The 72,089-nt window shown below is 43.2% G+C and overlaps 1 long non-coding RNA gene and 1 pseudogene across 1 annotated transcript; both read right to left on the bottom strand.

The window, feature by feature from the left end:
• Positions 1 to 19,418: 19,418 nt before the first annotated feature.
• LOC149443731 (uncharacterized) lies at positions 19,419 to 19,999 on the bottom strand. Its single transcript, XR_016306627.1, has 3 exons — positions 19,748 to 19,999; positions 19,587 to 19,645; positions 19,419 to 19,448 (listed from the first exon to the last, which is right to left on the bottom strand). It is a non-coding gene; the product is annotated as an uncharacterized LOC149443731 (long non-coding RNA).
• A 541-nt stretch (positions 20,000 to 20,540) lies between these two features.
• On the bottom strand, positions 20,541 to 20,639 carry LOC149443732 (U6 spliceosomal RNA; annotated as a pseudogene).
• Between the last annotated feature and the right edge of the window lie 51,450 nt (positions 20,640 to 72,089).

Below are 72,089 nucleotides of genomic sequence, written 5' to 3' on the forward strand. Positions count from 1 at the left end.
CTGATCACTTCCCCAAAGTAGTACAATGTTACTATGGTAACATTGTACTACTTTGGTCATAGTAAAATATGAAAAAAAATCTTAAATTTTTTTTTGTCTTGATATATACTTAAAAACTGAACTCCAGCAAAAAGGCCAAAAGTACACATGGCTCCTTTACTGGAAACGTCAAGCACTGTGTGTTTCTGTGCAATTTACACCTGATCTGAGTGCAATGCGATTTCAGCCTACTCATTTGAATGGGCTGAAATTGCACAAGACCACATCAAAAGTAGTGCAAGCACTACTTTACAAAACACTGAGCAAATGCATTGCATGATAATTCTATATCATGCCATCTGGTGCAGGCAAATGCAAATTTCCAACCCGCCTTTGGGGTGCCATTAGCATTGTACTGCCAGATCTCAAGTGCAGTGCATTCTGAGCAAGATGTGGGAAACGCACATGGAACATGGGTTTCCAGCACTGTGTATTTGTGTGATCTGGCCCTAAATGCTTGTCAACTCTGAGGGGGGGGGGGTTATGAACAGGCTGTAAAACTTACCTGCGCTTTCCTTCTCCCTGACAATTCAGTATGTGGGCAGTCTGCTAGCATCATTTCCTGCAGTGCAGGATTATTAACTCTGTCTTGCATGTTAAGGAGACAAGAGTGTGACCACGGGCAGGTAAAAAAAAAAAAAAAAAAGAAGAAGAAGAGGCAGAAAGAGACCAGTCTCAGTATTACTCCTGATTCTATTACCTCCAGACTTAACAAGCAATTAACCATTGCAGTGCCCTTCAATTTCCAATCAGAAAATTAAGGATGTGTGCCTTACCAATATATGCAGCTGCAGAAGGACCTAGCAATGCTGTCACAGCAGGGGTACCCAGCCACAAACCTGAATGGCATCCCAACACATTGTACCCTGCTTAAAGAGGTAACATATACCACGTTTTTACAACCCAATAGTGTGCACAAGCTCAACTCTAGACCAGAAAAAAAAAGGGATCTATGGCAGCAAGCTGATCAAAAAAATGGAATCCCTCCACTGAAGCAGGACTCCTTAGCTGCCAGAGTACTCTGATCAGCACTGCAGGAGACAGCAAGCAATAATATACTAACAGTCCCAACAGGAAGGAGCTGATCACTAGTCTTCTCGAATGGGAACGGCCATTCATGAATCAAAATTTGGCCGATACCTCCTGAACGGGCTGAATTTTGATGTATGGCCTGCCTTAAGCTATGCAAGCAAAATTAGCAGTCTAAGCTGATGGCTACCACTGATGCATCAAAGTCCTCTGAGGAGGGAGAGTGAGCAAGCAGTGCTGCTGCTCTCGTGCACAGAACTGGATCGAGATGGGATCAGGCAAGTATACAAGGGGGGGCTAGGAGGGACTTGTCCTCAGAAGGTTTCTTATTCAATGCATACAGTACATTAAGGTGGAAAACCTTTTGCCTTTAGAATCACTTTAAAGTAGAACTATAGGCAAAACTTTTTCTCCTTTTGGATAGAGTAAGGGAGGGTTATAATTTTTTTTTCACCATCTGTTTCCCATTGCCGATAGCCCATAGCCAAAAAGGGAGTGAGAGTGATCCCTGCAAATTATGGAAATTCCTGGGGACCCCCAGGTCAGAAGAACTAGTGTCCCCATTAGCAGATTTCCCCTCTATTACTTTTCTTTTACTTTCAATATTAATGGTACACAGGACAAAAGAGGGTAAATTTCCTTAACGAGGCACAGACCGCAATAAAAATGGACAAGCGTTCTAACCCCTCTGCACTCTATCCAAAAACAATTTTGCATTTAGTAATATTTTAAATCCCTTCCTTCTCCTGCCCAGGACTATATGTCCTATGAGACACTGCTCCTCACACATTTACATTCACAAGTTCTCAGGCACTTACTGACATCTATGGATAGTGTACTGAGCTGTATGTGTGCTGTAAAATCATTTCCTGACATGTAAACAAATAATGCAATCTGTATGCAGACTAATTAAATCAATAATGAAAATAGTTGACAGTTACTTTTATAATCAATTATATTGATTAGTTGTTTCAATGTTTCAGTGTGATGTTTTAGCAGCTATAAATGAAGTACACCTTTATGATACAATAAAAAAATATAATAATAATGACTTATGTCATGCCTCAACTGCAGCCCATTCATTTATCAAGTTCCTATATTGCACATATCTTCCTTGAAGTGTCTGAAAGAAAATAAAAAAAACTTGCCAAGAAGAATAAAAAGGAAAGTTACAGACTGTCAGGAAAGAGAACAAATGATAACGCTGTTCTAAAAGTAAATTTTTTCCTTTCACAGAAGTTTAAACTACAGTAATGTTGCAACTTTCTATTCCATGACACTAAATATGTAACTGCGTAACAGTAATCAGCTTACTCTATCCCCCAGAAATAAAAAAAAAAGAAAACAAAAACTTTGGATGTGATCCCTTCTAATCCTATGAAGCAGCCATAAAAGTCCAAAACAGTCTTTCTACTACAACATGAAATCTGTAATACCACCCAGGGGCCGCTGGGTACAGCCAAGATGTGTGGTATGCATGTTAAACATTTCTGGAAAAGAAAAAAAGAAAGGTGGAATGGTTGGATTTTTAATCAGTTCTATCACATTATACTAGTTTTCAGCTAGCTCCCCGCAGAGCTAGATAGTTCTTCAAACAATTCAATAATACAAATGCAAGTGAAAATGCACCTGCCATCGGTTTTGTATTCTGAATGCAGTTAGAAATTATTCTGTTTCCCTAGAGATTTGTGGACACTGAGCAGTAAATGAAGTTGGCTTTGGTTGTCTCAGTGCATACATTACACTCAAAGTTTCAGCCAACACTGCATTAACCCATCCACGTGCTTAACCACCTTCCGCCCGCCATATAGTACAATGACGGAAGCAAGGTGGTTCTCTCATTCTGATAGGACGTCATATGACGTCCTTCCATTCTCAGCGCACAGCTTGGCGATTGCCGGTGCGCTGTGTCCCTCGGACACATCGGATTACGGAAAGAGCCGAAGATGTCCAATCACAGCTGATCACATGCAAACACGGAAATGCCGGTTATCGGCATTTCTTTCCTCTCGAGCTGTCACGCTGACAGCTCGAGAGGAGAGCCAGTAATCGGCTTTCCGCGGAGGGGACATGTACACTGATCATCAGGGCACTGATGATCAGTGTGCCCTGATGATCAGTGTGGCTCCAGACGTGCCACCTGTCAGTGCTCATCAGTGCCAGCAGTCAGTGCTCATCAGTGCCACATATCAGGCGCCTAACAGTGCCAGTCAGTGCCGCCTAACAGTGCCAGTCAGTGCCGCCTAACAGTGCCAGTCAGTGCCGCCTAACAGTGCCAGTCAGTGCCGCCTAACAGTGCCAGTCAGTGCCGCCTAACAGTGCCAGTCAGTGCCGCCTAACAGTGCCATGTATCAGTGTCCATCAGTGATGCCTGCCAATGCCCATCAGTGCAACCTACCAGTGCCTCCTCATCAGTGCCCATCAGTGCAGCCTATCAGTGCCCATGACTGCAACCTCATTAGTGCACATCAGTGAAGGAGAAAAATCACTTATTTACAAAATTGGATAACAAAAACTAAGAAAAAACTTTTTTTTCAAAATTTTCAGTGGTTTTTGGTTTAAGAAAAAATAAAAATCCCAGAGGTGATTAAATACCACCAAAAGAAAGCTCTATCTGTCTCAAAAAAATGATAAAAATTTTATATGGGTACAGTGTTGCATGACCGCGCAATTGTCATTCAAAGTTTGACAGCGCTGAAAGCTGGAAGTTGGCCTGGGCAGGAAGGGGGTATAAGTGCCCTGTAGGCTAGTGGTTAAAGTAATTCTAAAAAGGTACTTTTTTTTTTCCCTTTTTTAACCACTTCAATACCAGGCACTTTTACCCCATTCCTGCCCAGGCCAATTTTCAGGTTTCAGCGCTCTCACATGACAATTGTGCTGTAATGCAACACTGTACCCATATGAACTTTTTTATTATTTTTTTTCTTCGCCACTGGGTGTTTTATTTTTTGCACTATAAACAAAAAAAGGAAAAATTAAAAAAAAAAAAGTTTTTCTTTGTTTCTATTATAAAATTTTGCAAACAGGTAATTTTTCTCCTTCACTGATGTGCGTTGATGAGGCTGCACTGATAGGCACTGACTAGAGCTTTCTTTTAGTGGTATTTAAATCACCACTGGGGTTTTTATATTTTGCTAAATTAACAAAAGACCGAAAATTTTGAATAGAAACAACACGTACGTTTGTTATAAAAGTTTGCAAATAAATAATTGTTGTTCATAAATTTAGGCCGAGATGTATTCTGCTACATGTCTTTGGTGAAAATAACCCAAATCAGTATTAATTATTTAGTCTGTAAGAAGGTTATACAGTTTACAAACTATGGGATATATCTGAAAATTTATCAGTCCGGAAGTACTGACAACCAATCTAATTTCTTGAGGCCCAAAAATGTTAGAACAGTACAGATATCCCCCAAATTACCCCTTTTTGCAAAGTATAGACAGTTTGACATATTTCATAAGAGGCATGGCGAATTTTTTGGAGTTGTAATTTTTGTGTAATTTTTTGGAAAATGAAAAAAGTTTTCTTTTTTTACATACTGTCACCAGTGCAGTACAGCGTCAGCATATAACTGGTGTGGTGGTGATCAGGGACATGGACTGGTGACAGAACGAAAAAAAAAAATTATAATTTTTCAATTTTTAGAAATTATTACTTTTTTTCTCTTTTTAAGATGTATTTTTCATATTACGCTATGACCAAAGTGATATGTAATTTTTTTTTTTTTTTTTTTTTACACAATTTGATTGCTTATAGCAAAGAATTTCTTTGCTATAAGCAAACATTTAACTGAATGAAATCGATTCATTCAGGTTTTTTTGTTGTGATTAGCTGTGATTGGCCACGGCTAATCACATGACACAGATGGGCTTTAATTGGTCTAGCCTGTGCATGTGATCAGTATGACCATTCACGGCTAGATACACTTGTATTCAATGGATGGCATGAAAGGAAGCCATCCATTGTATACAACTGTCATGTGACCTGCTGTGATTGGTCACAGCAGGTCATATGGTACTGGCAACAGGGCCAGTACACAGATCTGTCATCGGACGTGTACCCGGTGACAGATCTCGCCACAGCACGGCCCTGCAGGCACGTGCAAAGCGTGATCCGGGAAGGGTGTCACAGGACGCCCTCCCGGAGGGACGAGATGTTCGCCTGGCCGTCATTTGACAATAAGCTGGGCGGCAAGTGGTTAAAGGGATAGTTCAGCTTCAACAAAGAACTGCCTATACAAAAACAAACTGTGTGTCTCTGAATAAAGTTGAATTATGTCCTTGCTATATGTGTAGGTCATTTATGTACCTCATGAAGCGTGACTACTATACTAACCTGCTCTGTGCAATTGTTTTGTACAGAGCAGTCCCGATCCTCCTCTTCTCGGGTCCCCTGCTGGTGCTCCTGGCTCCTCCTCTTCAGTGATTGCCCCCTGTAGGAAGCAGCTTCCTATGGGGCACGTGTGAAAGCTTGCTCCCAAGCCCCGCTGTCTACTTCCATAGACAAAGACATGCACAGCCCCCCCCATCATATGATTTGATTGACAGCAGCGGGAGACAATGGCTCCTGCTACTATCAATCTGCACTGAGGGGGAGGGAAAAAAGGAGTGAGCCGCTGTTCTCATGCACATCACTTGATCAAGATTGACTGAGGCAAGTATAAGGGGGCTGTGGAGGAAATTATATTGTACGGGAAGGTTGTTTACCTTAACGCAAATAATGCATTAAGGTTATGATCCCTGAACCTTTAGAACCACTTTAAATCACAAGAAGTTTCTTTCCACAGATGTGAAGGGATGTGCAATATTAGGCTCCTTTGGCACAGTAGTGTTTTTGCTGCTCTTTTCGAGGGTGACAAAAGCGCTTTGAAAATTCCTGTATGCTGCATCTTAGGTGCAGTTTTTCAAAACAGCACAAAAAAATGGGAATGAAGTTACTAAGTCAATGGGAATGCATCAAAAGAGCTCTAAGCTGCACAAAAGCGTATCAGTGTGAAAGGGCCCTTAACCACTAGCCCTCTTGAGGATTTAGCCCCTTTCATGACCAGGCCATTTTTGCGTTACGGTGCTGCATTAATTTTACTGACAATTGTGCAGTCAAACAACGCTGCACCCAAATTAAATTTTCATCCTTTTTTTCCCCCACAAATTGGAGCTTTCTTTTGGTGGTATTTGATCGCCTGTGTGTTTTTTATTTTTTGCACTACGATTTTGGAAAAAAATATATATATATTTCTGACTTTTTGCTATTAAACATGTCCAGTAAAAAAATTTAAAAAAATAAAATTTTGTCATAAATTTAGGCCAAAATGTATTCTGCTCCATGTCTTTGCTAAAAAAAAAAATCCCAATAAGTGTAAATTAATGAAAGCTATAGTGTTTACAAATGGTGATATAGCTAATGGGATTTTATTTTATTTATTTTTTCCTACTAGTAATGGCGCCGATCAGCGATTTTTAGCAGGACTGCGGCGGACATCCTGACATCTCCAGCGACACCAATACAGTTATCAGGGCTAAAAAAAAAAGCACTGACACTGTAATAATGGCACTGGGCAGGAAGGGGTTAATGTGAAGGGCGATCAAAGGGTTAACTGTGTGCTGTGTATGTTTTACTAGGGGGCAGGGGGTGTGTTCTTCAGTGTAAGCACACTGATCGGGATGGCTGTACTTTGCACAGCCGTCCTGAGCAATGTGCCCGAGCTGACAGGGAGGAAGATTGTCGGTAAAAAAAAAAAAAAAATCTTCCTCGCCGTCGGAGATACTCGGTCATCACCGGGCGCCGGTAGGTAATTACCTTCTACCGGGAAATGCAAAAATAACGTACATATACGTGATTTTGTGCACAGGTGCCGCCAGGGGTGTATTTACCACAAAGCAAACAAGGCATTTGCCTAGGGCGGCATTATTCAAGGGGCAGCGTCATCTTTCAAGGGGGCACCCAAAAGAAGGAAAGGAAGAAGGGACACACTCAGCATGGGGACCAGGTGGGATCTGAGAGAGGCTGCGGGCTGCATAATGGTGTATGCAGAGCCTGACTCTTGTTCACAGGGATGTCCGAAGCTGTGAAGATGAGTGTCTTCTCTTTCGCATGGGTGGGGGTTGCAAGTGTATGGGGGGGGCGGTGGTAGTGGAAGGCTCTCTTGGGTGGGATGGGGGGCTGAGGTGTTGTTGGTCAATGACAGGCTCTCTTCGTGGGGTAGGGAGGTGTTGGTCAGTGTCAGGGTCTCTCCGTGGGGCAGGAGCCAAATTTTGTGTTGCCTAGGGCAGCACGAAACCTAAATACACCACTGGGTGCCACCCTGTAGCAGTATATCTGCGCTATAGGGTGCTACTTAAGCAGTTAAAGTGTGCCCAGCCAAAACATTTTTTTATTATTTTAGCTCTGAATTAAAGATAAAGTGTTACAACTGTCAGGTTTTACTGCCATTTGGGGCTCACTTCCTGTTCGGATAATGATTTCACCAGACAGCAGGTTTTACTGTTGCTTGTGCCCCCTTTGCAAATTTTTTTGCACTGGTGTCTGTAACTGAAACAAATCATGAGAGGAACACTTCCTAATGGAATCCTGGACAGCAGTAAAACCCAACAGAGGTTCTAACCCATCCCCATTATAGAATGTGCACACAACCCAATTTACTAATGCTTTTCCACCCCACCCTCTTTTTTCCCCCTGAGGATGTTACCTGTGAATTTCCATCAGTGTTCATTTACTAAAATGTTTTATTAATAAAGTCAATATGATTAATATACTAAAGGAATCTAGCAAAGTCAATGTTCACTTTGCAAAATGAATGCTAGTAAATACCCAATCATATCAATTAAGAAGATTCAAGCCACCTTCCTTTAAAACCTAAACTCAAAGCTTTAAAAGGATATAGAGCAATTAGGAATGCAGTGTTTGTGTGCTAGATGCACACACACACACACACACAGGTAAAAAAATAAAATTGGTATCTTTTAGATAGAAACAAAAGGTTTCATGGAGCTCCAGTTCTGGGTCAGGCTTAATGAAAGACAGACACTGTGGAGGTTATTTACTAAAACTTGAAAGGGCAAAATCTGGTGCAACTCTGCATAGAAGCCAATCAGCTTGCGGTTTTTTTGTTTAGTCAAAGGTTGCCGTCAGGCATTTTGCTAATGCAGAATACCCATCGACCGTGCCCGTTCTCGCATCCATGCCCACCATTAAATTGGCTCCAAGCAGGCCATTTAAACAGCACAGCAACTCTGGGACTTTGCCTTATGGTCTACAACGTTCTGCTATCTGCTACCTGTTCCTGTGTATGATCTCCTGTTGCTGTCTTGGATCTGTGACCACGTTGAACACCTGAACAGACCTTGGCTTGTCTTTGACTACGTCTCTGCCTGCCCCTTTTGCCTAATTGCTTTAAATGTTGCCTGAAGCAGACTATTCTTCGGCTTGCTGCCTTGGTCCCGACATTCCTGCTTGCTGACCTGGTTTGCATGACCCTGCTTTGTGACCTGCTGGTGACAGCAGACTATACTTCTGCAGCCAGCCAAGTGCCTGCTGTCTGTGAACCACCAGCCTGCCAAGTGCCTGTTGTCTGCCAGCTATCTGTGACCCGCCAGTCTGCCGAGTGCCTGCTGCCTACCTGTTGTCTGCCAGCCTGTCTTCCCTGCTGTTCTGCGTTATGGCCCAGCCTGTATCCAAGGCATACAAAATACTCATCCGCAGTAGTCATCATAAGAACTGCCTGGCACTCACCTGGCCACTCCAGGTTCTCATACCTCCTACTGCCTTACCAGGGGTACTGAATGGGAGGTGTAAGAGAACACCTTATTCTCCACGTTAGGCTCCATCACCAGGTACGTGACACATGCACAGCTGAACAAGATTTTCCACTCTCCAGGTTTAGTAAACCAACTCCATCAGGTAACAAGCCAGGAACAATAGCGGGTCCTTATGTCAGAGACTTCCCTTGCCCTGAGGAACCCACTGATATCAGTCCCCCAGGGCACTTCCACTGCCGCCCAAGGAAACAAAAAAAAACGCACTGGGATCTGTTGATTCCAACGAACAGATATATTACTTTTCAGGATACAACATACTACCTCCACCATTCATATTTTACAGACATGGATCTAAAGTCCAGGTTATTAAAATTCAGAATTCAACTAAAGCATTTAAAAACATTATCATGTACTAATATTATTTAGCATATCTGAGGGACAAAAGCTACAGTTCTCTTTAGGACAAGTTTACACTAGCTTCAAGAGCAGACGTTTCAAGGGAGTTTTTGAATCTCCACAAACAGCAGTCAAAATTGTGGACATGTGGGGTGTGCCAAGATTTACAGCTCCTATTGATGTCAGAGTAAACTCACTGCAAACGCACCACAAATTCACCTATGGTGTGTTTGAGATGTATAATGAAAGTGTTACTAGCAAAGACAAGAGAAAAATCCATACAACAGAAAACCAACACAAAGTGGGTGTCTGGAAAGCATTTTTAATGCAATGCAAACGCAGTGAAAACACACCATTAACGCGTCTTAACACATTAGGTGCATTCATGGGCACTCAAATTACTTTTCATATCAAATTGAGCCCTTATATTAACCACTTGCCTACTGGGCACTTTTACCCCCTTTATCAGTTTTCAGCGCTGTTGCACTTTGAATGACAATTGCGCAGTCATGCAACACTGTACCCATATGAAATTTTTATATTTTTTTTAACACAAATAGAGCTTTCTTTTGGTGGTATTTAATCGCCACTGGGGTTTTTATGTTTTGCACTATAAATAAAATAGAGCAAAATATTTGAAAAAAAAAAAGTTTGTTTCTATTATAAAATTTTGCAAACAAGTAATATTTCTCCTTCACTGATGTGTATTGATAAGGCTGCACTGATAAGTAGCACTGATGGACACTGATGTGGTGGCACAGATAGGCAGGACTGGTGGGCATTGATGATGCTGCATGGATATGCAGCAATGATGGGCACTGATAGGAGGCACTGACTGGCGGCACTGAAAGGCACTGATCAGTGCCCTGATGATCAATGCTCTGTGATAGCTGACGATAACCAGCAACTGTATTTACTCGGTGATCTGCTGTGTCATTGGACACAGCTGATCACGTGGTAAAAGACCGCTGTGACTGGCCTTTTACCTCATCATGTGATCAGCTGTGTCCACAGGATACCGCGATCATGGAGATCGCTGGAAGCGCGCCACTGGGGGGCGCACAGGAGGGTGCGCTTTGGGAGGACATCATATGACACCCTCCCAGAACTGGACAACCCTGCAATAGCTATCATTCATGTAAAAAAGACAAAACCTCAGCGCCCAGGACTCTCCTATTATACACACAATTCCCCGTGAGATGCTGCTGTACACAGGTGCAAAAACCAAAAAAACTTATATCAATAAAAACCAGCGCAAACCCACATAATCAATTGCATTACTCAACTTATTAAACAAACTTAAAGACTGTGACAAAAAAAAAACACTTTTGTGTTAGTAAAAATTAAATTATATATAAATATAAAAGGTTAAAATTCATAAGTCCAGTGACAAAAAAATCCCAAAAACTTAAGTAAACAGTCCCGTGACAAAATAAATCAAATAATAATTAAATTATAATTTTCATTGGATTCTTCCGTGCCTTGATAACGCCCTGTGGGTGGGGCGAAACGCGTTGACGCACTTCCGGTTGCCTGTTCCGGCGTCTGACGTCATTTCCGGTGAGTGGAACGCACGCCGAGCGGTGCGTTCCAAGGGGCCATCTTAGCATAGTGGATGAGTCTGCATCTGAGGTCTGCCATCCTGCTGTTTACCAGGCTGTGGGGTCTTTATGCAAAGTCGCTGTACTTGGAAAGTGGATCATTTTGAAAGAAAATCATTGTTGTTTCTAATAAAATGCGGGTTATACCCCGCTAAAATGTGAGTGGTCTGGAGAGATTATTTTGAGGAGAAACCACTACGGTATCACGCTATGGTCTTTTCTTATTCCTGATTTTCCTTGGGGGATTCGGTGAGAGGAGTAAGCAGAAGAGGCACCCAGACATAAGAGGAAGCAGCATTTGGAGGTCTCATAAAAAGTAAAGGGGGTCCAGGAGCCCTTAATATTCCTGAAAGGCGTGTGACTCACTAATATCTGGTGAGTGCGGTTAATGTTGGTTTTTGCACTGGTGGATGGTGAAGGGATCAAAGGCACGGAAGAATCCAATGAAAATTATAATTTAATTATTATTTGATTTATTTTGTCACGGGACTGTTTACTTAAGTTTTTGGGATTTTTTTGTCACTGGACTTATGAATTTTAATTTTTTATATTTATATATAATTTAATTTTTACTAACACAAAAGTGTTTTTTTTTTGTCACAGTCTTTAAGTTTGTTTAATAAGTTGAGTAATGCAATTGATTATGTGGGTTTGCGCTGGTTTTTATTGATAATAGCTATCATTCGGCTATAGCGCAGCAAGGATGTGGTTAATAAGCAAATGGTCTGTTAAAATTCAAGTACCAAACCCTGCAAGAGATGCTTTCTACAAAAGTAAAGTCCTAGAAACATACAAAAGTCAAAAATACATTTTTCCAGTTAAAGTGTTACTAAACCCACAACAGAAAAATCAGTCTGTATATGCAATAAAGCACACTTGTTATACTGTGAAACCTAAGGGGTTAACCCTCCGCATTGTGTAAAAAGGCTGTTTGATCCTGTGTTCTCAGATCCTCCCCTTCTACTATCCCCAATCCATCTGCTGATAGAACAGAGCCTTGGGGGCAAGCTGCACATGCTCAGTTTGGTGTTAATTGCTAGAGGTTTTTTTTTTCCTTGGGAGAGTGCATGTGATCAGCACAGGGCAAATCAGCACTGTCCGGACAAAGGCTCAGGGGTTATTCAGCCTCATAGGACGATCAGGGGAGAATGAAAACTCCTCCTATAAGGTTTAACGAGTGCTCTGCTGGACACTGATAGAAGTCACAAGACTGCTCTAACTGCTGATGAGAAAAGGGATTTAGCAGTTATTATTTACTAAAATAATTGCATTTCCATGCTCTGTGTACTATGAGAGACCAGATATAGTGAATGCAAATCCCAGGAGATCTGGATAGATTAAAATAGAGCAGGCAATTATAACATGTTTGTTATTTTAATAGGGGGGGAAAAATGAAGCCTTACAATCACTTGAACTATACCAAATATCCAATTATAAAACGTTTGGTAACTATTAGGCTTTATTCACATGGGCATATGCGGGATCCTACTGGCAGTGCTAGCAGAAGATCCTGCGCAAAATAAGCGCTTAACACTCGCATTTAGGCACACAGTATTTAGACGCATACAATTCTGCTAATGGTCTTAATCTGCATACATAAAATCTGCAGATATGTAGGGTCACAGATATGTCCTACTTTTTTGGGGGGGCTAGACGCAGCGCACATTTTCATTTGTGGATGCAGCTGTGTGTATGACTCCACTGATTCCTATAGTGCTGAAATTAAATGCACATTACTAAAAACGTTATGCTGTATACATAATGAGCCCTAAAAAAAAAAAAAAAAAAAAACACTGCAATGTTCTTCAAACAAGATTAGTAAATTATAGGAACTGAATTACACAGATATAATTGGTCTACTTAGAAATTTCCAGGGACATATCTTCAGTGATTATCCCTGCAAATTAGAACAAATGGCATTAAACATAGCAACACCTATAAACATAGCAAAAAAAAAAAAGAAAAATGTATGCTACGTCAAATTTTATGAAGGAGCCTGTGAGCTTAAAAAAAAAAGAAAACTTTTCAGTGTGTAGTAGTCAATGAGTTAAACAGATATAATTGGACACTGTAGCATTTTTACAACGGTTACCTTACACTGCCGATTAGTCCTGAACATTTTGGGACTGAAGACAAAGGAGACTATGAGTTAAATAATTTTTGTTAGACAGGTTTGATTATTTAGGCAGAAGTACCTATTTAAAAAAAATTAAGCTGTACTGCACAATTTAAAATCATAGACTAGTACAGGGGTCTGCAACCTTTAAGACATAAAGAGCCACTTGGACCCGTTTCCGAGAGGGAAAAAAAGACTGGGAGCCGCAAAACCATTGCAACATTTAAAACAAATCCGACACTGCATATATTGCAAAAAGCGCTCTGGTCATGAAGGGGGTTTAAGGGCCCAGTAAGCAAAGGGTTAATCAGGGCCACAGTGTATCGTCATAATCACGATCATAGCCTTAGGTCAGTGGTGGGCAACCTTTTTTTTCAACTGAGCCAAATCTCGCCAAAACCACGATTGAAATTTATTTTGAGAGCCACATTTTTAAAACTGAAAATACATCCCCCATATAGTAATTCATCCCCCATAGTAATTCATCCCCCACATAGTAATTCATCCCCCACATAGTAATTCATCCCCCACATAGTAATTCATCCCCCACATAGTAATTCATCCCCCCTATAGTAATTCATCCCCCATATAGTAATTCATCCCCCATATAGTAATTCATCCCCCATATAGTAATTCATCCCCCATATAGTAATTCATCCCCCATATAGTAATTCATTCCCCATATTGTGTCAATTCACTTACCTTTGCTCCGCACGTTCCTCTCGCCGTGTTCCCGCACCGTTCCGGTCTTCAGGGCGGACTGTGAGAGGAGAGGAGTTTGTCACGCTGCCCCGCCTACATCCTGACAGCCAATGTTTGCCACGCTCCGCGGGCCGGATTAAAAGGTCCGCCGGGCCGTAGTTTGCCCATTGCTGGGCTAGCTGCAGAGTCCTGACTTTTGGGGCGGCCGCCCGAGAGGAGGGAGGGGAGCGGGCACACAGAAGAGCCGCACTGAAGTGTGTAAATAACCGTGGCTTGCCGAACACTGAGCTACAGCAACCCTATTGCCTGTCACCTGGTGGGCAGTGTGCTCCGGAGCCACAGCAAAGGTGAAAAAGAGCCGCATGCAGCTCTGGAGCCGCGGGTTGCCGACACCCGGACTAGTACTATGCTTTTAAGATACAATAACTTTTCCCCAGGTGAAAGTGACCAAATGTACACACCGGTACGCTACCCAGGAGCCCCCAACACCCTGTACAATAAACCTCGCCAAAGAACATGCACAAGGCCACAGCAGGAAAGGGGAAACCCCACAGAAGGTCCAGAACCAGCAACAGCAAACATGGTCCATTCCTCAACAGGCCCTGAAGGGCTTACTGCCTAGCTCCAGTTCCAGACCACTTTAGCTGCATAAGATGTAGGGGCCAAAAACAGATACAAAAAAATAAGGGAAGGGAAGAATGCAGCTCAGAAAAAATGCTCACCACATCCTCCCCAAATATCCTTGCCCATTCTCTGACACAGGACCAACTCGCAGAATTTGAGAGTGGAGCGAAAGGTATTCCAGGGCACCTGTCTAGGATATTACAAAAAATAAACACAAACAGGGGACTCTGTCTTAGTTCCTGCAGGATGCAGGAAACACAAGAACTGCGGGGCAGCCATGGTGGGTGGCTTTTTAAACCTCTCTCATGTGATCGTCCTGGAGGGTGACTTGGGAAAAATGAAGCTTTACTACACAAATTTAAATCATAGGCCTGTACTATGCTTTTGAGATAAAATACCTTACATTAATCAGAATTAAAAGTGCCTCAAGGCAAAAATAGACAAGCAGGTAAAACAAAGCATTTCCATGGTGTTCAGTGACAAAATGACAATTGGATGTAGCTGTAAACAGAGCTGGATGTACTAAACAAAACAGAGCTCAACCTTTAATATTCACTGTAGATGCTCATTTGCTGAACAGAATCTTACTGCAGAAGCTGACTCAAAGAACATAAAATGTCTACAAAACCACAGTTATGTTTTGATAATGTTACAATGTCAAAAAAGATTTCATAAACTTGCAACTCCAAACCCGAGCAAGGCAGCACGAATTACATTTTTCAACTTTTTTTGCAGAAAGTTTAGAGATCAGGTGATACCCTTTTATTAGGAACTTTCCACCCTGGCAGATCAACTCAGGTTGATTGAATCTGGTCGAAAGGATTGGTAGGTATGTTATGGCTGTTTAAATTGCTTTGATCACACATCAATCGGATAACGACATTGAAGCATGTATGACCACTACAAGACTGATATTTAAAACCACAGTAGATATTTGGGGGTATCTGTTTAAGCTGTACTAAATAGCAACAATCAGTGTAGAATAAAACAAACTATCGAATCTGATAATTCGCCAGGACCTGATGGCTATTTAAATCGCTTTGATCACACAACAATCGGATAATAAAATTGAAGCATTTACAAGACTGGCATTTATTAGCACGGTAGATATTTGGGTATATCTGTTTAAGAAGCAGTAGCTAGGCCATGAAGAACAATCAGTGTAAATAACCATTTTCTGACATACAACTATCCCTACTTAGTGTCCACCAGATGACAGAGCAGAAGCTATACTATGTAGAAACAATCAGTGTAAACAAAACAAAATGATTGACTTTGAGATGACTGGCAAGGACCCAATGGCAATTAAAATTACTTTGATCACACATCAATCAGATATTAAAAATGACGCATGTATGGCCACTACAAGACTGATATTTGGGGATATCCATTGAAGAATCAGTAGCTATGCTATGTAGAAACAACCAGTGCGAATAAAACAAATGATCAAATCTGAGATGATTGGCTGGGATCTTACGGCTATTGAAATTGCTTTGATCACACGTCAATCAGATAATAAAATTGAAGCATGTATGACCACTACAAGCTTGATATTGATAAGCACAGTTAATATTTGGGAATATCTGTTTAAGCTATGCTATGTAGAAGTGATCAGTGTAAATAAAAAATTGATTGAATCTGATGATTCCGATGATTGGCTGGGACTGTTTGGCTATTTAAATCGCTTTGATCATGCAACAATCAGATAATAAAATTGAAGCATGTACAGGACTGGCATTTATAAACACAGTAGACATGTGGGAATATTGGTTTAAGAATTAGTAGCCATGCTATGTAGAAACAATAAGTAGCCATTATGTAGAAACAATAAGTGTTAAAAAAAGATCGAATCTGAGATGATTGGCTATGACAACTTATGGCAATTAAAACTGCTTTAATCACACATCAATCAGATAATAAAACTGAAGCATGTATGGCCACTACAAGACTGATATTTGTGAATATCTGTTTAAGAACCAGTAACTATGCTATGTAGAAACAATCAGTGTAAATAAAAGAAATGTCTTCTGACACACAACTGTCAATACTTGCTGTCCAGCAGATGACAGAGCAGCATCTATACTATGTAGAAACAATCAGTGTAAACAAAACAAATGATTAAATCTGAGATGATTGGCTGGGACCTTGCGGCAATTTAAATCACACATCAATCAGATAATAAAATTGATGCATGTATGCCAACTACAAGACTGATATTTGGGAATATCGGTTTAAGAATCAGTAGCTATGCTATGTAGAAACAATCCGTGTAAATAAAACAAGTGATCAAATCTGAAATGATTGACTGGGACCTTACGGCTACTGAAATTGCTTTGATCACACATCAATCAGATAATAAATTTGAAGCACGTATGACCACTAAAAGATTGATATTCATAAGCACAGTTGATATTTTGAATATCTGTTGAAGAATCAGTAGCTATGCTATGTAGAAACAGTCAGCGTAAATAAAACAAATGATCAAATCTGATGATTGGCTGGGACCGTATGGCTGTTTATATCACTTTGATTACACAACAATCGGATAATAAAATTGAAGCATGTACAGGACCGGCATTTATAAACACAGTAGACGTGTGGGAATATCAGCTTAAGAATCAGTAGCCATGCTATGTAGGAAAAAAATCAGTGTAAATAATACAAATGATCAAATCTGAGATGATTAGCTGGGACCTTACGGCTATTGAAATTGCTTTGATCACACATCAGATATTAAAATTGAAGCATGTATGACCACTACAAGACCGATATTTATGAGCACAGTAGATATTTGGGAATATCTGTTTAAGCTATTCTATGCAGAAGCGATCAGTGTAAATAAAATAAAATGGATCAAATCTGATGATTGGCTGGGACTGTATGGCTATTTAAATCTCTTTGATTATACAACAATCGGATAATAAAGTTGAAGCATGTACAGGAACGGCATTTATAAACACAGTAAACATGTGGGAATATCGGTTTAAGAACCAGTAGCTATGCTATGTAGAAACAATCAGTGTAAATAAAACAAATGATCAAATCTGAGATGATTGGCTGAGACCTGATGGCTATTTAAATCGTTTCAATTACACATCAATCAGATAATAAAATGGAAAATCGTACGGCCACTACAACACTGATATTTATGAGCACAGATGATATTTGGGAATATCTGTTTAAACTATTCTATGTAAAAGTGATCAGTGTAAATAAAACAAATGATCAAATCAGAGATGATTGGCTGGGACCTGATGGCTATTCAAATCGTTTTGATTACACATCAGATAATAAAATGGAATATCATATGGCCACTACAAGACTGATATATATGAGCACAGATGATATTTGGAAATATCTGTTTAAAATCTATTCTATGTAAAAGTGATCAGTATAAATAAAACAAATGATCAAATCGGAGATGATTGGCTGGGATCTGATGGCTATTTAAATCACTTTGATTACACATCAATCAGATAATAAAAGTGAAGAATGTACAAATCTGCTACTTCTAAGCACAGTAGATATTTGGGAATCTTGGTTTAAGATATTCTATGTAGACGCAATCAGTGTAAATAAAAAAAATTGATTGAATCTGATGATTGGCTGGGACTGTATGGCTATATAAATCGCTTTGATTATACAACAATCAGATAATAAAATTGAAGCATGTACAGGACCGACATTTATAAACACAGTAAACATGTGGGAATATCGGTTTAAGAACCAGTAGCCATGCTATGTAGAAACAACCAGAGTAAATAAAACAAATGATCAAATCTGAGATGATTGGCTGAGACCTGATGGCTATTTAAATTGTTTCAATTACACAGCAATCAGATAATAAAATGGAATATCATATGGCCACTACAAGACTGATATATATGAGCACAGATGATATTTGGAAATATCTGTTTAAAATCTATTCTATGTAAAAGTGATCAGTATAAATAAAACAAATGATCAAATCGGAGATGATTGGCTGGGATCTGATGGCTATTTAAATCACATTGATTACACATCAATCAGATAATAAAAGTGAAGCATGTACAAATCTGCTACTTCTAAGCACAGTAGATATTTGGGAATGTTTGTTTAAGAAGCAGTGTAAATATGGCCTTCTTCCATCAGAGTGGCCCCACTTACTGTCCAGCAGCTGAGGAGCGGTGTCTGTGGGTGCTGTGAGCCTAGGTGTGTGGCATGCTTGCAGTGCAGTGCCCGAGGCACAGAGACTCTGCTAGTGTGTGATCATCCCATTGCATGGAGCCAGCTCCCTCCTCCTCCCTCTATTTCTGCTTCCAGGGCTGCTGGTCCCTCCCCCTCCTCCAGCTCCTCTCAGCACAACATCCATGACGTCTCTTTTATTTCCAGCACCTCCAAACCTCCCCCCACCCGATTTCCTAATGTCAGTGTCCCCCCCCCAATCCCACAACACGACCCCCCATCAGTGTGGCCCCCCCATCCTGCCTGCCCCCACATGGCCCCTGCTAGTCCCAGGCTGGTGCACACACTACACCTCAGTGGCAAGTAGCAGAAAAATGCGGGAAATTCAATTCGATGTGACTGTGTGAAAATATAAAGGTAATAAAAAAACTTTTGCTGGGCAGACTCACCAAATTCTGGTAGGTCCGGGGGTGCTCCTTGCCCGTCCAGTCCACCCTCTTAGGCAGCAGCTGTAAAACAGAAGGGAGCCCCCCATGATGGGGGAGGGGGGGTCGGTAAGTGGCCGCACACCTCCTGGCCGGATCCCATCAAAGCCCACTAATGTTTCTAGGATGTGTTCTAATGACAGCTCTGCCCGCACCCAGCACATGGACGAGCCGGCCGGCCCCTGATCGGCCCCTATGGCCGGGGTGGTGAGTTGTCCCTGTCTGGGGGGGGCTGATCGGATGATGAGGGGTGCGGGGTCAGAGTGAGGGGGCTCGGCGGCCCCCCAAGACTGAAGGAATGGCTCCACGCCCCCTCCAATTCGCAGGCTGGGAGGGGGAGGAGCGGCACGCTGAGCCTTGGCATTCTTCTCTCCTTGTGTTGGGGGACAGATCGATGTCAGCCCTAGACTAGGGGTGCAGGGGGACCATTGGGGGAGGGGGGCCCTGCTGCATCTCCATCCCCCCACCTCCCCCCCATCCCTGTCCGCCCCAGCCCCTGCCTCACCTCCTTCTTCTCCACTTCTCTGATCAGGACCTGCAGAGACAAAACAAACGGGTCACCACCCTGTCCCCTACACCCCCTCCTCCCCTCACACCGCCCCCCCAAGGTGCACATATCGGGGGGCCCCTCACACAGCCTCCCTCTACGGCACCCACCCCCCTTCCTGTCTACCTGAGCTGCCTCCTGGCACGGTCCATCTTCCAGAAATCTGGCAACGAGGAAATAGAGCTCTGCAAGACACAGAAAGAGAGGGTGAGGGCACCGTCCGCACTCCGCACGGCCACAGCCATCCATACACACTGTTTATTGGGGGAGGGGGAGGCTGCCCCTACCGGATCTCAGCTCGCTGCTGGAGGAGGACATGTTGGGGTGGCTGGGGGATCCCCCCTCCCCCCTCTTCTATTAGCCTGCACTGCCGCCGCCGCCTGAGCGGATCCCCGGGCCCTGCCCCTGGAGCTGTCAGGGTCTGAAGCAGGAAGGAGAAAGAGAAGCCTCCGCTCTCCACCATGCAAAGCCAGGCGGAGGGAGGAGGAGGAAACAACAAGCCCGAGGAGAGAGAGAGAGAACGGCCCCTCACTCGCTGTGGTATCCCTCCGCCCAGCGCTGAAGAAGGAGATAACAAAAAAGTCCCTGCCTGGGTTGCTCTGCTGTTCCGCCAGCGCCGCACTACTTGGGCATGACTGGAAAGAACCGGGGTTTTTTTTTATTTTTCCGACAAAAAAATCGTCCTCTGTGTTTTTATCGTCTTTCATGAGGGGAAATGTGCTAATTCTACTCCTACAACTCCAAAGTGACATTTCTGAGTGACTTTTTACCGCACACGCCAATGTTGCCAACCGTTGGTGTTTGTACCAGAAGTCAGTAAAATACGGGCACTTATACCAGTGACGGGAAAAGGTTGCCAGTGAAAAATATGGCTGTGACGCCCAGCGTGCGCAGTTCCGGTCTGGAGCCATCTGAGTGTGTTTGGGCGGCGTCAGAGAGGGGAGGGTCTGGCAGAGGTGGTGCCAGAGCGTGCCGCGTAATGTCATAGGGCAAGGGAGCCGCCAGAGCCCAGTGTTGCCAACCTCCCGCAGCATTTGTTGCTGACAAATCATGGAAAATTTACTGACACAGTACTTTTTTTTTTTAATGGAACATTTCACAAATTTCCGTGTCGTCGTTGCGCAAGGGCCATGCTAATCTTCTCTGTATCGTTCCAATTTTAATATATGTCCCGAGGACAAAGGAGCAAATGTTTTACTGACAACCTGAAATTTGGCATTAAAACTAAGGTAATCCATATTTAACCACTTTCCCGTCACCCTGTAGAAGAAGTACTACTACAGTGCGGCAAGGGCTGTCCAAAATCATGTATATATATATATATATATATAATTTTTCGAGGTGAAACTCGAAAAATTAGAATATCGTGCAAAAGTTCATTTATTTCAGTAATGCAACTTAAAAGGTGAAACTAATATATGAGATAGACTCATTATATGCAAAGCAAGATAGTTCAAGCCGTGATTTGTCATAATTGTGATGATTATGGCTTACAGCTCATGAAAACCCCAAATCCACAGTCTCAGAAAATGAGTATATTCCATGAAATCAATAAAACAAGGATTGTACATAGAACAACATCGGACCTCTGAAAAGTATAAGCATGCATATGTACTCAGTACTTGGTTTGGGCCCCTTTTGCAGCAATTACTGCCTCAATGCGGCGTGGCATGGAAGCTATCAGCCTGTGGCACTGCCGAGGTGTTATGGAAGACCAGGATGCTTCAATAGCGGCCTTCAGCTCTTCTGCATTGTTTGGTCTCATGTCTCTCATCTTTCTCTTGGCAATGCCCCATAGATTCTCTATGGGGTTCAGGTCAGGCGAGTTTGCTGGCCAATCAAGCACAGTAATCCCATGGTCACTGAACCAGATTTTGGTGCTTTTGGCAGTGTGGGCAGGTGCCAAGTCCTGCTGGAAAATGAAGTCAGCATCCCCATAAAGCTCATCTGTGGAAGGAAGCATGAAGTGCTCCAAAATCTCCTGATAGACGGCTGCGTTGACCCTGGACATAATGAAGCACAGTGGAGCAACACCAGCAGATGAAATGGCTCCCCAAATCAACACAGACTGTGGAAACTTCACACTGGACTTCAAGCATCTTGCAGTGTGTGCCTCTCCATTCTTCCTCCATACTCTGGGTCCTTGGTTTCCAAATGAGATACAAAAGTTGCTCTCATCAGAAAAGAGGACTTTGGACCACTGAGCAACAGACCAGGTCTGTTTTTCTTTAGCCCAGGTAAGCCGCTTCTGACGTTGTTTGTTGTTCAGGAGCGGCTTGACAGGAATACGACATTTGAAGCCCATGTCCAGGATCCGTCTGTGTGTGGTGGCTCTTGATGCACTGACTCCAGCCTCAGTCCACTTCTTGTGAAAGTCCCCAACACTTTTGAATGGTCTTTTCCTGACAATCCTCTCCAGGCTGCGGTCATCCCTGCTGCTTGTACACCTTTTTCTTCCACACTTCTCCCTTCCACGTAACTTTCTATTAATGTGCTTTGATACAGCACTTTGGGAACATCCAACTTCTTTTGCAATTACCTTTTGAGGCTTTCACTCCTTATGGAGGGTGTCAATGATGGTTTTCTGCACAACTGTCAGGTCAGCAGTCTTTCCCATGATTGTGATTCCTACTGAACCAGACAGAGACCATTTAAAGGCTCAGGAACCCTTTGCAGGTGTTATGGCTTAATTAGCTGATTAGAGTGGAACACTTTGAGCCTAGAATATTGCACCTTTTCACAATACTCAAATTTTTTGAGATTGTGGATTTGGGGTTTTCATGAGCTGTAAGCCATAATCATCACAATTATGACAAATCACAGCTTGAACTATCTTGCTTTGCATGTAATGAGTCTATCTCATATATTAGTTTCACTTTTAAGTTGTATTACTGAAATAAATGAACTTTTGCACGATATTCTATTTTTTCGAGTTTCACTTGTACATGATTTGCATTTCCAGGTAGGGTGCGCACGCACGCACCGCCCTACCCGTATCATTATTGGTGGCTAGAGATGTCAATCACTGGGTCCTGGCCAGCGATTCCCCACCTGCACCCGGCGATCTTCAAGTAAAGCTGATAGGGGAGAGACCTGTGTGTAAACAACACAGATCTCTCTCCTGACAGCATGGACATGCTGTTTTGTATCTGCACAGCAGAGAAATACAAAGCAGCATGTCTCTGTAGTAAAACAGCACATAGCTAACCCTTTGATCGCCCCAGATGTTAACCCCTTCCAGCCCAGTGTCATTAGTACATTGCCAGTGCTTTTTATTAGCACTGATCACTGTATACTGTCACTGGGATGTCAGTGACAGTCAGTCGTCCCCCCCAGTGTCAGAATGCCCACCACAGTCCAGCTATAAGTCACTGATCGCTGTCATTACTATTACTAATAAAATTCAGGTATGTATACCGCCATTTGTAGATGCTATAACTTTCACGTAAACCAATTAATTTACACGTATTTGGATTTTTTATTTAGCAAAGGCATGTAGCAGAATACATTTTGGCCTAAATATATTAAATAATGTGATTTTTTTTTTATTGGATATGTTTTATAGCAAAAGTATTTTGTTTTTTTTTCAAAATTGTCGGTCTTTTTTGTTTATAGCGCAAATAATTAAAAGGGCAGAGGTGATCAAATACCACCAAAAGAAAGCTCTATTTGTGGGGAAAAAAAGAACATTAATTTAATTCATGTACAGTGTTGCATGACAGCACAATTGTCAGTTAAATTAACAAATCGCCGTATCGTAAAAAAATGACCTGGTCAGGCAGGGGGGTAAATCCTCGTGGTGCCGGCTGCATGCAAATGTGCAGCCTCCCGGCATCTGGGCCTTGACGCAGAGCGGCCGCACATTTCCGTGCAATTAAGAAAAACTAATGTGCTGAGAGCGCGTGCCCTGTGTGCTCCCAGCACACATGTCCAGTACTCACGGAAAGGTCCCGATCTCCTCTTTCGATCCGGACCTTTCCCAATCATGTGACCACCGTGACAGCGAATCACGGCGGTCACATGACCCTAAAACCCCTCCCGCCTCCCGGCTTCTGCAACCCTTAAAGGGCCGGGAGGAGCCGGCGCCAAGGGGTTAAACAGTTTAAACACAATATGGACACACTGACAATACCCACAACAAGCAATTTGACTGGTTTATGCTTACAAAAATCAACACAGCGTGACAAATTATCAGACCCTGATATTAGCAGATTTTTACAAATTGTCTGTAAAATTACTGACAGCTGGCAACCCGGCTGGAGCCTCGTGTGTGGGTCTGCTGGACAGGAGCAAGACAGGTCAGGAGCAGGACTGTCAGTGCTATTTTGGAGTGGACTGAAGGGACCACCTGGTGTGGAGAGAGACTGTCACTGTGACTCAGGAGGGGACATGTCATGTCGGTGAAGTGTTGTCATCATGTGTGCTGCTGCACACTGCTGTCACCATCACTGTGAGAGTCAATTTAATGTGCGTGTTTCTGCCCGTTCTAATTTTCTGCCCTCCTGAGTCCTGTCCCTGAGCTACTTTACTATATTGAAAATAAAATAAATATGTTTTTGGTATAACTAAAGGCAAAACTTTTTTGTGGAGTGGAGATGAATTAGAACCCCTGTCAGTTTTTACTGCTGTCTGTGTCCCTGTTAAGGGGATTCACCCTCTCTATTTGTCCTGTTTACCATTATCATTAAAAGTGAAAGTAAAAGAAAATCCTGAATTTTGGGGTGTCACCAGGAAAGTACAGGGGTTATAAACCTCCCTTGCTCTATCTTAAATGAAGAAATACGTTTTGCCTATAGTTTTGCTTTAATATCCCCCGTAAATCACATTGATAATTGCATATTGTACTTGTTTGAAGCCTACATACTGAAATTTGCACTTAAAACTAATTTTTAAACTTTTGGAAATGCTAGTAAAAACGTGGCTGTGCCAGTAAAGTTTCAGTATCATGTCAGTGAATTTCAGTATGGTAGGTTGGCAACACTGCTACACACTATAAGAAAATCAGAAAAATTACATATGAGGAACAATAGGTTGATTATCTGTATTTTAGTATACTGCTTTTGACAGCCAATTCCAAGGAAAAAAAAAGAATGTGTAAGCTCAAACGTTTTTATCGTACATTGAACACAATGTTCAATTTTCATTCAATGTGTACAGTAATAATACAGAAATAATCAAATACAGAAAAACACTCATGATAAGAATGAAGAAAGTGGCCACAAACATAGAAATCTTGCAATTTGTCATTCAAGAGTTTTCATACAAATTAATTCCATTGTCAGTTACATCATGATATGCACCTTCATGGAAAATTGGAGGACCGTTTTGTCCAATTCTCTCATAGTGTGTACACCCCTTGAGGTTAAAGTGGAGGTTACAATAATCCTATTTACACCTTGGTATATGTTTACTTATGATTTTGTTGCAAAAATAGACATGTACAGTTTGTTTCATTACAAAGTGAAATTCAGACAAAATTTGTGTTTTTCTGAAATTTGGATGCATCTGAATCTCCAAATCACAATAGTAACGAACTCCAAGGAATCCAGAATAAGTTATAACAAAATCAACGAATTCATTCATATTCATTTGTTTTATTCGGGTGACATGATGCGATACTTTGGGCCTCTTGTTAATGAGGAGCTCCAGTTTCCACCCAAAAAATAAAAATTCAGAAGCTACAATTACTATAGTTGCTGGCTTTTAATATAAGGACACTTACCTGTCCAGGGATCCAGCAATGTCCTCACCTTAGCCGATTCTTCAATTGGCTTCGGGTGCAGGCACCGGTATCTTTACAGCCAATTTCCTACTGCACATGCGTGAGCCACGCTGCACTCTGTGAATGGCCCCGCCGTCTTCTGGGATCTGTGATATGTCCCAGAAGGCTGCGGAGGGAAGGGGCCAAACGTCATCGCCGAATTAAACCGAAATGAAACAAATTTTTCCGTCATGCACATCTCTAATATAAAATTAGAGATCACGTACAGCAAATTAAGAGTAAATGTACAAAATGTCATTTTACAGCATACCTAATGTGCACCAGAATCCAAAAATGTTATGGTGGAAAAAGATGTATGGTACAGGATACAAGTACATGATGTAAATGCTGTACTTAATGCGGAATGATACCCATCGATTTAAGAGTTTTAAAAAAAACAGGGCTCGTTCACACTTGGCTGTTTTGCCAACGCTTGCCAAATGCACCTATAGCGTTTGGCAAGCGTTGGTCCAGCGTTTGCGGAGCGTTATTTAACGCTCCGCAAACGCCGCATGCGCAGTTTAGCAGCGGTTGCTAGGCGTTTGCCGAGCGTTAATAACGCCCCACAAACGCCTATAATGCATTTGAGTGGTGTTACCGCTCCGCAAACGCCCCGCAACCGCGTCACAACCGCACCGCAAACGCCGGCCGGGCGTTTGCGGAGCGGCACCATAGACAAGAATAGGAGGCTTCAACGCCTCCTGACTCGTCCAGAGGCGTCCGTTTTGCCGCGACGCGCTGCGACGCGACGCAAACGCTCTCGTTAGAACAGCACCATGTGCTGTAATGTGCAGAATTGTCAGAGGCGTTTGGGAAGCGGTAAAAACGCTTCCCAAACGCCTCTCTGCCGCCTGCACACAGCGCTAGTGTGAACGTAGCCTTACATTCCTGAAATGCCAGGAATGCTAACTGTCAAATTCGCTTTTGCTTGCAACCAAACTGTCAAACCATCAAATGGCTTGTGTCATAACTGATCACGCGCAGCACAATGGCAGTTGCAGATCAAACAGATGCTAAGATAGCAGCTTCCTTGGCTGAAAAGGAGAGGAGGGTTTAGTTCCACTTTAAAGTGACTATAAACCTCATAAATGAAATATGAACAAAGCATACCCCTCTATAGTGCGTACGTGTCTCAATCTAAAGCACTCAGTGTTTTTTCTATCTGCTGATTTGCTCCTCTCCTGTCAGCATGAATGACTTCTGACAAGTTTTCCTGACACCAAGAGATAAAATGGTGACAGGGGAGGGACCTCCAGCAGATTGACAGCCTCAGCTCTGTTTCTGTGAGCTGTGTGGAGTGGGTATGTCCCTTCCCTCCAATCAGTTCTCAGAGCTCTCCTCACTGAGCTCTGCAGAGTGTAATTTCAGCTCTCTTCCCTTTTTTTTAACTCTCAGACAAGCTTTATAATTTCAGCACTTTGAACAGATGTAGAGAAAAAAAGACTGCAGATAGACAAGCGCAACTTATATAAGAAGATTTGTTTTATCTCTGTGCATCACCTGAGGCCTGTTGATTCACTAAGTATATGTGAGGGTTTGCAACCACTTTAAGTAAAATCAACAATGCAACTATAAATGTGCCTAAGATTAACCAATTTTCCTCAAAAAAATGTAGATTTTTTTTTAGCCAAAAGACTTTCCTGGCACCAACATGGCAGCATACATATGTACTGGTCCTGTGGGTGGAAGTAGGCAAGGCTACTACCACATGTATAATTGTGCAATATATCAATCAGCACAGTCAAATAAATAATACCTCTAACAATATGAGAGATTACCACCTGAACACTATAAGGAGATCTCACAGTACCCTTAATTATGTGAGCAAGAATTAGTGCACCACAACCAAATAAATAAGTACAAATGAGAATAAAAATAAAAAATAAACATTAATATATACACCAGTAAAATCTCAGAAAAAAAAGTCCCATACAGAAAATAGAAAAGTCCATTGCCATAAAGCAGTATAAACCAAGCAAATTGAATCTTCAATCCATAAACTGATAAGTGCTCGGTGATACCACCAAGAGAGTATGCAGCAGCTCACATCGCCACTATGACCTCTGAACAAACAGACATGTCATAGTGAGCCTTTATGGATTAATCCTCTGGTGACCACCAGCCGTTTCACAAAGGTAATTTCAAGCATGGGACAGATGTGTATACATGAAACAAAGAAATAGCCACTAGTCTTCTCTGTATGACAACCTTCACTGTTAAAAAAAAATTAGAATAAGGGCCAATTCACATTGACGCGCTAAAATTTATAGAAAATGGATGTACATTGCTATCCATTGACATGCACTTTTACATTCATTGACATACATTTTTGACTTCCATTGACATGCATTTTAGCGTGCGCTAAAGCGTACTGCATTTTCACAGGATACCCTGTGCATTGTGTTGACATCCACTTACATTCATTGCATTGCGCTAAAATGCATATATGTTGCATTTTAGCTCAATGTAGGTCAACACAGCATTATGGTGTGAATAGAACACATTGGAAATTATTGTTTTTCAGATGTCCTTTCATTGATCTGCTGCACTAAAACAAAGATCAACGCACTGGTATGAATTGGCCCTAAAACTTACAGTCTGGGGAACTATATCAGTGCTGGGATATGAGCTCCAGTTCTCAATCTTCAGTGACCAGAGAGTCGGTGACTATCAGACACTAGCTCTCTGCTTTGTCCCGCCAGTGCTCACTTGAGTGCCAAGCTCTGGAGGTGCAGTTCCAGTGGTGTGCTGGGAGGCTGAGCCAGTTGCAAGTCAATAATCTGTGTGAATCCCGACAATAAAGTGGGCTGATGTCAGCAGACAGTGGGCTTTATCCTTTTGTCAGCTGAATACGGGTCGCAGGAGTACAGAACAAATTGATCTCCTGTAACCTTTAGGAGGAGTAGGGCCAAAAGAGTTTTGGCCCTACTTCTCCTTTAAGGTGTATAAAAAAGGCAAGGAAAAATCAGTAAACATTCCAAAAGTCCTACTTGTGCAGTGTTCAGATAACGAAGGGTAAACAGTATGAACCTTAGTGGGTGTCAGATACCATTCACTATGCAGTTTCATATTACACCTAAGTTTTGTTGAGCATGTCTTACTCTCTTTTTTTTTTTAACTATTTTCTAAATCTTCACTTTTAGTAGGTAACATATAAGCTTCCGTCACAAGGGATTGTTCACACAGAATATATTGACTTTTATCTTCCAACAAAAGTGAAATACACGGACGTGAGAAACCTCTTTGTTTACAAAAAATACCTACTTATACCAATATGTTGTACTTCAGTGTTTCGGGAAATTTTCCCGTATGCCACATTTAGGCTTTAAAACGCAATACCAGGCACAAAAAAAAAACCTACCCTTGCAATGGTACCCTTCACACTGCAAGGTTTAAATGCCCATTTTGTCTGGGGCTTCCAAATACCACCTATGGGCCAAATCCAGCCTGCTACAGAAAGCCATTTTATTTATTACAGTTATTTATAAATCAATGACAATTTACACACACTGTATGTATTGTACATTCATATTGATTCCTGCCCTCACTTTAGGGTCCCTAACTCACATTCATACACATACTAGGGCCAATTTACCAGCATGTCTTTGGAGTGTGGGGGAAACCCACACAAGCACAGGGAGAACATGCAAACTCCATGCAGGTAATGCTGTGGTTGGGATTGAAACAAACAATCTTAGTGCTGCTAAGCTGAATTGCTAACCACTTAGCCACTGTGCTGCAGCTGAGGTCAGGTCCCCCCCCCACCCATGTGCTGTGCTTCCTTTCTCCAAGTCAATTGGTTGCTTGGGTCACCAGCATCCTAGCAACTGATAACTTCCTTCCTCCAGCAGAAACCACCAATGAAGTTAAAACCAGTACAATGAGAAGTAGATTCTGAAACAGGGATGTCAGCAAAAATGTTACACCAAGGTTTCAAGAGCACAATGGCCCTCTTTTTCAAGGTAACAAACAAAAACACAAGAAAGATTGAAGCTATCCTCTTTTCAGCTAATCACACATCTGCTTTTGGCAGTGATATTGTGGGGGATATTAGCTGTAAATGAAAATGACTCAGGAAACTTTGCATTGATCTTGAACTGCATGGCTACATGCTACCTGAATATTATCACACCATAAATTACCCAGAGGTTTTAGGAAACACAATTAGCCCACTATAGGCAGACATGCAAATTCTGCAAAAAGTGAATAGAATCAAACCAAAATTCTCTCAAATTCATGCTCCCTGCATTTGAAGAGGAAAAAAAAGCATATCTGTCAGATCAAAAGGGAAATCACTGCCTTGGAATTAACTTTGTAAGATTAATCTAGTGTAGGTACCTTAGTCTCTACAGCAGGGGTCTCCAAATTTTTCAAACAAAGGACCAGTTTACCATCGTTCTGACTTCAGGGGGGCCAATGGGGGTAAAAAATGTCAATGAGAATATACAGGGCCTAAGGGTTGGTGGTCAGTAGGTGGAGTAGTGCCCCGTCATGGATATTAGAGGGAGGAATAGTACCCCATCATTGGTATCAGTGGAAGGAATAGTGCCTCATATTGTTGGGAGGAATAGTGCCCCAAAGGCTGGATAGAAGCTAGCAAAGGGTTGCATCTGGCCTTCGGGATGCAGTTTGGAGACACATGCTCTGCAGAATTGCAATGCATAGAGACAGAGCTCACTTCTTATTTAAAGTCAATGCAACAAGAGAGACAAATGCAAACAAGTCTGCTATGTCTATCCCTCCCTCATTGTCCTGGGAGCATAATGCAGGTAATTCCAAAGGATACATAACAAGAGACCCTGCACAAAGTAAGCTTCCTCTTCATATGAAGTCATCTTCTAATTGAAAACAACACGTTACAAGTGGGCACATCACAGGATACCCAATCCACAGCCCTTTTTCTGGAAGCAGTAGAAAAAGAAAATGCAAAACGAGACACTTTGAGGTCAGCAAGGAGGACAACAAAAAGTTAAACAGGTCTAGAAAATAATAATCCAGCCGCCTGCTCACAATGGGCAAATCCAAACTTTTGAACCAACGACTTTCCTTCTGGCCAGTCTATCGCCCATTGCATTCCAACTGGATTTAGATCTCTTCAAGTTTAAAAGACAGCTCAAACTAAAACAACACACTGCTCTCTCTAGTAGACCCAAATGCTCTGCTAATTCTTAGATCAAACCCAAAATTAATTTTATCCTACCAGGATAATTTTGTAATTAATACCCTTACTAACACTATCCGAAGGGACATTTTTCAAATGCCTGAACACATGAAATTCCACTCCGATCTCAATGCGGATGAACAGTCTGACATAACCTCATTGAAAGAGGACAAAAAAGTTACACTAAAGCCAGCAGGGAAAGATGTCACTATTCATGTTAGACTACACAGACTAGAGGAAAGGTATACTTAATGTCCCAAATAATAGGTCTAGCTATCTAATTGCTTTCATAGACTCCACAAACAATATACATGATAATTTAGGTCAGGTTATTAACACAGATGTTTCCAATAGACTGTAGTATTCAGTTCAGGCAGCATCACTCAACTACAGTACTTGTCAAATTCTTGGACCATATATTGCAGCCAGTGGTGGCTCTGCCACCATATCTCTGTGATACTACTGATTTTCTTTTCAAATTATATGACATATCACTTACCTCCGTTTTTGACATACCCAGCACGGACATCAGCTCCCTATGTACTAATATTCCTAACTATAGGATGGCATTGCTTCTGTTAAACATTCCTTAACTAAACAGCCCTTTGTGATCCTAATGGAATTATTAGGGTTTAGAATTCATTAATGAGAAAAACTATTTTAGGTTTGAAGGTTACATCTAGCATTACATTTAACTCTATTTTTGCCAAAAGTTCTGTCACCTTCCTGGCTATGTCCTTGTCAAATACTGATGATGTTAAGATCTCTACCAATCTATTCTCCAAACCCACAAACACCCTTTACTTTTTCAGTGCCAATCCCAAACACCTTCGGAGAAGCGACCTATATCTCAGTTTATTTCTATATTTAGAATCTGTTCCAGTCATGAAGAGCAGAATATACAAATTGCACACATGAGGACAACATTTTCTAGAACAAAGTTATCCCCTATTATTCTAGATAGAGCTCTAAATTAAGCCTGAGAGAGCATTGCTAACCATCTCTGAACCGATAAAAAAAAGATCACTAGATGCCACTGACACGTTCTGGCAGGAGATAAGGAACTATACTCTGAGGTGAGAACCCCCTGTACAAGCATACAGACCAGTACAAAAAAACATGTGAGACTTTCTAGCTAAATGTGACCACAGTGAAGAATATTCCAAATCCCAACATAAATTGTCAGATAAAAAGGTTGTTACAAATGTTTCAACTGTAATGTTTTGTTGTGTGATTGTTTGTACTTTGTTCTTCTCACATCCATACACAGGCCACAAATTCTTTATTATTCAATATTTCAACTGCAATAAGGAGTTTTGTGTTTATCTGCTAATATGCGCATGTTCCCTGATTTATATAGGAAAGACTTCTGGCTCTTTTAAATTCAGACTTCAGAAGCACCACAGCGACATTAGGGTGGCCATCAATCTCCATCCACTTGCTAAACCTAATAATCTCAACAAATCGGTTGCTTTTCACTTTGTGGAGCACAACATCAAATTCACAAACTCTGTGGCATAGTAATTGATCAAATTCCTAAAGCCAACAGGAGTGGTGACAGAGTGAAATTTTTACTCCAAAGCAAACCCTTCTGGATCCACACATTACACAGGGTTAAACCCAGGGAGCTTAATACCAATTTGTCACCATCATGCTCCTAAGTAGAATGTTCATTTCTTCAATTTTGGTTCTTCTACTTTTATTGCTTCGTTTGATTTTTTTGATACACACAACTTGTTGATAGTCACACAACTATGTGTTATATAGTCACATCTCTGGTCACAATGTACTAGTCATACACATTGCTTGTTTATGCCATGTTATGCTGTTCCCCCCAGTTACCTGAGCTCACATATCAAGTATTTCTTTATCATTTTTTTTCCTAAAGTGACATTAAACAATATCCTTAATTTCCAAAAATAATCCAAACACATCCATTACCTAATGACCCTGTAATCTATTTCTCGTTAAATTGTTTCTTGCTATGTTTTTCTGCCTCCTAATAATGTCCTGTGTGAGTTCCTGAACCTCACCTTTTCCCCCCTCCCTTTCATTTGTGTGGAACAAGCAGTGCATGCTAGTTTTAGTCATATGCAGTTAATGAACACTGATCTCATCCCTACTAATGATATACATTTATATTGAGCTAATTGTTTTATACAGTTTTTGTGTAATAAATCCAATTCCACTCTAACATGTATTGTAATTTTGGTAAATATATCACATATGTAATGCCCTCCAGGTTTGTTAGGTAGTTTTTGTTAGATAGAAGCTGAGTAGCAGCCTGGGGACAAGTCAGCCTGGGGAGTGAGGTAGTTACCACAGGACAATCTAGCAGGATTTAGCAGGTCAGGGCTTCTGGAGCCCTCCCACCTTTCCAGAAACCTGAAAGCTTTCTGGAAGAGGGGTGGAGGAGGCCCAGATCTGCATGTTTGAGGGACTTTGGCCAATCTCCTGGCAGGTGGCTGGGCATGGTGTCCAGGGCAATCCTCAAATGTGGCAGAGTCTGTGGAAGGTGTACAGTGTCAGGTGGAAGATAGATTGAGGACGGCTGGAGTGTGGAGCTGGGAGGGGGCCCCAGGGAGGGGAGCCCAGCTATAGGCAGATCATTTGAAAAGAGGATCTCCACTTCCTCAACGTCTCCCAGGTAGGACAGCCTGTGTAGCAGGCAAGGAGCCAGCCCATCATATGGCCTGAAGACAGCCACCAACCCACTAAGCTAACAGGAGAGGATAGTGTGAGTAAACTTACACCCCTTGGGCCAGATAAAGGGAGAGGGTGGTCAGGTGCAATACCTAACTAGCTTCTCATCTGGGACTGTTCAGTCAGCAGTTCTTGGGCCCCCTCACTCCGGGATACCCTCAGGCAGCTGGGTGAAGAGAAGGAATCATTCAGGGTCTGAGGAGGTACACCTAAAAGTCTTTAGTGCTCTTCAAGAAAAGACTGTTGGTAATCCGAATCTTTTTATATAGTTGCTAAGGGATTGTCCTCAAATTCTACAGTTCCTTGAGCATCCCATATACCCCAAGATCCTCGATGAAATCACAAAACCAAGCTCAAGGTCTGCTTACAGACTCCAGTGTGCAAAGTGTGATAAATGCACATTGCCTGGCCGTACAGAACATATGGGGACCCAATTAAAATCCAACGGCCCCTAAGGGGGTAGTGCTACACATACAACCTATCAAGTTGAGGGGCAAGGAACTCCAGACTATCTGGTCTCCACTTGCCTTGACTGTGGATGTATGTTCAGTGCAACAAATTTGGTTAAAGCGGAGCTCCACCTGTGGCAAACTTGCTCATCCTTGTTGGAGCGGAGTCCCCCTTTTCCACTCTCTTTTTCGTGTTCTGTCTGTTTATTTGAGGCATTCCTCAGCCTCATTCCTACCCTCCTCCCTTCCTGAGAGGCAAACGTTATCTCCTGGCAGATGGCGTGGAACAACCAGGAAGACATGAGAGTGGAGACAGGCCGTCTACTAAAGTGTAACTTTTGTCACTCAAAACACATTATCAAACTGACCAGAGTAAATGCACATTCCTCAGGTCAACTGTATGGTTCATATCATGGGATATGAAGCTGGTAGTTTAGTTTAGAGTTCCCCAATGACCACTCCCAAAACGTGTAGTCAGAGCCCCCCCTCCCCTTGAGAGGGACTTTCAAGAGAGTTAGAGCTTGACACACAGAGATCTCCGAGGTAACATCGTAACAGAGGAGATCAAAGAACCTTTCTGCTCTGCATCTTGGATTTGCAAACCCAGGCATATGGGCAAGTAACTTAACCCTGTAATCTTCTTCCTAATTATCTCCTTGCTGTGTATTTATATACATATATATATATATTTTTGTGACATCTCCTTGTAAATATTTTTACTGCATCTGTCTAACACTTTCAGAAAGAAAGATTTATTACTAAAAGAGTCAAACTGTTTCTAAGCGCTTACTTGCAATTCACGAATCCTTGCCTTTGAAGAGACGCTACTGTTTGTTATATCTCTGTATAGTAGGTCCGCGGGCCGTGCTATTTAGATCAATATTTCAATCATTATAGTGTATATTTGATAACAGGAGTTTCCCAGTCTCCGACAAAAGTGGTGGTGGCAGTAGAGGGTTAGTTGCGTAATTAACCCGACCCAGTAACAAGCGCATTCAGGCTGCAGGCACCGATTGTAAACCATTAGCTGGGCAATCGCTGTGCTGGGTGCGGCTGAGTGTGGCCTTGTTACGCGCGTCACACCACGGTTTTAGATCGACCGGTCCTTCGGTCGCGAGTTTGGTGAGAAGGTCTGGGGTCTGACGCCGTGGGCGTGACGTATTACTGTTAGTCGCGGCTGTGCAATTGTCGCCTGTTGGTGGCGGCGACCGCGGGTCGTGACACCACCCAAAAGGGGAAGTTCCGTTTTAAGCCTTTGTCCCCTGCTCCCCATTAAGAATTGGCACCTTTGGGAAGCGGGTACCCGAATTTGACAGGTGCCCACTCCCACTTCTGCTGTGATTGCCTAGGCGATCGGAAGTGGAACTTGTCCTCCCCCCTCCCTCCCTGTAGTCTTTTGGGACACGTTACAGGTCGCAGAAGACTACGGGGCCATTCACAAAGTGCAGTGCTTCTCACGCATGTGCAGTGGGCACCCAGCTGTGAAGCCGCAATCTGTCACAGCTGGGTGCCCACACTGAAGATGCCAGCTCCAGGGACAGAAGACAGCTGTTGAAACCAGCAGTGGTGAGGACACCGCTGGACTGAGGGACAGGTAAGTGTCTGTATTTTAAAAGTCGGCAGCTACAGTTTTTGTAGCTGCTGACTTTTATTTTTTTTCAGGTGGAACTCTGCTTTAAGTCGTTAAAAATTTCTATATCTAAATAATGAATGGTTTCTACAAACTGGAGTCTAAATACATAATATGCAGCACTCCAAACAGCTAATTTTTTTAATGTCATATATTCATGAAAGGAAGCATCATATAAAGAGATAACAGTACATCATATGTAGCACTTTCCCCCTCAGAAGACGCTGGTGATGGTGGGTCCTCTGTTCTGACACTACTCTCTTAACTGCTCACTCGCTCCGGACACACCTGGCCATAGACTATAGACAGTTTACACCTGTGTAACCTAAAGTGTTACTAAACCCTGGACCCTGCATTCACTATATCTGGTCTCCCACAGTACCCAGGACACAGAAATGCAATTATTTTAGTAAATATAAACTGCAAAATCCCTTTTCTCATCAGTCATCAGAGCAGTCTTATGACTTCTATCAGTGTCAAGCTGAGCACTGGTTAAAGCTTGTAGGAGGAGTTTTCATTTTCCTCCCACTGCCCTATGAGAGTGCATAACCCCTGACCATCTGTCTGTACAGCACTGATTGGCCCTGCGCTGATCACATGCACCATCCCAAGAAAAAGAAAAACTCTCTAGCAGTATGCACCAAACTGAGCATGTGCGTAGTGTCCCTGAGGCTGTGTTCTATCAAGAGATGAAATGAGGAACGTAGTAGAAGGGGAGGATCAGAGAAGACAGGATCAAACATCCTTTTTACACAATGCAGAGGATTGTTCCACAGTAAGTATGACAAGCATGCTTTATTGCATATACAGACTGATTTTCCTGTTGTGGGTTTAGTAACACTTTAAGTTAGTAAGCTACCACTCTATAATAACAGGCAGGAACTAGGCCACAAGCAACTTGGTGGTAAATTAATAAATGCGTTATGGCAAAATGCAGTTAAACAGGGCATGAATCAATGAACACATAATTATACAGATTTAAAGGCACTGTAACAGATGAATGGTTAATGACCCACTAACTAGCACTCAGTGGTGCCCTTCTTTAGGTGGTGCACTGTCCTTATAATAGTGTTTGAAACAATCCATCTATGGCCGCCTTTAGCTGACCACTCACACCTAATATCTATCTGGATTAGTAACTATTGTCCCTCCCCCACCTCATTGTAGTTTTACCTTTACTTGCCTACTTCTGGCCTTCCCCACCCATGCACACTGAACATCAGGGAATTATGCTTTCCCCATCCATCTGTGTTGTTCATATGTATCTATCTAGATCACATCAATGGGCATACCTTTTTATCAAATATCTATAACATATTCATGTACTTATATTTTCATTGTGAATATACTCTAATAGGCCCTAAGCTTTGGTTGCTCTTAAATATTTAATCTGTATGGTATTGTTCTCTTCCTGATATTTATTTTGAAAAATAAAGATTGTATAAAAAAAAGTTACATTCTTTACACCAATTAGAGAAGTGGGTTCCAATTGCTGGGGTTTTAGTCTGTGCAACGTAGGGTCTAAGTAATACTAATACAAGGATTTGTGCAGACTTATATTTGACCCTAAACTTTCCATTTTTTGAGTCCAACAGTGTTGTGTTTTTTTTTTTTTACTGCTCTCCTGTATAGAGAAACAGCTTTTAGTACTTTTTGTTCCTTCATGACCAGCCTTATATATTTCTACAGAGTCAGCAGCTGGGAGATCAGTTCTTAGCGATGTAATCATGCCCCCCAGAACTACGATGCCAGATAGAAAAACAGGAAAATTAGTCTAGAAGCATACAGTGAGAGAAAGAAATACATCTATACCCAGCAGAAGGAGTTTCTAAGCAGCACATTTCAGGAAAACAAGTATGTGTTATCCCATTACTGTCAATGCTCTTGGGCAAAATTTTATGATTTAATTCTCATGGGTTGTTTGCTTTCTATGTTGAGAACATACATTATTGTTAATGCATCAGCCAATCATTAAAAAATTCTGAGCCTGAATTCCTTCATCCAGACGCACCCATCATTGTGGATGTAATACCACAACCATCTCCCACATCAGCCCCACAATCCAAATAAGGTGTTCAGAATACATTTCCATCAAAACTTAGACAAACTAGTAACTGAGCAAACTTGCACTTTATTGCCATACAAACAGGCATTGTGAAAATGATAAGCAGAGTAGGTGATCAGGAGATGAAGATTACATTTTTTTTATTTCTCGATTCAGTGACATCAAATTAGTTCTTTTGGCAGATAGAATGTACATAAAGCTAGAGCTGATATCCAATATTAAAATAAAAATATTGTGGACTTCCTCCTCACATTTTCTACCGCACACTCCCAATTAGACATGCCCTCTAGCCATACACATGGTTATTCTACTTATTATCCTCTTAAAGTCTGTATGGTCCATACCTTCTTTGCTCCCTGCTGTGATGTGCAGCCTAATTATGACAATGTTTCTGCTCCACAATATAATGTGACCCTGATTTTTTATTATGCTCCTGCTTCTTACAATGCATTATGGCAGGAAGGAAGACAACCCATCATCAACATGCCCCAGACACAAGGTGCACGCATGCTACCTCGCTCATGAAATCAGAGTTGTCTGGATACTACAACAGATGTTCTTATGAAGTAGTTTGTCAGATCCCCCTATCCTATCCCTAGCGGTTTCATAAATTACATTATGGTTACTGTGAGCCCCTTTTATACTGAGGGGGCTGGCATATTCACATGTCCCTTTATTGGCCTTCCTATGCCTACTGGCCATGGATTAAAGACAATGCAAACAATTCTGGTTTTAAATAAAATGTCTTGGCAAATTCAGACAAAAAAAACTGCTAGGACAAAAACCTTTTGAACCAACAGAATTAGACAAAAAAACAAGGTTGCTGCAAATTCAAACTTATCCCAACTTATGTCCAACAACAAGGTAGGTAAAAAATGCTCATGGAATAGCTTTTCTGTCAAAAGAGCTTACAGATAACTGATCTCTCCTTGCTGCTGATCTCCTGACTTCTCACAATTATGGCCTGCCCATTGGTGTAGTCACTCTTGTGTTTTTAAAGGTACGTTCAGTGTAGCAACCATTATGCTTCTATACAGAAATAAAATAGGGATCTTTATACAATATTACAATTATACAGTATATATTTATTAAAAGTAAATAAAACATTTACAGGATTCATGCTTTACATGTGATTTGAGGCTGACTTCTTTAATCAATTAACACTTTTTATAGACATCTAAAGTGTACTGACATACAGTCATGGCCGAAATTGTTGGCACCCTTGATATTTTTCCTGAAAATCAAGTATTTCACACAAAAAAGGTATTGCATTAACACATGTTTTGCTATACACATGTTTATTCCCTTTGTATGTATTGGAACAAATATAAAACAGAGGCAGAAAAGCAAATATGACATAATGTCACACAAAACCCCAAAAATGGGCTGGACAAAAGTATTGGCACCCTTAACTTAATATTTGGTTGCACACCCTTTGGAAAACATAACTGAAATCAGTCGCTTCCTATAACCATCAATAAGCTTCTGACACCTCTCACCCGGAATTTTGGACCACTCTTCCTTTGCAAACAGCTCCAGGTCTCTCTTATTGGAAGGACACCTTTTCCCAACAGCAATTTTAAGATCTCTCCACAGGTGTTCAATGGGATTTAGATCTGGGCTCATTGCTGGCCACTTCAGAACTCTCCAGCGCTTCTTTGCCATCCATTTCTGAGTGCTTTTTGACGTATGTTTGGGGTCATTGTCCTGCTGGAAGACCCAGGATCTTGGACGCAAACCCAGCTTTCTGACACTGGGCCCTACAGTGCGACCCAAAATCCTTTGGTAATCCTCAGATTTCATGATGCCTTGCACACAGTCAAGGCACCCAGTGCCAGAGGCAGCAAAACAACCCCAAAACATCATTGAACCTCCACCATATTTTACCGTAGGTACTGTGTTTTGTTCTTTGTAGGCCTCATTCCGTTTTCGGTAAACAGTAGAATGATGTGCTTTACCGAAAAGCTCTATCTTGGTCTCATCTGTCCACAAGACGTTTTCCCAGAAGGCTTTTGGCTTACTCAAGTACATTTTGGCAAACTGTAGTCTTGCTTTTTTATGTCTCTGTGTCAGCAGTGGGGTCCTCCTGGGTCTCCTGCCATAGCGTTTCATTTCATTTAAATGTCGACGGATAGTTCGCGCTGACACTGATGCTCCCTGAGCCTGCAGGACAGCTTGAATGTCTTTGGAACATGTTTGGGGCTGCTTATCCACCATCCGGACTATTCTGCGTTGCAATCTTTCATCAATTTTCCTCATCCGTCCACGACCAGGGAGATTAGCTACAGTGCCATGGGTTGCAAACTTCTTGATAATGTTGCGCACTGTGGACAAAGGCAAATCTAGTTCTCTGGAGATGGACTTGTAACCTTGAGATTGTTGATATTTTGCCACAATTTTGGTTCTCAGGTCCTCAGACAGTTCTCGTCTCCTCTTTCTGTTGTCCATGCTTAGTGTGGCACAGACAGACACACAATGCAAAGGTTAAGTGAACGTCTCTCCTTTTTATCTGCTTTCAGGTGTGATTTCTATATTGCCCACACCTGTTACTTGCCCCAGGTGAGTTTACAGGAGCATCACATGCTTGTAACATTCTTATTTATCCGCAGTTGTGAAAGGGTGCCAATACTTTTGTCCAGCCCATTTTTGGAGGTTTGTGTGACATTATGTCGAATTTGCTTTCTTTCCTCCCTTTTTTTGTTTTGTCCCAATACACACAAAGGGAATAAACATGTGTATAGCAAAACATGTGTTAATGCAATACGTTTCGTGAGAAATACATGATTTCCTGGAGAAATATCAAGGGTGCCAACAATTTCGGCCATGACTGTATTTAAAAATGATTCCTCTCCCGTATCCTGTCCTGGAAAATAGGTAAAATCTTTTGGTGAGCTCCAGCTTTGACAGTATGGCTGATAGATAACACCAACCAAACTAATATATACAGTATCTCATGTCACAGTGTTAACAAGCTTTCATTGCTGTACCACACTGTTGCAGAAAACACCCTTTGATTAGAGGTTTATCATACTATTTTTACACTGTATGTACTACTCTTCTGTTTGCCACCACCGATGTCTTACAAACTACCTATGTCATTACTGTCATTTTTGGATGTTAACCTTATAAATAAACAATTTAAAAAATAATGATTCCTTTAAAAGAAACAAATTGGCATATTTTAAAACTATGGCTCCTGAATTGCCAGCGTTCACTATGATTTAACCTTGCAGTTTTATAATACCTGTTAAAGACAAAGCTAGATCTACTATTAGGCATATGCCTATGGGAGGGAAGGGAGGGGGCAGACACAAAGAGGCATCTTTAGTTTATATAATGTGACGGGATGAATGCGATGTTCCAGACTGGTGTTTCTGGGCAGAGAGGGTTGTGGATTTGGCTTTCTCTGGATTCTGCAGCTCTGGATCACACATTGCACATTATCACAATTTTCTAAGGCATCTTAGGCTCAGGAAAACAAATATAAATGTATGCGTAAGAGGTGCCTAGAGGAGGACTATTACACAGTCTACACATATAATACAAGCCAACACATTTTAGGGGATTCCAGATGCCTCCTATATCATGGCTTTGGCAATTTGATGAATGATAAAGAGGCCACTTAATGGTTAAACTACACTGTCTGACATTTCTGCATGAAAAAGAATCTCACACAGTGCTTTTTTTTTTCTTTGCTGTCCCCATTGGGGAGATTCACCACTCTGTCCTGGTGACAACAATCCCCATTCCCCAAATTGGGGAGATTCACCTCTCTGTCTTTGGGATCACTGTCACCAGGAAAATGAAAATGTTACAGTTTTCACTTGGACATAAGTTGAAGGAGCTTTTTTTAATGCGGACAACTGGTCTGGTGAAAAAAATGTCTAAAAAGGAAATTTCCCCTTTAGAGATTTCCATCTCACTTCCTGTTGTGTTTTTGGGGCAGGAAATTAGTTTGGCAAAAACAAGTCCAAACTCTACTGAAGTCAAAGGGAGATAAATCTTTAAAAATAGTTCTTGCCATTTTCTAGGTTAATAGGCAAGGAATTGTCAAAAAATTTGCATTGGGAACTGAGCAATACCATGGGTAACATGTACCAAATCAAAAAGACTTTTCTCTAATTTAATTTGGTGGGATCAGTGATTTTAGTATTGCTTACAGTGAAACAATAAACATGCCAAACTCCAGTGAATAACATGTTTAAATCCATTTAACTCAATTTAACAGTATGACTGCTATGATAACTGGTATTCATACTTATTCAGACAAAAAAATGTAAACCATAAAAAAACACACACACAGTTTTTGACAGACCATTTAATGAAAAACAAAGTCCCACAATGTACTGTCAACCAAGTCATCCACTATAATAACTATGCTCAACGTCCATTGGCCCTCTGAAAGAAAACAAAATCCCAGCTCACTGACACATGCCTGGTTCCATTGCTTCACTCGCGCAGAATGAAAGGTGCAGAAGATGACAGCTCCTATATACAATGGATGGATAAGTTCCCCTGGGTGAAATCATTGACCAAATATGGTCATGTCCAAATATGATATCATCTGGAAGAACCTGCTCCTTAGTATATATAAGCTCTCACCCTCTGGACCTGTCATTTAGGGGGAGTAAAGCAACAGGACAAAATACATTTTTCTTTCAGTGGGCATCGTGACTGACATGGATCTACAACACTGGGCAATGTGACTGATGTTGGATGTACTTCATGAGACATTTTTTTTCTATCCCCCTCCATTTGCTTTCACGGCCAGGTGCCATAACTAGTTGCTAATGGCTGAGTGAATGGATCCGGGTGACGTCACTATTGTTGCGCTAGTTGTTGACTAATCAGCAGTGCCTGCACCCACTGGCATGTTTAACAACCATTGACAGCAGGAAGCAGTCATGTATAATAGCAGAAGTAATACCACTATATATACATGGTGTCCTTATCCTACCAAGGTTTGGCCCCAAACTTGTGATCTGACCAAACATTCAGGTCAGCCCTACTGCCTAGTATGAGCTCTTAGATATCATTTAGGTGTGGTTTTACCCCCTCAAACTAGTCTATACAAATTTTAGATTCCTAGTTAAAAATTGGCTAAGCATACCCAGTAATAAAATGAACTTTATTCAGCTGCAGTTTGATCTATATACACGTTCCTTGAAACCAGTAGCAACTTCGCATATTAATCTCTTTAAACTCATTTTTTTTTTTTTTTAATTTAGGAAAGACGTACCATGTCAAGCATTACACTGCATATGACACATCTACTTTTCAGTTCAAGGAAAAAAAATCACATCAGAAGATGATCACCATCTAGTGGAGAAAGTAGTACTGCTAACGGTCAAATAATTTCATGAAGGCCTTTTTAAGAGGTAGCACGCCTAATGTATAACAGTTGTACACATGATGGTCTTCACTTTTTAACCTCAAAGTTCTTAGCATATTGGACTTTATTAGGATGTATTTCTTCTAAATATTAGTAGGGGGTTTCTCTACTGTGGTTTAAGATCCTAATTTACGTGGCAATTCTAAGGGTCATTAAACCTAAGGTGCTAGAAGTTTCACTTCTTGAATGCTAGTGATGAGTGAATTAAATACATTTTGTTTCAAACTGCTGTGGTTTGCTTGATGGAGCTATGCACAAGCATTTGGATGTTAGAGCAAAAAAGTTCACTTAAGTTTAATTTTCTTTTGAAAAGGTTCTTCGTGTTACTTTGAATTTCCCATCATGTGCCTGTCTGACCTTTCTTGTACTCAATCAGAAGACCTTGATGAAAAGATATAAATACCGTAAAAAAAGAATGGCAGGATCAAAGCAGTTGGATCTGCTTAATACATAATTATTAGTCACAGTACACTGATGGCTGCTAGGATCCTATTTAGAGCCATGCCATCATTGCCACTTATCAAAGGCATACACAGTACATTTGATAATTGCCAATGATCACTAATTTAATGTCATCATTGCCCTCGTTTAGTGTAAAATTATGATGCTACTTTACATACATGCAGACCAGTTAGCTTTTGAGATTAGGACTAAAAACTAAGAAAAATTAGGTCACATGCACAACAAGCCAATATAAAACCAGAAATATTTCTGCGTTCAGTGTATAAACAAAATAAATACATAAAATACAACAGCAGCACACAAAAAAATAATACCAGAAATAAAACAAGTTTCTCAAAAATAGGTGTGCTATCAGTTTAAGAATATCATGAAAATCAAAATCACTTGGTGTACTCTATATTATTGTTTGTGTGTATTACTGCACATCACTTACACTGATTTTGTGTTTTCATGATACTGTTTGTTATGATATCCTAATGTGACAGTGTGCTTATTTTTTTACACTGATTTGGGTTTTCATGATATTCTTAAAGTGACAGTGCACCTGTCTTTCAGAAACATGTCTTAAGTGGCATAGGCACTTAAGAGCACCTGTCTCCTTGTAATAGCTTTACAGCTTGTGATCATTCATATTGGGATTGAATCTTGCACTAAAATGTTTGAACCAGGTGGATTTTATGTTACAGTTTATGTGTTCTGTTATATTACTGCACATTATTTACACCGATTTGTGTTTCCATAATCATGTCTGTTATGATGTCTTAAAGTGACAGTTTTCTGATTTTTTTACACTGATTTTGTTTTTCATGATATTCTTAAAGTGACAGTGCACCTATTTTTGAGAAACACTAGTTGTTTAGCCTTGTGTCTGGCCAATCCCAACATTTTAATGCCAGGAACGCAAATGTTCACATAGGGCTCTAAATGCAAGTTCTTTAACAGGTTGAGGGGCAGGATGTTGCACCTGTGCCCCTAAAACTTTGGTATTGGTTGCACACAGGCAAATGCCTAGGGTGCATGTGGCCTTAGGCATACTTACCAGCTGTATATAAGCAAAGAAAAGCCTGCACACTGGTGTATACTCTGCAGTCTTGTGTTTATTGGCAGTTAACAAATGAAAGCCACAAATGTCAACACGTTTCAGTCAAACTGGCCTTATTCATTTATACTTCATAGCTTTAGACTTTCAGAAAGAGGGACTCCCTAGAGAAGGTATAATGTAACATGCACAGTTTGTCGAGGCGAAACGTGGGCATGACTACAAACCGATGAATATTGGGCAAAAATCTTTGCTCTTCGCCAGAGGTCGTATTCCATAACTAGCCTACTAGTAATTGGGAAGGTACTCCTGCTGTAATGGAGTCCATCAGGAAAGGAAAATTATGGTGATTTGTTTGTATTTCAATGTTTTTATTAAAAGAAGCAACATACAGATCAACACGACCTATGAATGTGAAAGTCAAAAATTACAAACAATAATCACTTGCAAAAATAAATGACACAGGCATTAAATATAGGGATAAAAAATCAGACTGAGCAAGTAGGTACAGGACCAACAATCCCTCTGGAGCAGTTTACAGACTAAGAGAATAAATCGCAACAGTAAACAGGAATCTGGTATATAGTGCACAATGAGAAACAAATAACCATAGGCATAATCAACTTGTAGTCAGACACCCGCATATAATACAGCAAAGTGGAATGTCAGAATGAAAAAATGTAGAAGAAAATAATGAAGAAGAAAGGAAGAAGAAGAGCATAAAAGAAAAAGTAAAGTAAAGGAGGGTCATTAAGGGACGGAGAGATATCGAACCCATGGATCCCAAGTACTGTCGAATTGTGAGGCATTATTATTAAGAATACAAGTGAGTTTGTCATTAATCATAATCCAATTAAGTTTATTTTTTACATAAGCAAGTGGTATCACCGATCGCTTCCAATATTTAACTATTGTAATTCTTGCAGCCAGGAGAATGTAAAGAATCAGTTTGACCGATTTCTTGGGGATACCTGAGGGCAATGTCTGAAAAAGGGCCACCTCTGGGGACCTATAGACATTCACTCCTGTCACTGAGTAAAGAAAATTTGAATATGCGGATCCAAAATCTAGTTACCGCAGGACATTGCCAACAAGTATGACACAAAGTTCCCTCCTGCCCACAACGCCAGAAACAGGAAGGTGACATGGTAGCGTACATTTTTGCAACGCATGTAGGGACCAGGTACCAGCGTAGGAGCTTTTTATAATTAGATTCAATAAGTGTAGTATTAACAGATATCTTGGACAAAGCATAAGCCATAACCTGCCAATCAGTTTTAAGGAGATATTTAAGTCCCTTTCCCACTGAATCATGTAAAAAAGCTTGGTTTTTGGATCAATTAGGAAAGTATATACAGTCAGGTCCATAAATATTGGGACATCAACAAAATTCTAACATTTTTGGCTCTATACACCACCACAATGGATTTGAAATGAAATGAACAAAATGTGCGTTAACTGCAGACTGTCAGCTTTAATTTGAGGGTATTTACATCCAAATCAGGTGAACGGTGTAGGAATTACAACCGTTTGCATATGTGCCTCCCACTTGTTAAGGGACCAAAAGTAATGGGACAGAATAATAATCATAAATCAAACTTTCACTTTTTAATACTTGTTTGCAAACCCTTTGCAGTCAATTACAGCCTGAAGTGTGGAACGCATAGACATCACCAGACGCTGGGTTTCATCCCTGGTGATGCTCTGCCAGGCCTCTACTGCAACTGTCTTCAGTTCCTGCTTGTTCTTGGGGCATTTTCCCTTCAGTTTTGTCTTCAGCAAGTGAAATGCATGCTCAATCGGATTCAGGTCAGGTGATTGACTTGGCCATTGCATAACATTCCATTTCTTTCCCTTAAAAAACTCTTTGGTTGCTTTTGCAGTCTGCTTTGGGTCATTGTCCATCTGCACTGTGAAGCGGCGTCAAATGAGTTGTGAAGCATTTGGCTGAATATGAGCAGATAATATTGCCCGAAACACTTCAGAATTCATCCGGCTGCTTTTGTCAGCAGTCACATCATCAATAAATACAAGACAACCAGTTCCATTGGCAGCCATACATGCCCACGCCATGACACTACCACCACCATGCTTCACTGATGAGGTGGTATGCTTAGGATCATGAGCAGTTCCTTTCCTTCTCCATACTCTTCTCTTCCCATCACTCTGGTACAAGTTGATCACGGTCTCATCTGTCCATAGGATGTTGTTCCAGAACTGTGAAGGCTTTTTTACATGTCGTTTGGCAAACTCTAATCTGGCCTTCCTGTTTTTGAGGCTCATCAATGGTTTCCATCTTGTGGTGAACCCTCTGTATTCACTCTGGTGAAGTCTTCTCTTGATTGTTGACTTTGACACACATACACCTACCTCCTGGAGAGTGTTCTTGATCTGGCCAACTGTTGTGAAGGGTGTTTTCTTCACCAGGGAAAGAATTCTTCGGTCATCCACCACAGTTGTTTTCCGTGGTCTTCCGGGTCTTTTGGTGTTGCTGAGCTCCCCGGTGCGTTCCTTCTTTTTAAGAATGTTCCAAACAGTTGTTTTGGCCACGCCTAATGTTTTTGCTATCTCTCTGATGGGTTTGTTTTGTTTTTTTCAGCCTAATGATGGCTTGCTTCACTGAGAGTGACAGCTCTTTGGATCTCATCTTGAGAGTTGACAGCAACAGATTCCAAATGCAAATAGCACACTTGAAATGAACTCTGGACCTTTTATCTGCTCATTGTAATTGGGATAATGAGGGAATAACACACTCCTGGCCATGGAACAGCTGAGAAGCCAATTGTCCCATTACTTTTGGTCCCTTCAACAAGTGGGAGGCACATATGCAAACGGTTGTAATTCCTACACCGTTCACCTGATTTGGATGTAAATACCCTCAAATTAAAGCTGACAGTCTGCAGTTAAAGCACATCTTGTTCATTTTATTTCAAATCCATTGTGGTGGTGTATAGAGCCAAAAATGTTAGAATTGTGTCGATGTCCCAATATTTATGGACCTGACTGTATAGTAGATATGCGACCTTTCAACATACCAGAAGCTCAACAAGAGAATTCGAGAGAGGTAAGTGTTAAAGGTTCTGTTAATAGTTTAAGTTTGGATTGGATAAAGGACACAATTGGATTATATTGAAACATTTCACTAGGAGGTAATTGGTGCTTATCTTGAAAATATTGTGAAGAGTATGGGCGATCCCCATCTAAATAGTCCCTAATACATAGAAAGCCCGTATTGATCCACCACTGAAATAAAGACGGCACAAGCCCAGGTGCAAATTCAGGATTACAAAAAACAGGAGCTAAGGGGGTATGGGAGGAAGATAAGGATTTACGGATGCGCAGCCCCTGATAATTGGCACGATATAATGTCACAATAGAGTGTGTAAGATGGATCCCTAGATAAGGGAGAGAACGGGTAGCCCACTGAAAATCAAAATTGTCCCAAAGGTTCTTTACCTCTGAAGAGGATAAAGTGATGTTGAGAGTAGTTGTTTTAGAAGAATGTAAAGTGAGTCCCGAAGCCAGAGAAAATTGATGAAGAAAAGTCAACAAATTGGGCAAAGATGCTCGGGGATTGGAAACATACAGAAGAACATCATCAGCAAACAGGGTACATTTGTGGTCCTGTCGGCCACATTGGATACTCATGATGTCAGGGTAGGAACGAATGGCAATAGCAAGGGGTTCTATTGCCAGCACAAAGAGTAAGGGGGAGAGCAGACAAGCCTGTCTAGTACCTTGTCTGATAAGAAGAGGAGCCGATTTATACCCGCAAATAGAAACCTGAGCCGAGGGATTACAATATAAAGCTTATAATAGGGAAATAAAGGTGGAGCCAAACCCAAAGGCACCCAATGTATGAAATAAATAGTCCCAGGACAAACTATAAGCTAGCAGAAATTATCCTAGTTAGATTTCACTGCAGATATCAATGCTAAAGTTCGATGGATCTGATCCGAAGAACTTGACGTCCTCGAATAAGCCATGATTGGTCATCATGAATGTAGTTTGCCAGAAGCGTATTGAGGTACAAAGCCAAAACCTTAGTAAGGATCTTTAGGTCTCAATTGATCAGAGAAATAGGGCGGTAATTAAGAACAGCAGTGGTATCTTTGTTAGGCTTGGGAATGACACTAATATATTCTCTATTCTCATTGTGTGGCACTATACCCCCCATCACATAGATGATTGATGTATAGAGCCATATGTGAAACCAAAAGATCTGAAAAAGTTTTATAATAATTATGAGGAAGACAATCAGGTCCCGGTGATTTATGAAGAGCTAAAGTTTTAACAGCTTTCTGGATTTCCTCACATGTGATAGGTTGGTCCATGAGGTCTCTATGTGCCTCCTGGAGAGATGGGAGACTCAAAGATTTCAAAAAACGTATTAATAGACGGGGAGGCATTTTCTCGGGGTTGAGGTCAGTATAAAAAGAATGAAATTAATTTTACAAGGGTCTTGGGACATGTTAGCAGTCGATAATCTAATTTTAGGGAAAGCTATATGAGAGTCCCTGGGAGATAACTTACGTGCCAGCAGGGAGCCCAGTCTATCTTTCCATGTGAAAAATGAGTGGTTAGTCCAACATAACTGTTTATCTGCCGTAGTAGTGAGGCATATATTACGTTCTGTGTGGGCATGCTCAAGTTTAGCTAACAAATCAGGGTCTGGAGTCCTTTTATGTTGGGCAGCAAGAACTCTATAAGCTTTGGATTTAGCCAAAATCAATTCATGACAAGCCTTTTTGAGTCGGGAGGATAGCTGGATAAAAAAGCCCCTAGCCAAGGCCTTATGGGCCGCCCAATTTATAAAAGGATTCATGTCCTCTGCTTTATTTGTTTCAAAATAGATTTTCAGACCAACCTCTGGAGAGAGTCCTACAATCTGAGAGGTCACATAGACACCTCCCGGCACAAAAAGAAACACAGTATAGAGCATAAATGGCAACCAATAGCTCACAAAAGTCAGAGAACAACAAAAACATAGAAACCTCAGTTAAGCAATTGTAAATGGACAACTAGCTTGAAACAAAGCATACTTTCATGGGGGAAAAAAAAAAAGAAAAAACCAGAGGGGGGTGGGGGAAACATAAGCAACAAAGACGAAGGAAGGGGAGAAGGGAAAAATGCACAGGCATGAAAAAGTCCAGGCACATCAATGGAGGATTCTCAAGTAGCTCGATGATATGGTCCAATCTTCTTCGATGGTGAGGCGGACCAGAGATGCGAAAGCAGCGGAGGTGGAATGCTGGACCTTGATTGGATGTGGGATGAAGGACTATGGGAAATGAAGCTCAGCTGGAGTAAGATCTTTTCCCCTTCTTGAAATGTAGAAAAAGCGTAGGGTTTACCATTGTAGGTAAGTTGAAGTCGAAATGGATAAGCTCAACGATAGCGAATGTCCCGCTGTACCAAGGAGGAAAGTAGTGGTTTGAAGGATCTTTTTTTCTGGATGGTAGTTTGAGATATATCCGCAAAGATTTTAATTTTGTGGCCAGCAAGTTCCATGTCTGGGTTTTCTCTAGTGTATTTCATGACCGCTTCCTTAATCCGGAAGAAGTGTGGTTTGACAATAATGCCTCTAGGAGTAGTGGTGTGACCCTCCTGCGCTCCAAATATAGTGTTTTAAATAATACACATAAAATATATGAACCCCAAACAGCTGCTAGCATTAAATCATATACCAGTGATCAAGTGAATATAAACCATATAAATGCTGCGCTACATTCAAAATTAAAGTGAATGTGGAATCCAATAATATAAATCAATATAGTGACAATAATATGTAAATAAATATATAAGTGCTTAATGATAACAAAAATTATCACATCAAACACCCCAAAAAAAATTATAAAAACACAAACTAAAATCTATACGCATGTGCATAAATTACACATACATATAGTTATATCACACGTGCAAATGTGAAGTGAAATAATGGCTTATTAAACGCACAGGAAAACAAATCTATAAATGTTGAAGGTGAAAAAAATGTGAAGTGAAATAATTGCTTATTAAACGCACAGAAAGTCCAATTAAATGTTGAAGGTGAACAAAAATGATAACAGGTGTTTCCAATAATACTGCAAAGTGACCACAGGTGAACCAAATCGTGCAGGTATCTGAGTGTAGATAGAGCTTGTGAATCCAACCACCTTCTGGATTAGCCTCTCACCTCATCCCTTCGACCCTTGCGGATCAAAGAGCAATAATGGATCCCTCTCACAGATCCTCCAGGCACCACAGCCTTCCAGAAACGCTTTTCAAATTTCAATAATCCCACTCAAGCTCTTCTCCAGGTATAGGTGAAACATCAATCCCTCAGAACAAAAAGAGGAATCCTCCCATAGTGTAGTATATTTATTTGTTTATACCATAGGAACATAGGAACATAAACTTGTAGGTAGAAAAATCCACTTACATAGCAGCCAGTCCACATGAGACCCTCATGCTCTCAGATGAGGATAAATCCTCATCTGAGAGCATGAGGGTCTCATGTGGACTGGCTGCTATGTAAGTGGATTTTTCTACCTACAAGTTTATGTTCCTATGTTCCTATGGTATAAACAAATAAATATACTACACTATGGGAGGATTCCTCTTTTTGTTCTGAGGGATTGATGTTTCACCTATACCTGGAGAAGAGCTTGAGTGGGATTATTGAAATTTGAAAAGCGTTTCTGGAAGGCTGTGGTGCCTGGAGGATCTGTGAGAGGGATCCATTATTGCTCTTTGATCCGCAAGGGTCGAAGGGATGAGGTGAGAGGCTAATCCAGAAGGTGGTTGGATTCACAAGCTCTATCTACACTCAGATACCTGCACGATTTGGTTCACCTGTGGTCACTTTGCAGTATTATTGGAAACACCTGTTATCATTTTTGTTCACCTTCAACATTTAATTGGACTTTCTGTGCGTTTAATAAGCAATTATTTCACTTCACATTTTTTTCACCTTCAACATTTATAGATTTGTTTTCCTGTGCGTTTAATAAGCCATTATTTCACTTCACATTTGCACGTGTGATATAACTATATGTATGTGTAATTTATGCACATGCGTATAGATTTTAGTTTGTGTTTTTATAATTTTTTTTGGGGTGTTTGATGTGATAATTTTTGTTATCATTAAGCACTTATATATTTATTTACATATTATTGTCACTATATTGATTTATATTATTGGATTCCACATTCACTTTAATTTTGAATGTAGCGCAGCATTTATATGGTTTATAATGCCTCTAGGAGGCCCCTCTGGTCTTGTGGGAATCAGGACCCTATGAACAGGGTCAAGTTACATATGGAGGTCATCAATCTCTGGCACCGCAGATTGCATAAGTGACTAAGAGTAGCAAGATCTTTCACCGATTTCAGGAGTCCCTGAATACGGAAATTATAGCGACGGGCATGGTTTTCCAGGTTTCCAGGTCATCTAATTTAGTGTAAGCTTCTTCCAATAATCATTTCAGAATTTTGAGATACATTATGGACAGATGTGTCTACATTAGATTCAATACTATCCAGACGTTGACCCAATTCCTGGAAATCCGCCTTTAAAACTGCCGCTAGCTTAGTAGTAGCCTTATCCAATTCTCGCTGTAACAGATCAGCAAAGCGGGCAATAAGGACTGTGTCTCCCGGATACTGCGGTGTGATAGGCGGAGGTGTTGGAGATCCCTCAGGGCTATCCAGATCAGGGTCCACACCACTATTCTGGCTGAGGAAAATATATGCTATATGCTTATCCAAAGCAGAGGAAATATGGGAATCATAGCCTAAGGAGCAGGCAGAGGCCTGTGATGGAGGTGCAGTAGGGCTAGAGGAGGGATGGGGGGATTGCAGAAGATCACTCATCCCCTTAGTAGAAGCAGTAGTGCCCACATCACGGTCTTCAATGCAGGAGGTGCCAGCCTTGGTCCTTTGTGGAAGAGGATTTTTTTGAAGGGAAGAGCTGCAGGCTGTAAGACCTGAGCCAGCCACCATCTTGTCCCCCTGCCTGCCACGAGGATCGGGTGTTGAGAGTGGCTTCGGCCCTTCCCAGCCGCTTGACCCAGCATGGGGAAGGGCTCTATAGTGTCCAGAGGTGACCGGAGCTTGTGTGGAACCCAGGCGAGGTCTGGTGCCTGCTGTAGGTTGCTGGTTGTTCCAGGAGGGTGCGGAGCGGTTTACCGGGGCATCTGCTCTGACCGCCCGCGCATGTGCACCTTGGTGATTTATTTGATAGGAAATTTTCAGTTTTCCTGACAGACCACATGGCAGCATACATATGGGAAATAACTAGCCATACACACACTCAAACAAAGACTTTAATTTGCCCCATCAATCAATAGGACTTTCAAACCACAGTTAACAGAGGATAATGAGGCAGGATCTACACAGTAATGAGCCATAAAGTGTTGACTGAGGACCATGAGGCCGCTCTGTAGATCATCTCAGTGGAAACATGCCGGGAAAACGCCCAGGACGTAGCCACACTTCTGATTGCGTGTGCAGTCACCACCTCCGGAGGCGCCAAGCCCGCAGCTCTGTAGGCAATTTGGATGGCCTGAACAATCCAGGCCACAATTGACCTGGGAGAAGCCCAGTCTCCTCTACACTTCCCATGGAGAAGGATGAATAGATGGTCCAACCTGCGGAAGGATGCTGTGACCTGCAAGTACAGCCTTAAAGTCTCACCTACGTCCAGGGGGTGAATGCCATCAACTCCCGAGGCTCTAAACATTGGCAGGACAATCTCCTGGTTCTCATGGAAGACCAAGGATTAGAACTTAGCATAGGGATGAGGACCACCCGATCTGGGAAGAATGTCATAAATGGTTCTTTGCAGCCAAGGTTCCCGATTGCAGAGTCTCTTTTTGCTGATGTAACTGCCACCAGAAAGTCCGCCTTGGCGGAAAGCTGATTCGGGAACACCTCCAGGGAAGAAGTCAAGGACAAGTGGAAGGTCCGATTTCGGGGACCTCGGTTTCCTCTGCAGCCTTAGCTTTACTGTCCTTTTGAATAATTGCCAGACCAGAGAGTGGTCGGCCCATGATACTCCAGTGAAGACCAAGATGGCTGATACTTGAACCCTGAGGGTGCTGACCAACAGGGGCAGGTCCAGGCCTGACTGTAGGAATCCCAGGAAATCCTGAACCCTCAGATTACTAAAGGATCCGTCCATGGTCGAGATATAGTCCATGAACTTAGACCAGACTCTTCCATAGACCCTGTTGGTACTTGGTCTTCTGGCATTCATCAGGGTAGAGACGACTTCAGCAGGAGAGCCTAAGGCTTCCAACCTCCCCTTCTCAAGAACCAGACCTTTAGATAAAGCCGTTCTGGGCAAGAGTGAAGAATGGCCCCCTGCAACAATAGGTCTGGCTTGAGAGGGAGAGGAACCGGATCCTGAAAGCTGAGCGGCGCTAGTAAGGGAAACCATTGTCTGCTTGGCCAGTACGGAATTACAGCCACTACCTCCACTTCTTCTGCTCTGAGCCTTCGAAGAAACCTGAAGATGACAGGGATCGGGGGAAATGCATAAGCTGTGCGAAACCTCCACTGATCCGTCAGAGCATCCACCTCAAAGGCCTGGGGACAGCAATTCCTGGTGTAGTATATGTCCAGTTTGCTGTTGCATGGGGAGGCAAACAGGTCAACCTCCGGACTGATCCTGACGGTCAGTATCCACTTGAAAACCTCTGTGTTGAGAGACCACTCATTGTTGTCCAAGTGAACCCTGGATAGGAAGTCTGCTTGCCAGTTCTGGACTACAGGGACGTATACTGTTGATATGTTGGACAGGTTTCTCTGAGCCCATGCCATGATTGGCTTTACCTCTCGCAAGAGGGACAGGCTGTGGGTCCCGCCTTGTCTCCTTATGTAGGACACTGCCTTCGTATTTTTGGACCTCAGGAGGACTAATTTCCTCTGTGTTAGGTGCTGGAAGGCCCGTAGGGCACAGAATGCCGCTCGTAGTTCCAGGACGTTTGACCCCAACCTGTGGGAGGGAAAGCTCCATCTACCCTGAGCTATCTCTGACTGGCAGAGAGCACCCCATCTGGAGTTACTGGCATCCATAGTGATTGGGACCCAAGAGATTGTGGCAATTGAGTGGCAGTTGAGAAGATTCTTCCACTATAGCCACCAAGGAAGGCTCTCCTTCATGGATGGAGATATGTAAATGACCTGGTCCATGTTGCCTGGATTCCAATGTTGAAGAAGGCCCTTCTGGAAGGGTTGCATTCTCCACTGTGCCCACTTCACCATCGGCATTGTGGACACCATGGTGCCAATGATTTTCAGGCATTGGAGGACCCGAAGATGTGAGGAGGATAGAGCAGGTAGTATTTGGCACGGGATCACTGGGATCTTTTCCACTGGCAGGGAGATGGTGGCGCTGATCGTGTCAAAATGAGCCCTGAGGAATATTAGAGACTACGTGTGCTCCAACTGGCTCTTCTCCATATTCAGCAACCACCTGAACACGAGAAGGGTTGAGATGACGTGTGCCCTGTGCTGTAGTAGCTGTTCTCTGTCCAGGGATAGTAGGAGCAGGTCATCTAGGTAATGGTGCAGGCGAATGCCTCTGGTTCTGATAAGGGCCACAACCACCAACAAGACTTTTGAAAACACACAAGGTGATGTTGAAAGCCAAACAGGGAGACACACAAACTGGAAATGCCAATGGTCCACAGCAAACCGGAGGAATCTCTGAAAATCTCTTGCAATGGGCACATTAAAGTAGGCGTCCTTCAGATCTATAGGCAGGAGCTAGTTACCTGGTTGAATTGCTTGTTGAATTGTAAATAGCGTCTCCATCTTGAATTTTGACTTCCTGATAAAGGAGTTTAGATGGGTGAGATCTATCACTGGCCTCCAGGCCCCGTTTCTTTTCTGGACCAAAAGAGGGGTGAGTACTTGCCCTGAAATTCTTCGCCCTCTGAAACTAGCATGACAGCACCCTGTGCCAGCAGAGAGTCCAAGTAGGACAGCAGAATTTCCCTCCTTTCTCCGGAATGTAGAAGGGCCGTGGGGTGAACTTGAGATGAGGAGGGCTCTTGAACGGCCAAGCATGCTTTGCTGATGGCCCAGACGTCCTGGATTGAAGCCCCCAGACATGCCAAAAATGGCAGAAGCATGCTCCCACCTGGCCTGCCTGAGTGAGCCCAATCTCAAAAGGACTTTGTGGCCTCACGACCTCCAGAGGTCGAGTCCTTGGAGGACTTCTGAAAAGACGACTGGCTTCTCCTCCAGCTTCTCTTGAATTCACGGCCCGGATTGTAGATGCCTAGTAGCCGCTGATCCTGGGGCAGGAAACCACACCTCCTGCCTGTAGCCCGAGCTATAGCACTGTCCAGTTTGTTCCCAAACAAGGAGGAACCCTCAAAGGGGATCTTGCACCATGCTTGCTCAGAGGCCGGATCGGCCAACCAGGGCTGAAGCCACAATGCACACTTGTCTGTCATCAAAAACAGCATAACCCAAGTCAGCAGATCAGTAAGGTCGACCGATGCCTCCCCCAGAAAGGCAGATGCCAACCTCAGCTCCCGGATAGCTGAATTCCTGGCCACCTCTTCCGGAACTCCTCTGAGGAGTTCACATCATCCACATCATCCGACCACACTTCCATAGCTTTAGATAAGGCCACTAAGGCAAGCGTCAGCTTGCAAGCCATCCCTGCCATAGTGTAAATTTGCTTGAGATCGGAATCGATTCTCCTTTCCAGGTTGTCCTTGAAGGACACAGAATCCTCGAGAGGGAGGGTAACATACTTGGCTAGCCTCATCAAAGCTGCATCCACCAGAAGGGCCAATTCTAAATGTTTGACGTTCTCTGATTTGAATGGATAAAGCTTGTCCGCTTTGCTCAGGAAGGAGACCCTCTTATCAACATTGCTCCACTCCTTGGTGAAAATTTCCCTGAGTTCCTCCAGGAACAGAAAGTTTGGACGATCCTTCTTTAGCTGTTTGAAGAATTTCCTGTGTTTAGGAGGAAACTCCATGGCTTCTTCCCACTTCAGGGCCTCTTTGAATGCTTTGACTAAAGGTGAGACCAAATCGAAGTCAAAGCCCACACCTCATCCTCACTCTCCACCTCACTGCCTGAGGCTGACAGATGGCTAAGTTGTGAAGGCTCCAATCCCTCTTGGGGATCTTTGGGAGGGGAGCACACCCTGACCGATGGGCAGCAGGCGCGACTAGTCCCAATTTCCTTCAGGGACTCTTGAACGACCCGTATGACCAAAGCCTCTACCTGTTGGTTGGCACTTTCTCTCTCATCTGTCGCCCATGCAAAACAGGAGTCACATAATTAGCTCTCATCAGGAACCTTAGATTCGCACCCCCAGCAAGTTTTCCTACTGGAGCGGCCGGAGAGCCCCTTAGCGTGATGCCTAGAGGAGGAACAAGAACTTCTCCTATGATGCCTGGAGCTGGAAGGAGACCTGTGGAGTCCAGATCTGGAGGAAGAATGATGGCATAGAGACCTGGAAGCACCTCCATCATTGTGTGCCGTATAGTGGCAATCAGACCTAGGGCTGGAAAAAAAAAGAAACACAGAACAGGGAATAGTTAAAAGCCATAGAAAGAAGGCAGTGGGGGATCAAGGGCATAAAGCCGCCCGTCCATTCCTACTGAGCAGGGGCTGGCCACAAGGAGGCGGTGACACATCCATGCCTGGTCAGCTTAGAAGGCAACCAAACTGTAAAAAAAAATGACATGCAGAATCCCAGCAGACCACCAGGGGAGACAGGAGGGAGCAGGTACTGACCTTAACAGTGGACCACAGCACTTGGGGAAGCTGTTGGATTCAGCCCACAGGATTTCCCAAAGAAAACAGCTTTGACAGCTGTTTAAATTTGCTGTCAGTGCTATGACGTCAGCGCCGCAGTACTGCGCATGCGCTGCCATCTTACCGTACTGCGCACATGCAAAGCCAAGCCTCGTTCTGAGGCATGCACATGTGCAGTATGTCGGAGGCCGCTCGGCATTGCTCTCCAGCCACCCACTAGCACCAGGGGAAAGTAAAGAAGGAAATTGGAGGAAAAAATTAGACCCAAGCAGGGCACAGAGCAGTGCATACCAACCCCGCACTGCCACAACCACCTGCTTTGGAGACTGCCTCTTTTGTTCTGAGCGCTACATGGCCACCCGCTGTTAGAAGGCTATCTGGCTCAAGTTTCTGCTCGCCCGCCATTGGCAGACCTGAGCTCTTCCAGGCACCATCTCCTGCTCGCCCATTTCCACCTCGCGTTCAGCTGGGGAACACTGGAATTGATGAGGAGATGCATTTTTGCCACTCCCGGCACCGCATCCATCCGCCGCGTCCAATACCCCGCCTTTAGCTGGGGACCCGTGGAACTGACAAGTGGCACATCACCTCACATCTCCCAGAGAGGCTCCCCAGGCCTTAGTTTGTGGACCATCTTGTATGCGGGAACCAGGCAAGACTTGCATTAGGTCCATAAGAGGAGGACAAAAAAGGAACACGGTCTCTGGCAAGGAGCAAAGATTTATGGGAGTGGGATCCTATACGAGAGGAGAGGGCGGGACTAACCCACGTGTATGCTGTCAGGAAAGGAGGTTTTTATCATCATATTTTATATTATTTCAAAAATATGTATTTTTATTAATTTTATTATTATTATTATTATTATTATTATTAATAATAATAATAATGTTATTATTTATTTATTTTTATTATTTAATGTTTTTTATATTGTTTTATATTATTTTTGTATGGGGGGGCTTTGGTCAGGGGACCCAGGGCAATTGCATCTTTTGCCCCCTTATTAATTTGGCACTGCCCACGGTTACATAGTTAATATGGTTAAAAAAAGACACAAGTCCATCCAGTTCAACCAACAGAGATAAACCCCAGCAAAGCATGATCCAATTTGCTCCAGCAGGGGAAAAAATCCTTACTGATCCCCCAAGATGCAAACTGATATACCATGGATGAATTGTACCTATAAATATCCAGTTATATTATGTGCATTTAGGAAATAATCCAGGCCTTTTTTAAAGTGGTTCTAAAGGCTCAAGGTTTTTACCTTCATGTATTCTATGCATGAAGGTAAAAAACCTTCTGTGTGCAGCCACGCCCCCCCCCCCCCCAATCCTTACCTGAGCATCCTCCAATCAAGCGATGTTCTGGACAGCCTCTGCTGTCTGGGGATTCTTCCTCCTCATTGACTGAGACAATGGGCTCTCGCTGCTGTCAATCACATCCAGTGAACCAATGAGGAGAGATTGGGGGTGGGGCCAAGCTGCAGCTCTATGTGTCTTATGGATGCAGTGGTGCGAGCAGCTTTTTCTGGGGGCACTGCTCAAGGAGATGGAGCCAAAAAGAAAAGTATTGGGGCTGCTCTGTGCAAAACCACTGCAGAGCAGGTAGGTATAGACACATTTGTTATTTAAAAAAAAAACAAAACAAAAACAACAAGGCTTTAGTGTTACTTTAAAACAATCTACTGAGATGGCAAGAGCCAGCTCATGAGGGAGTCTATTCCACATTTTCACAGCTCTTACTGTGATGAAGCCTTTTCATGTTTTCATATTTGGAGATTAAATCTTTTTTCCTCCAGATGTAAAGTGTTCCCCCTTGTCCTCTGTGATGATCATAAAGTGACACCAATGCTTTTTTTTTATTCTTAAAATAACAAACATGTCTATACTTACATGCTCTCTATGCAGTAGTTTTGCACAGAGCAGCCCCTATCCTCTTCTTTTCAGGTCCCCGCTGGCTCCTCCCCCTCACGCAGTGACCCCAGGGAAGGCTGCTTGCCCTGGGGACAACACTACATGCTCATCCCCGAGCCACTGCTCTATGTGTCCATAAGACACATAGAGCTGAGGCTCGACTCCGCCCCCCGCTCTCTCCTCATTGGCTCACTGACTGTGATTGACAAAAGCAGGAGCCAATGGGCTCCCGTTGCTGTCTCAGCCAATGAGGAGGAAGAGTCCCCAGATAACAGAGGCTGTCGTGAACGTTGCTGGATCAGAGGGGGCTCAGTTAAGGATTAGGAGGGGGCCTTCAAATGAATCTTCATTTGAAGATTCTTCTGCTAGAAATTGTGAAACACTTAAAGGTTGTCTTTAACCTCCAAGGCTCAGCTCTTCAACCAACTATTATTGCTATTTCTATTTGCCATACCACAACTAACTGGACCAGGGCAATGAACAACCAGAAGGATCCTGTCTTCAAGGATCAAACCTTGCCTCTGCCTTAATATTTTGGTGATGCCCTATAACAAGTCATGATACAGATCTAAATAATGGCTCTAATTTCTATCTACATAACTTATGGCTAAAAGCCTGGTCAGCTGAAACTTTTTGAAAATGTTGCCTCACTGTTCTGTATATTGTATCTCATCATTCTGTGGAGTAGGGAACCATCTATTGGGCATTCACTGCAACTGCACCTGTTTTTATTATTCCCCTTTAACAAGAACAGGAAGTTTTTCTCTTTGTTAAAATAAAGATTTCCCATCCACAATTGCAGTTCCATTTAGCTTTCAGAAGAACACCAGTGAAGTCCTCCATTCTCCCCTCGATACATATATGCCAGTAAGTTTTATTGTGTTTGTCAAAGTCATATACATAGCGAGATCACATTTAAGTGTATTCAGTGTGATTTGTAGGCAGTTGTTTGCAAGAAATGTGTTATTTTTATGCATTTGTAATAGACATGTGTACAAGTGTATTGTACTTTCAGCTTATGTGGTTATATTGCAGTTTTTACAGAACTATTCACAGAAGTAAATTCAGTTTTGGAATGAAACACAATGCTGCTTCTGTCAGTTTTGTTAGTTAGCTGTCAGCTAATCGTTAGTAGGACAGCATACTCATACATAAACCCTTTGAAGGAGGATGTCTGTTTTATGAAGCACTCGCGAAAATCATCTAAGATGTCACAGGAGGAAAAGTACTTCTTCCGCAACGGAAGGTTCCTAAACCCCCTTAATCAGGGTCTTCTATCTCCTCAAAAAGAATAGTGCCCATCGCTCTCCTTAGGCTTCATCTTCAAAGCAGAAGTTCAGTCATTCCCTTCAGTATGTGACTTGGAACACAAAACTTACTGTGTCCACACCAAAACCCTCTTTATAGTGAATTGACACTCTCATTTCTTAGAATGGTGGGATGTCTGTTACAGTGTGCCTGGGGTAAAAGAGAGAGTTCAAAACTCTACCCCTCCTTTTTACCTCTCAAATCAACTGAAATCCTCTCAAGAACAGTCAATATTTGTAGACCGCCAGGAACCATCTCTTATCTCAGGGAGTGGTCGTTCCCTCTGGAGGATAGATTCAAAGGATTCTATTCAGCTTTGTACAGTGCCGAAACCCAGAGGGGGCATTTGTCCTATCCTGGACCTACAATCCCCAAACAAGTGCTTTCACTTTCCAACATTTTGCATGGAATCCACATGGTTGGTTATTGCAGTTTTAAACCAAGATATACATTATACATGGTAATAAGCCGAGTAGCTACCCTACCATAAGTAGGTGGCTGGTTAAATTTAGTTCTGCCATGTGGCAGTCTGCCCAGGCTAGTTTGTAGCATGTCACATAGTTTTCCCCTAAGTTCAGTGTTGCTGCTTTTTCTAGCTTATGTTGGTAGGTGTCGCTGGCACCTTTTGGCAATAGATTAGAGCTGTAGCAATGGTAGAGCATACATTTTTATGCCCCCACCCCACCCCCAGCCAACCACTGGGAGGTTTATTGCCTGTGGTGTGGATGCTGGGAGAAGATTTAAATATTTGGGGAGTGGCCTCATTAACTCTCTTCTCACTTCCAGAAGACCACACAATATAAGTGCATTTTGGTACCTCAAAACCCAATTTTTGTTTTGTAGTGTATCGCAGTGTACACCGAAGAATTTGGAGTATGATAACTTCAGCATAGGTATCATTGGACACGATAATAACCCACAGCATTTGTCTCAGTGGAAGAAATAATAACCCTCAATACTGATGTCACCATTGGTGTAAATGGACTCAACAATAATCTCTAACACTGGGATCAGTGGACGTAAAAATACTGTCTCCCCCAGCATTAGTATAAATTAGTGCAATAATGACCCTCAACATTAGCTCAGTAGCGAGTGCAGTAATAACCCCCAGCATTGGCATCAGTGGGCACAGTACTAACCCCCAACATTGGTGTCAGTGGACACAGTAATTACCCCCAGCATTGGTGTAAGTGAAAGTAATAATAACCCCCAGCATTGGTGTCAGTGGATGCATTAATAACCCACAAAGTTAGCTTCAGTGAGTACAATAAAAGTTAACCCCACCCCATGTTGATTATAGCAGTGAAATATAACCCCTCCCCAGCATTGGTGGTCATTGGTCCTCTGGTTGGTGTCAATAATGACTTCCTTCCCCACCCCTCCCTTTTTAATAGTGCTTTCAAAAGAAAGATCTTTGAGCATTGGGAAGAACATCTCCTTTTATCATGATGGATTGTTTCCTATCTTGTAAAGATAACTGCTGAAGTATTGTTGTAAAATGTTTCCAGCACAGTATACAGTATATTTATGAAGTAATGTATGCAGAGCAGTGTAACTAAAAAATCTGACAGTCCATTACAGTGCCTCGCAGATTTTTGTTTGCTACCATTGTACATAAGGGAATAAACATACACTATTCTTGATTTTGCATAAATACAATATATATACAGTATATATATATATACAGTATATACTGTATGTCAAATATAAAGTATTTAAAAGAGCATATTAACTGAAAGAACTATCAAAATTCACAGAACAAGAAATGTTATACTTGAACAACCACATTTTACAGCACTGTCTACTTCCCACCAAACTACAATAGTTTAAAAAAATCAGTTTCAATGTTTTCATTAGAGTTTAAACAATAGAACAGCCATACAATTTTGTGCATAAGTCGGTGGAGTCAGGTAAAACCCCCTGCAGTGCCCGCAGAACATATTGGAGCGATGAACTCAACATACACGTACAATGTGGGTACATAGAACATATACAAGGCAAAGTATACCATCAGAAGCTAACTGAAGATAAACAAAACATAGATCGATGCCAAAGAATAAAGAAGGCAGAAGCCAGGTGCCCGCCCTGAGCCAAGCCAGGATACAACATGACCTTCATTATAACCCGTCAGGAAAGATAAAGGGTAATTGTACCATCATGGGAAAAGAAGAAAGAAAAGGAAAAGAGAGAAAAAAGCAAAAAAGCAAAAAAACAAAAAAAGAGAATATAGTCCGTCCAAGCACTGAACCCTTCAGAGTGAACGTCATTATGAAGGTGATTGTAAATAACTTATCCACGGGTTCCATAACCTCTCAAAACCTTATAGGAGTGTCACGTAAAATGCCAACCATCTTTTCGTTGACCATTATCCACGATGGTTTATGTTTTCTAATCGCTAAATCTACCACTGGAGTCTTCCAGGGAGTCGCAATGGCAATTTTAGCTGCTAAGAACATGAAATATATTAAGCTCTGAGTGAATCTGGGGACTCCTTCCAGGGGTTCATTAAGTGTTAACATTAGGGTTTTTAATGACTTTAACTAGAGATGAGCGAATCGAAGTAGGCGAAGTGGAATTCGCTTTGAATATTAGAAAAATTTCGATTCGCGCCGAATCCGAAAATAAGCAGACTTTGGATGCGCGAATCTAAATTTTTCCTAAAATGGCGGCGACATGTGCGGCGACGGAGCGGGGATGTCTGGGAAGGCGCGCAGACAAGGCGCGCTGACCCATAATGCATTCATTCATGACATGTGATCGCATTAGCCAATCAGCAGCCAGCCAGCCAGCACTGTGTAATGGTCGAGCTATAAATGGCGGCCATTTTAGAATTCTCCATTTGTCTCCAGTCATTCAACAGAGGCAGACCTGGCTGTATTCAGGGAGAAAGTTAGGGACACAGAAACGTTACTTAGGGACAAAGAAACGTTAGTTAGGGCCACAGAAACGTTACTTAGGGCCACAGAAACGTTACTTAGGGACACAGAAACGTTACTTAGGGCCACAGAAACTTTACTTAGGGACACAGAAACGTTACTTAGGGACACAGAAACGTTACTTAGGGCCACAGAATCGTTACTTAGGGCCACAGAAACGTTACTTAGGGCCACAGAAACGTTACTTAGGGCCACAGAATCGTTACTTAGGGCCACAGAAACGTTACTTAGGGCCACAGAAACGTTACTTAGGGCCACAGAATTGTTACTTAGGGACAGACACAGAATTGTTACTGAGGGACACAGAATTGTTACTGAGGGCCACAGAACTGTTACTTAGGGCCACAGAAACGTTACTTAGGGCCACAGAATTGTTACTTAGGGACAGACACAGAATTGTTACTGAGGGACACAGAATTGTTACTGAGGGCCACAGAACTGTTACTTAGGGCCACAGAAATGTTACTTAGGGCAACAGAATTGTTACTTAGGGACAGACACAGAATTGTTACTGAGGGACACAGAATTGTTACTGAGGGCCACAGAACTGTTACTTAGGGCCACAGAAATGTTACTTAGGGACACAGAATTGTTACTCAGGGACAGACACAGAATTGTTACTTAGGGACAGACACAGAATTGTTACTGAGGGACACAGAATCGTTACTTAGGGCCACAGAAACGTTACTTAGGGCCACAGAAACGTTACTTAGGGCCACAGAATTGTTACTTAGGGACAGACACAGAATTGTTACTGAGGGACACAGAATTGTTACTGAGGACCACAGAACTGTTACTTAGGGCCACAGAAACGTTACTTAGGGCCACAGAATTGTTACTTAGGGACAGACACAGAATTGTTACTGAGGGACACAGAACTGTTACTTAGGGCCACAGAAACGTTAATTAGGGCCACAGAATTGTTACTTAGGGACAGACACAGAATTGTTACTGAGGGACACAGAATTGTTACTGAGGGCCACAGAACTGTTACTTAGGGCCACAGAAACGTTACTTAGGGACGCAGAATTGTTACTCAGGGACAGACACAGAATTGTTACTTAGGGACAGACACAGAATTGTTACTGAGGGACACAGAATCATTACTTAGGGCCACAGAAACGTTACTTAGGGCCACAGAAACATTACTTAGGGCCACAGAATTGTTACTTAGGGACAGACACAGAATTGTTACTGAGGGACACAGAATTGTTACTGAGGGCCACAGAACTGTTACTTAGGGCCACAGAAACGTTACTTAGGGCCACAGAATTGTTACTTAGGGACAGACACAGAATTGTTACTGAGGGACACAGAATTGTTACTGAGGGCCACAGAACTGTTACTTAGGGCCACAGAAACGTTACTTAGGGCCACAGAATTGTTACTTAGGGACAGACACAGAATTGTTACTGAGGGACACAGAATTGTTACTGAGGGCCACAGAACTGTTACTTAGGGCCACAGAAACGTTACTTAGGGACACAGAATTGTTACTCAGGGACAGACACAGAATTGTTACTTAGGGACAGACACAGAATTGTTACTGAGGGACACAGAATCGTTACTTAGGGCCACAGAAACGTTACTTAGGGCCACAGAAACGTTACTTAGGGCCACAGAATTGTTACTTAGGGACAGACACAGAATTGTTACTGAGGGACACAGAATTGTTACTGAGGGCCACAGAACTGTTACTTAGGGCCACAGAAACGTTACTTAGGGCCACAGAATTGTTACTTAGGGACAGACACAGAATTGTTACTGAGGGACACAGAATTGTTACTGAGGGCCACAGAACTGTTACTTAGAGCCACAGAAACGTTACTTAGGGCCACAGAATTGTTACTTAGGGACAGACACAGAATTGTTACTGAGGGACACAGAATTGTTACTGAGGGCCACAGAACTGTTACTTAGGGCCACAGAAACGTTACTTAGGGCCACAGAATCGTTACTTAGGGTCACAGAATCGTTACTTAGGGCCACAGAAACGTTACTTAGGGCCACAGAAACGTTACTTAGGGCCACAGAATTGTTACTTAGGGACAGACACAGAATTGTTACTGAGGGACACAGATTTGTTACTGAGGGCCACAGAACCGTTACTTAGGGCCACAGAAACGTTACTTAGGGACACAGAATTGTTACTCAGGGACAGACACAGAATTCTTACTGAGGGACACAGAATTGTTACTGAGGGCCACAGAACTGTTACTTAGGGCCACAGAAACGTTACTTAGGGCCACAGAAACGTTACTTAGGGCTACAGAAACGTTACTTAGGGCCACAGAATCGTTACTTAGGGCCACAGAATCATTACTTAGGGCCACAGAAACGTTACTTAGGGCCACAGAATTGTTACTTAGGGACAGACACAGAATTGTTACTGAGGGACACAGATTTGTTACTGAGGGCCACAGAACCGTTACTTAGGGCCACAGAAACGTTACTTAGGGACACAGAATTGTTACTCAGGGACAGACACAGAATTGTTACTTAGGGACACAGAATTGTTACTCAGGGACAGACACAGAATTGTTACTGAGGGATACAGAATTGTTACTGAGGGACACAGAATTCTTACTCAGGGACAGACACAGAATTGTTACTCAGGGACAGACACAGAATTGTTACTGAGGGACACAGAATTGTTACTGAGGGACACAGAATTGTTACTCAGGGACACAGAATTGTTACTGAGGGACACAGAATTGTTACTGAGGGACACAGAATTGTTACTCAGCGACAGACACAGAATTGTTACTCAGGGAAAGACACAGAATTGTTACTGAGGGACACAGAATTGTTACTGAGGGACACAGAATTGTTACTCAGGGACACAGAATTGTTACTGAGGGACACAGAATTGTTACTGAGGGACACAGAATTGTTACTGAGGGACACAGAATTGTTGCTCAGGGACACAGAATTGTTACTGAGGGACACAGAATTGTTACTCAGGGACAGACACAGAATTGTTACTCAGGGACAGACACAGAGTTGTTACTGAGGGACACAGAATTGTTACTGAGGGACACAGAATTGTTACTGAGGGACACAGATTTGTTACTGAGGGCCACAGAACCGTTACTTAGGGCCACAGAAACGTTACTTAGGGACACAGAATTGTTACTCAGGGACAGACACAGAATTGTTACTCAGGGACAGACACAGAATTGTTACTGAGGGACACAGAATTGTTACTGAGGGACACAGAATTGTTACTCAGGGACACAGAATTGTTACTGAGGGACACAGAATTGTTACTCAGGGACACAGAATTGTTACTGAGGGACACAGAATTGTTACTGAGGGACACAGAATTGTTACTCAGGGACACAGAATTGTTACTGAGGGACACAGAATTGTTACTCAGGGACAGACACAGAATTGTTACTCAGGGACAGACACAGAATTGTTACTGAGGGACACAGAATTGTTACTGAGGGACACAGAATTGTTACTGAGGGACACAGAATTGTTACTCAGGGACACAGAATTGTTACTGAGGGACACAGAATTGTTACTCAGGGACACAGAATTGTTACTGAGGGACACAGAATTGTTACTGAGGGACACAGAATTGTTACTCAGGGACACAGAATTGTTACTGAGGGACACAGAATTGTTACTCAGGGACAGACACAGAATTGTTACTCAGGGACAGACACAGAATTGTTACTGAGGGACACAGAATTGTTACTGAGGGACACAGATTTGTTACTGAGGGCCACAGAACCATTACTTAGGGCCACAGAAACGTTACTTAGGGACACAGAATTGTTACTCAGGGACAGACACAGAATTGTTACTCAGGGACAGACACAGAATTGTTACTGAGGGACACAGAATTTTTACTGAGGGACACAGAATTGTTACTGAGGGACACAGAATTGTTACTCAGGGACAGACACAGAATTGTTACTCAGGGACAGACACAGAATTGTTACTGAGGGACACAGAATTGTTACTGAGGGACACAGAATTGTTACTGAGGGACACAGAATTGTTACTCAGGGACACAGAATTGTTACTCAGGGACACAGAATTGTTACTCAGGGACACAGAATTGTTACTGAGGGACACAGAATTGTTACTGAGGGACACAGAATTGTTACTCAGGGACACAGAATTGTTACTCAGGGACACAGAATTGTTACAGAGGGACACTGAATTGTTACTGAGGGACACAGAATTGTTACTCAGGGACAGACACAGAATTGTTACTCAGGGACAGACACAGAGTTGTTACTCAGGGACAGACACAGAATTGTTACTGAGGGACACAGAATTGTTACTCAGGGACAGACACAGAATTGTTACTCAGGGACACAGAATTGTTACTCAGGGACACAGAATTGTTACTGAGGGACACAGAATTGTTACTGAGGGACACAGAATTGTTACTCAGCGACAGACACAGAATTGTTACTCAGGGACAGACACAGAATTGTTACTGAGGGACACAGAATTGTTACTGAGGGACACAGAATTGTTACTGAGGGACACAGAATTGTTACTCAGGGACACAGAATTGTTACTGAGGGACACAGAATTGTTACTCAGGGACACAGAATTGTTACTCAGGGACACAGAATTGTTACTCAGGGACACAGAATTGTTACTCAGGGACAGACACAGAATTGTTACTCAGGGACACAGAATCGTTTAATTAAAGAGTATGTCAGACAAGATGCATAGGAGTGGCAGAGGAGGCAATGTTTTAGGAGCGAGCAGACGTGGCAGCAGAGGAAGGGGTGGAGGCAGCACTAGTCGCAGCCAGAGGCCAGTGCTCCCGGTGTCATCCAGCGGTCGTGTCTCCACCGACAACCCTGCCGTCATCGATTGGTTGGCTCGGTCGTCTTCCTCTTCCCAGGTCACCTCTGACACCTACAGCCAACGGTCGGTGGGTACGTCAGACACAACCGTTAGTTGGCATGGCCCGGGAGCAAGCCAACTGAAATCACGTGTCCTCGACCTGCCCCTGTCCTTTGGTGTTCCCTCACCAAGCGAAGTATCGTATGCTGTGGGCTCAGCCCCACTGTACAGTGAGGAAGAGCTAACAGAGGGCGGTCAGGAACGGGAGGAGACATCCGCCTCTTCAGCAGCCAGGCGAAGAAGTAGTGGCGAGGAGAGTGGCGAGGAGAGTGGCTCGGTAGCCGGTCTAGAGACAGGTCTGTCTCCTGACCCACACGCAGCCGAGGGGGCTAGTAGTGAGGCGGAGACCCTAATTGATGATGATGAGGCTGATCGCACTTGGCAGCCTCGTCATCATCAGGCTATTGCTTCCGCATCATCAGGAGAAGAGGGTGGCAGCTTGGCAGGGAGCAAAACAGTCCGTGGGTTGCCCAGGAGGCAGCAGGGTCGCAGCAGTGTCAGTGGAGGCAAACGGCCACGGAGTACAGCACCAGCTCCACTGCAGCCTACCACCACGGCCAGTAGTGGTGCCGGTGTGCACGGAGGAAGCAGCAGTCAGCCAGTGAGGAGTATCGGGGGCAAAGTTTCCTACTCGGCGGTGTGGCAATTTTTTGCCAAGCCGCCCGAGGAAGTAAACGTAGCCGTATGTCGACTATGTGGGCAGAAAATCAAGCGTGGCCAGGGGGCCCATGTTGGGACTACAGCGTTGCGGCAGCATATGCAGCGTCGCCATTTGGTGGCCTGGGAAAACCGTGATAAAGATACGGCGGTTCTGCCTGCCCCAGCCCAGGGTTCCATTTTGTCATAGGGTGCTGGCAGATTACGGGCCTCCCATAGCTGCTGCCAGGCCCCTAATCTGCCATGGGCCCCTGTACCGCCTCCTCATGCTGCTGCCAGGTCCACAGTGTCTCATGCCATGTGCCACTTTCAGGTCTCCTCACACTGCTGGTGTGTTCCATTTTTTGTCATAGGGTGCTGGCAGATTACGGGCCTCCCATAGCTGCTGCCAGGCCCCTAATCTGCCATGGGCCCCTATACCGCCTCCTCATGCTGCTGCCAGGTCCAGAGTCTCTCATGGGTCCCTGTATGGCCTCCCATTGCTGCTGTCTCCATCGCCACACTCTGCCATTTGCCACTTTCAGGTCTCCTCACACTGCTGGTGTGTTCCATTTTTTGTCATAGGGTGCTGGCAGATTACGGGCCTCCCATAGCTGCTGCCAGGCCCCTAATCTGCCATGGGCCCCTGTACCGCCTCCTCATGCTGCTGCCAGGTCCACAGTGTCTCATGCCATGTGCCACTTTCAGGTCTCCTCACACTGCTGGTGTGTTCCATTTTTTGTCATAGGGTGCTGGCAGATTACGGGCCTCCCATAGCTGCTGCCAGGCCCCTAATCTGCCATGGGCCCCTATACCGCCTCCTCATGCTGCTGCCAGGTCCAGAGTCTCTCATGGGTCCCTGTACGGCCTCCCATTGCTGCTGTCTCCATCGCCACACTCTGCCATGTGCCACTTTCAGGTCTCCTCACACACTGCTGGTGTGTTCCATTTTTTGTCATAGGGTGCTGGCAGATTACGGGCCTCCCATAGCTGCTGCCAGGCCCCTAATCTGCCATGGGCCCCTGTACCGCCTCCTCATGCTGCTGCCAGGTCCACAGTGTCTCATGCCATGTGCCACTTTCAGGTCTCCTCACACTGCTGGTGTGTTCCATTTTTTGTCATAGGGTGCTGGCAGATTACGGGCCTCCTATAGCTGCTGCCAGGCCCCTAATCTGCCATGGGCCCCTATACCACCTCCTCATGCTGCTGCCAGGTCCAGAGTCTCTCATGGGTCCCTGTACGGCCTCCCATTGCTGCTGTCTCCATCGCCACACTCTGCCATGTGCCACTTTCAGGTCTCCTCACACTGCTGGTGTGTTCCATTTTTTGTCATAGGGTGCTGGCAGATTACGGGCCTCCCATAGCTGCTGCCAGGCCCCTAATCTGCCATGGGCCCCTGTACCGCCTCCTCATGCTGCTGCCAGGTCCACAGTGTCTCATGCCATGTGCCACTTTCAGGTCTCCTCACACTGCTGGTGTGTTCCATTTTTTTGTCATAGGGTGCTGGCAGATTACGGGCCTCCCATAGCTGCTGCCAGGCCCCTAATCTGCCATGGGCCCCTGTACCGCCTCCTCATGCTGCTGCCAGGTCCACAGTGTCTCATGCCATGTGCCACTTTCAGGTCTCCTCACACTGCTGGTGTGTTCCATTTTTTGTCATAGGGTGCTGGCAGATTACGGGCCTCCCATAGCTGCTGCCAGGCCCCTAATCTGCCATGGGCCCCTATACCGCCTCCTCATGCTGCTGCCAGGTCCAGAGTCTCTCATGGGTCCCTGTATGGCCTCCCATTGCTGCTGTCTCCATTGCCACACTCTGCCATGTGCCACTTTTAGGTCTCCTCACACTGCTGGTGTGTTCCATTTTTTGTCATAGGGTGCTGGCAGATTACGGGCCTCCCATAGTTGCTGCCAGGCCCCTAATCTGCCATGGGCCCCTGTACCGCCTCCTCATGCTGCTGCCAGGTCCACAGTGTCTCATGCCATGTGCCACTTTCAGGTCTCCTCACACTGCTGGTGTGTTCCATTTTTTGTCATAGGGTGCTGGCAGATTACGGGCCTCCCATAGCTCCTGCCAGGCCCCTAATCTGCCATGGGCCCCTATACCGCCTCCTCATGCTGCTGCCAGGTCCAGAGTCTCTCATGGGTCCCTGTACGGCCTCCCATTGCTGCTGTCTCCATCGCCACACTCTGCCATGTGCCACTTTCAGGTCTCCTCACACTGCTGGTGTGTTCCATTTTTTGTCATAGGGTGCTGGCAGATTACGGGCCTCCCATAGCTGCTGCCAGGCCCCTAATCTGCCATGGGCCCCTGTACCGCCTCCTCATGCTGCTGCCAGGTCCACAGTGTCTCATGCCATGTGCCACTTTCAGGTCTCCTCACACTGCTGGTGTGTTCCATTTTTTTGTCATAGGGTGCTGGCAGATTACGGGCCTCCCATAGCTGCTGCCAGGCCCCTAATCTGCCATGGGCCCCTGTACCGCCTCCTCATGCTGCTGCCAGGTCCACAGTGTCTCATGCCATGTGCCACTTTCAGCTCTCCTCACACTGCTGGTGTGTTCCATTTTTTGTCATAGGGTGCTGGCAGATTACGGGCCTCCCATAGCTGCTGCCAGGCCCCTAATCTGCTATGGGCCCCTATACCGCCTCCTCATGCTGCTGCCAGGTCCAGAGTCTCTCATGGGTCCCTGCACGGCCTCCCATTGCTGCTGTCTCCATCGCCACACTCTGCCATGTGCCACTTTCAGGTCTCCTCACACACTGCTGGTGTGTTCCATTTTTTTTCATAGGGTGCTGGCAGATTACGGGCCTCCCATAGCTGCTGCCAGGCCCCTAATCTGCCATGGGCCCCTATACCGCCTCCTCATGCTGCTGCCAGGTCCAGAGTCTCTCACGGGTCTCTGTACGGCCTCCCATTGCTACTGTCTCCATCGCCACACTCTGCCATGTGCCACTTTCAGGTCTCCTCACACTGCTGGTGTGTTCCATTTTTTGTCATAGGGTGCTGGCAGATTACGGGCCTCCCATAGCTGCTGCCAGGCCCCTAATCTGCCATGGGTCCCTATACCGCCTCCTCATGCTGCTGCCAGGTCCAGAGTCTCTCATGGGTCCCTGTACGGCCTCCCATTGCTGCTGTCTCCATCTCCACACTCTGCCATGTGCCACTTTCAGGTCTCCTCACACTGCTGGTGTGTTCCATTTTTTGTCATAGGGTGCTGGCAGATTACGGGCCTCCCATAGCTGCTGCCAGGCCCCTAATCTGCCATGGGCCCCTGTACCGCCTCCTCATGCTGCTGCCAGGTCCACAGTGTCTCATGCCATGTGCCACTTTCAGGTCTCCTCACACTGCTGGTGTGTTCCATTTTTTGTCATAGGGTGCTGGCAGATTACGGGCCTCCCATAGCTGCTGCCAGGCCCCTAATCTGCCATGGGCCCCTGTACCGCCTCCTCATGCTGCTGCCAGGTCCACAGTGTCTCATGCCATGTGCCACTTTCAGGTCTCCTCACACTGCTGGTGTGTTCCA

The sequence above is a fragment of the Staurois parvus genome, unplaced genomic scaffold (assembly GCF_062004578.1).
Source record: "Staurois parvus isolate SC_StPar_1 unplaced genomic scaffold, SC_StPar_1.0 ptg000834l, whole genome shotgun sequence".
NCBI lineage: Eukaryota > Metazoa > Chordata > Amphibia > Anura > Ranidae > Staurois > Staurois parvus.